Source organism: Capra hircus, chromosome 5 (assembly GCF_001704415.2).
Source record: "Capra hircus breed San Clemente chromosome 5, ASM170441v1, whole genome shotgun sequence".
In the NCBI taxonomy this organism is placed as follows: Eukaryota; Metazoa; Chordata; class Mammalia; order Artiodactyla; family Bovidae; genus Capra; species Capra hircus.
The window spans coordinates 63151983-63224071 of NC_030812.1; the positions used below are offsets into that span (position 1 = coordinate 63151983).

At 40.0% G+C, this 72089-nt stretch overlaps 1 protein-coding gene across 1 annotated transcript; it reads left to right on the forward strand.

Annotated features, from left to right (window-relative positions):
* On the forward strand, positions 585 to 34939 carry GAS2L3 (growth arrest specific 2 like 3). The gene is made up of 9 exons (XM_005680504.3): positions 585 to 689; positions 12599 to 12646; positions 18407 to 18575; positions 20412 to 20527; positions 24829 to 24970; positions 25768 to 25831; positions 26493 to 26631; positions 29094 to 29201; positions 30865 to 34939. The coding sequence occupies exons 2-9, from the start codon at positions 12623 to 12625 to the stop codon at positions 32182 to 32184; spliced, it is 2082 nt and encodes a 693-aa protein (XP_005680561.1). The 5' UTR covers positions 585 to 689; positions 12599 to 12622; the 3' UTR covers positions 32185 to 34939.

Sequence of the window (72089 nt, forward strand, 5' to 3'; positions counted from 1 at the left end):
TCATTGTGTTGCAGTCAAATCCTTCTCCCACCCCTCCCCCACGCCCTACTCTGGTGTTTCCCGAAGGAACAGCCAACATCCTCTTTCTGCTTTCAGTTGTGGTCTGGAACTGCAGGGTTTCTCTCCCTCTCCCCAGGCCCCTCAAAAGGATGACAGTTTGTATCCGGAAACGACATCGCCCTCAATACAGTGAAATCTCGGTAGGATTTAGGATTGGGAGGGGCTCTTAACAGATCAGGATAAAACTCAGGGCAACTCTGAGCAACACTCCAGGATGCTTCGAGAAGAGACTGATTCACCTCTCCTGCTAATCTGGACAAATAGGGTTTATTGTTGTCGCTGAGGGGCCAGATGAAAGGACGTGCCCTGTGACCAAGCCATTTTCTGTGAGAAGAGCTACTTTGCCGCCAGAGTTGTGTGACGGCAGAGGAGGAAGACTAGCTCCCTGACCAGGACGCACGCAGGTCTCGTGCTCCCTAGAGGCCTGGAGGCGGGGCGGGGCCTCCAGCCACGCCCCCTCTCCGCCTCCTTCGAAACAGGCCGCGGCGATTGGTTCCTTCGAAACAGGCCGCGGCGAACCCTGAGCCTGAGGCAGCCGCGGCGGCGGTTGGGTAGGGGCGTGCCGGCCAGGCACAGATTGAGCGAGATGTTGCCCAGCAGGGAGAAGTGACCCTCCTGCGCCTGTCCGGGTGAGTAGTTTGTTTGCCGTTCTCTTTTCCTCGCGAACTCTTACTCACCTTCTTGGGGCTGCGGTGCCTCAACTGGCATTGGAAGAGGCCTCGCGCTCAGCCCACTCAAAGGGTTGGTTCGGTAGGGGCTGGGAGCTGCGGGATTCAAGTTGATGTGCGATTGGTCCGCTGCGGGAGTCGCCTGCGCTGATTGGTCCTTGGGGCCGTCAAGATGAAGCAAGTCCCTGCCTTCTCCTGTCCAGCCAGGTTTGGTGCAGGGGCCAAAGGTGTGCTGGGGCGGCAGGTGTGCCAGGCGGGGGATGAGGTGATCACTCGCTGCCGCTCTGCTTTAGAATCCAGGAAGAGATCAGAGTCTGAAATTTAGCCTCTCCAGAGGTACCTTTGTTTCCAAGCACCTAGCTCATATAGGGTCACTAAATTCCTCGGTGTCGCCCCTGGGAAGAACTTCCAAGTCACTGACCTTGGAAGGGAAATTGCAGATAGTTATTTTGCCATCTGGCAGAGGGAAAAGTTTGTTCTCTGTTCCCTCCGGCCCACCCGAGGGTCATGTCGCCGAGATGAACGGGAAGAGGGGACGTACCTCAAGGCTGTGAGCGCTGCTTTTCCCACCCGCACGTTTCGGTTTGAAGGGCTGCGTTGCGGGGAGGTTTGTAGATTGCCTTGGAAGTCGAAGGAAAATTTTGGAGCCTGTGCTTGCCATTCAGTCGTTCCTGGTTCCTAACTAATCTCTTCGAACCGCAGGATTGAGTCTTACTGATTTAGAGTGCTTCGTGGAACGTCTGTTAGAGAAGCTGGTCAGTTCTTATTAAGTGAGGAGATGTTTCTTTGCCGGCCCAGTCTAGGTCAGAGTTTGGGTTTAGCTTCGTTTGTGTGAAGAGTTTTAATACCTACTCTCTCAGAAGATAAGCATGTTGTGAACTGCTGTCTGATCTCAGTTGGCACTTAAATAATTAGGAATTGGCATTCTTGCCACCTCAGATTCCATTTAGGAGGAGATTGGAATAGATTTGAATGAAGAAGTGGAAACTGGTGGTAGTCGTCTGGTGTAGATCCTGATACGTGTCTGTCTGACTCATCTGTTTCAAAACCTCATTAAAAACCAACGGACTTTGCGTGGTAGGTTTGTCTGCTATTTCCACATTAATGAATTATAAGTAATGTTTCTTTTTATGTGTTTCTAAGTGTGGGGGCTCTGAAGTCACACTTTACTATGTGGCCTTAGGCAAGTTATTTAATCTTTCTAAGTCTGTATTTCCTACTGTGTAAACAAAGGTTAACATTAAATAGTTGCTACCTTATTGCTCTGACGTTTGTGAAGTTCAAATGAAATAATCCATGTAACTAGTTTAGTACATTGCCTGACACATAACTAGCATTATTTCTGTGCTGCTGGGCAGAGAGGAGCAAAAGGTGAAGGCAGTACCAGAGGTAGTGGTATTAATATTCATCATTTATTAATTAAGTTTGTACATGTAAAGTACTCATTACTGTTTATCAGTATGATATGGTCGGATGGCATCACTGACTCACTGGACATGAGTTTGAGCAAACTTAGGGAGACAGTGAAGGACAGGGAAGCCTGGCTGGCTCAGTCCATGGGGTCGAAAAGAGATGGACATGACTGAGAGATGGAACAATAACGACAACAACTGTTTATCAAATGCATTATTACCTAGCATGTATCAGGTCCTGTTCTAGATGCTTTACTTATGTATTGTTAAACCTGTTAGTAATCCTGCAGTGTCATTGGTGTTTTCTCCATTTTATAGATGAGGAAACTGAAGCTCAGAGAAATAAATTAAGCTACTGGGTTCACCCAGAATTCAGTCTAGACTGTCTCACTCCAATGTCCAGCCTCTTTTTTTAATCACACTACTCTTGCATTTATATACCCAGAATTAAGCTTCTTTGCACAAAGTTGTTTGTATAGCCCAGGTTCATTTTTTCCATGGGGTTCGGTTTATTTTGACTTCTTCATTAAAAAAATAGTGGTAAGTAATTTGTGATGGTAAATCAAAGAGTGTGATAAAGGAATAATGTCAATAATATACTGCTATTACTAAAAACTAAATGAGTCCATTGACATTTGGAGACTTGGTCAGTTCAAAAGTAATGCTTCCTAATTTATATTTTCCCATTCAGTTTTTGCGTATTTACTGTACTTTTTACTAAGCAGCACTCTTTTTTTTTTTTGCCTGTCAATTTCAATTTAAGTTTGGAGATCATGAAAGTTCAGTTATTTCAGTAATTGTTTTTCAAGCTGACTGTTGTGAGGAAAGTAAGGGGGTTAAAGTTGATGCATACATACTGTAAACTGGCTGTGTATGTTTCTGTGTGTGTATGTGTTCCTTTCTTCCTATTATTTGTTTCTCCCTCTACTTTGTTATTTTAAAATCCTTAATGAAGCTTGCAGTGAACATAGTACTTGAGAGAATAGGAAAATTGAGTCTGTCAGTCAGTTGTCTCACTTTGAATTTCCCTATTTTAATTGAAATGTAACTACCATAGAGAAATGCCTCAGAAGTAATGTTTACAAGATGCAGGCAATAATTATAATTGTTATCTCTTCAGTGTTTCTCCTTCTAAAAACTCAAAAAATTTTCTCATATTATTACATTGTTACAAAATAGGGGTTTTAACAGAAAGTTGCTATGTATGTCGTCAATGAATTACCAATTTTCAAAGAACTAGAATGTAATGAATTAAGTCCATAGGGTTGCAACTTAGTCAAGCACTGTACAGAAATAATGAAGAAATAGTATAAAGCAGTGTATAAATAAGGAATTGGGAGAAATGCTAGGTGAATTCAAGAGCTACAGATACAAGCAGAATTAATTTAGGCCAGTCAGGAAGGGCTCCTGGGAGAAGGTAAATCAGAAGAGTTGTAAACCTGGAATAATCTAGATGAAGACTCTGTCCCTCTCGATGACTCTTTCTCTCCGTCTAGATGTTGGATTTTCTCAGGACTTGTTCTAGGCCCTAATCACTGCTTTCTCCAGAAAGGTCTCATTCTTTCTCGCGGCTTTATCTCCCAAGGATTGCTGACAATTTCTGTCTGCTCCCAGACTTTCTTCTTAGCTATAGATTTCCAACTGCCAAAATGACATTTTGGCTTGAATGTCTTTAAAGGCTTCTCAAATTAAACATGACCAAATCACAGCACTTTTGCCATCTCTGCTGGGTTCCCTGCTTCAGTCTGTTCAGATGCCCATCATCCTCATCTCACTAAACCCTGCCATCGTGTTTGCTCAGTTGCTTAAACCAGAAAACCTGGAGTCATTCCTGACAATTCACTCTGCGCTGACATCCTTTGCCTTCACCCTCCATCTCTAACCATTATCAAGTCTTGATTCTTAACTTTAAAATAGATGTCAGATCCATCCACTTCTCTCTGATTGAGACATTATCAGCATCCCTGCTCAGTCACCATCATTTGTCGCTGAACTGTTGCAGTGGGTCCACTCCTCTTGCCCTTCCAGACTGCTCTCCATCTCATCTATGTGCTCAATTTCCTTTGCTCTCCCTGTTTCCACTCCTCTCTGCTTCTCCTTCTCTCACTGAAGCCACTGATTCTTTTCCCCACGTCTCTACCCACCTGTCCTTCTGTTTCCTTCCCCCTTTTCTCTGTTAAACCCATCACTGTCTTGCTCCCATGTCTCCTGCCCTGCTGCAGGAGATCTGTTAAAACTATGAATTATATTATGTCTTTCCTTTGGTTAAAACTCTTCCATGGCTTCCTACTGCACTTAGAATAAAATCTAATTTCCTCAACTTGGCTTTGTGTGGTGGGGCTACTGCCTAACTTTGCAGCCCTATCCTAAGGCACACATGCTTCACGCTTCAGTCATACTGGCTTCTTTCAGTCCTCAGAATGCACCAAATGCTCTCTGTTCAGAGTCTTTGTAAAAAGTATTCTCTATGCATAGAACTTTTCCTCTTCTCTCTCCCTGGCTGATTCCCACCATTCTTCAAGTTCATGTTTTTCCTCTGGCAAAACCATTCCTATATCACTCAGTCTGAGTCTTTAAAGTAGGCCCTTGCTGTTCTCTCTCTGTTCTTTCCTCCAAAGCAATTATCATGATTTAACATTGTATGTTCATCTGTGTATTCACTAATGTACACAAACAAATGTAGTGGCTGCATGAGAGCATCACGTCTGTTATGCTCATCACTGCATCTCTTGCCTGGGGTGCCTAGTTTAATAAAGGGTGTGAGTAAATACTTGGATAAATGAAGGAATGGCCGTGCTTGAATGAACATGTCGTCTGAACAGTGATAGAGCCACAGAAATGAGCAAAACTGGTAGAGAGGATGCTGAGGGGACAGCTTGAGTGGAGCAAAGAGCCTCTTTGTGACACACCTGAAGACTTATTCTAGCAATAGACTTGTAGGTCACAAATCCATATTTGAGTATACTCCCAATTAGGTTGTTGGTATTTTAGAGTTTTTAGTATTCATTTATGGGCTTCCCTTGTGGCTCAGCTGGGAAAGAATCTGCCTGCAGTGCGAGAGACCTGGGTTTGATCCCTGGGTTGGAATGATCCCCTGGAGAAGGGAAAGACTACCCACTCCAGTATTCTGGCCTAGAGAGTTCCATAGACTGTATATAGTCCATGGGCTCACAAAGAGTCGTTCATTTCTGACTATATTACAATATGTTGTAAATTTTTTATGTTAGAAAAAAAGAAGCTTTCCAAATTGCATGTAATGATTTCTCAGTATTAGTTTTGTTATCTCTTTTTAATTTGATGAATTATGTTAAGTACACTATAATTATGTTTCATCATGGTATCATCACAACAATTCACTTGTTAAGTGCTAGGTATGTGTCAGGTACTTTATTTGTATCACCTCATTTAATCTTTACATGAAGCAGACAAGGGAGGTGGTGGTATCCCATTTACAAATGAGAACATGGATTTAGAGAAGTTAACTACCCCAAAGTGAAAAAGGAAGTGAAGTTACTTGGTCGTGTCTGACTCTTTGCGACCCCATGGACAGTAGCCTACCTGGCTCCTCCATCCGTGGGATTTTGCGGACAAGAGTGCTGGAGTGGGTTACCATTTTCTTCTCCAGGGGATCTGCCCAACCCAGGGACTGAACCCAGGTCTCCTGCATTGCAGGCAGACCCTTTACTGTCTGAGCCACCAGGGAAGCTTACTATCCCAAGATCATGTGAAATTCAAACCAGATGGGTCTGCTACTTTCTACTACCCCAATGGTGCCTTTATGGTGACTTATTTTATACATTAAAAAACATGAACTGTGTTCTGTACAGATTTGTTGTTCAGTCTCTAAGTCCTGTCTGACTCATTGCGACCCCATGGACTGCAGAACGCAAGGCTCCGCTGTCCTCTACTGTCTTGGAGTTTGCTCAGATTGATGTCCATTGAGTTAGTGGTGCTATCTAACCATCTCATCCTCTACCTTCTCCAAAAGGATCACTTTTCCTTTTGCCTTCAGTCTTCCACAGCATCAGGGTCTTTTCCAATGTGTTGGCTCTTCTCATCAGATGGTCAAAGTATTGGAGCTTCAGCTTCAGCATTAGTCCTTCCAATGAATATTCAGGGTTGATTTCCTTTAGGATTGACTGGTTTGATCTCCTTGCTGTCCAAGGGACTCAAAATCTTCTCCAGCACTACAATTCGAAAGCATCAGTTCTTTAGCACTCAGCCTTCTTTTTGGTCCAGCTCTCACATCCATACATGACTACTGGAAAAACTGTGTAGCTTTGACTGTATGGACCTTTGTCGGCAAAGTGATGTCTCTGCTTTTTAATACACTGTCTAGGTTTGTCATAGTTTTCCTTCCAAGGAGCAAGAGTCTTTTAATTTCCTGGCTGCAGTCTCCATCTACAGTGATTTTGGAGCCTAAGAAAATTAAATCTGTCACTGCTTGCACTTTTCCCCCTATTTGCCTTGAAGCAATGCGACCAGATGCCATGACCTTAGTTTTTTAGTGTTGTGTTTCAAGTCAACTTTTTCACCCTCTTCCTTTACCCTCATCAAGAGGTTCTTTAGTTCTTCCTCACTTTCTGCTATTAGAGTAGTATTATCTGTATATCTGAGGTTGTTGTTATTCCACCCAGCAATCTTGATTCCAGCTTGTGGTTTATCCAGCCTGGCATTTCACATGATGTACTCTGCATATAGATTAAATAAGCAGGGTGACAATATGCAGCTTTGTTGTACTCCTTTTCCAGTTTTGAGCTAGTCAGCTGTTCCATGTCCAATTCTAACTGTTGCTTCTTGACCCACATACAGATTTCTCAGGAGGCAGGTAAGGTAGTCTGGTACTCCCATCTCTTGTTGTGCATGGTCAAAGTCAAAGGCTTTAGTGTAGTTAGAGAAGCAGAAGTAGATGTTTTTCTGGAATTCCTTTGCTTTTCCCATGATTAAAAAAAAATATTGGCAATGTGATCTCTGGTTCCTCTGCCTTTTTGGAACCCAGCTTGTACATCTCCAAGTTCTCAGTTCACATACTGCTGAAGCCTCTAGCATGAGGGATTTTGAGCATACCTTGCTAGCATGTGAAATGAGCACAATTGTAGTTGGAACATTCTGTGGCATTGCCCTTCTTTGGGATTGGAATGAAAACTGACCTTTTCCAATCCTGTGACCACTGCTGAGTTTTCAAAATTTGGTGGCCTATTGAGTATAGCACTTTAACAGCACTATCTTTTAGGATTTGAAATAGCTCAGCTGGAATTGTCACCTCCACTAACTTTGTTCATAGTAATGCTTCCTAAGGCCCACTTGACTTCACATCCAGGATATCTGGCTCTAGGTGAGTGACCACACCATCGTGGTTATTTGGGCATTACGACCTTTTTTGTATAGTTCTACTGTGTATTCTTGCCGCCTCTTCTTAATCTCTTTTGTTTCTGTTAGGTCCTTACTGTTTCTGCCCTTTATTGTGCCCATCAAATGTTCCCTTGATATCTCCAGTTTTCTTGAAGAAATTTCTAGTCTTTCCCATTCTATTGTTTTCCTCTGTTTCTTTGCATTGTTGATTTATGTAGGTGCTTTTTTTTTTAATGTTTCCTTGTTGTTCTCTGGAACTTTGCGTTCAGCTGGATTTATCTTTCCCTTTTTCCCTTGCCTTTAGTTTCTTTTCTTTCCTCAGCTATTTGTAAAGCCGCCTCAGACAACCACTTTGCTTCCTTGCATTTCTTTTTTCTTGGGGATAGTTTTGGTCACTGCCTTCTGTACAACGTAATGAACCTCTGTCCATAGTTCTTTAGGCACTCTGTCTACCAGATCTAATCCCTTGAATCTATTTGTCACTTTCCCTGTATAATCATAAGGGATTTAATTTAAGTCATACTTGAATGGTCTAGTGGTTTTCCCTACTTTGTTCAGTTTGAGCCTGAATTTTGCAATAAGAAGCTCATGTTCTGAGCCACAGTCCATTTTTTTTTTTTTGGCTGACTGTATAGAACTTCTCCATCTTCAGCTGCAAAAAATACAATCAATGTGATTTTGGTATTGACCATCTGGTGATGTCCATGTATAGAGTCTTCTCTTGTGTTGTTGGAAAAGGGTGTTTGCAGTGACCAGTGTGTTCTCTTGACAAAACTTTATCCTTTGTCTTGCTTCATTTTGTACTCCAGAAAACCAAAATTTGCCTATTATTCTCTGTATCTCTTGACTTCCTACTTTTGCATTCCAATCCCCTATGATGAAAAGGACATCTTTTTTTTTGGTGTTAGTTCTAGAAGGTTTTATAGTCTTCATGCTGCTGCTGCTGCTGCTGCTGCCAAGTCGCTTCAGTCGTGTCCGACTCTGTGCAACCCCATAGATGGCAGCCCACCAGGCTTCCCTGTCCCTGGAATTCTCCAGGCAAGTACACTGGAGTGGGTTGCCATTTCCTTCTCCAATGCATGAAAGTGAAAAGGGAAAGTGAAGTCACTCAGTCGTGTCCGACTCTTCGCGACCCCATGGACTGCAGCCTACCAGGCTCCTCCATCCATGGGATTCTCCAGGCAAGAGTCCTGGAGTGGGGTGCCATCGCCTTCTCCAATAGTCTTCATAGAACCAATCAACTTTAGCTTCTTCAGCATCAATGGCTGAAGCATAGATTTGGATTACTATGATGTTGAATGATTTGCCTTGAAAATGAACTGAGATCATTCTGTTATTTTTGAGGTTGCACCCAAGTACTGCATTTTGGACTCTTATTGACTATGAGGGCTAATCCATTTCTTCTAAGGGATTCTTGCCCACAATAGTAGATATAATGGTCATCTGAATTAAATTTGCCCATTTCTGTCTATTTTAGTTCACTCATTCCTGAGATATAAATGTTTAGTCTTGCCATCTCGCATTTAACCACATCCAATTTACCTTGATTCATGGACCTAATTTACCATGTTCCTGTGCAGTATTGTTCTTTACCATATCAGACTTTACTTTCACCACCAGGCATATCCACTGAGCATATAATGAGCATATAATGCATATAAACTGAGCATTGTTTCCACGTTGGCCCAACCACTTCATTCTTTCTGGAGCTATTAGTAATTGCCCCCTGGTCTTTCCCAGTAGTATATTGGACACCTTCCAAGCTGGGGGGCCTCATCTTCTGGTGTCATATCCTTTTGTCCTTTTATACGGTTTGTGAGGTTCTCACGGCAAGAATACTGAAGTGGGTTACCATTTCCTCCTTCAGAGAACCACAGTTTGTCAGAACTCTGCACTATGACCCATCTGTCTTGGGTGGCCTTGCAGGGCATGGCTCATAGTTTCGTTGAGTTACGCAAGGCCCTTCACCACGACAAGGCTGTGATCCATGAAGGGGATGGTATGAATACAGCATTTCTATTTTCTCTTCTAGGCAACTAAGAAATATTTAACTCAGAATTTTAAAACTGAGAAGATAGTTTTTTTAATTCCCCTGAACAAATCAGGATATTTTCTTCCAACTGTTTTTCTAAATGAAGCATTAAAAATGATGAAATGTTTTTTGACACACAGAAGGGAGTACACAGTAATGTAAGAACACTTGTGTTCTCACCACTTCTCTTGAATGAGAATCTTGTTGGTACAGTTGCCTCTGTGGATTTCCATCCTAATCTCACCTTCCTTCCCTCCTCAACAGTGACCACTGTGCCAACCTGGGCATTTATCATATCCCTGCAGCTTATGTGTCTTGGCAGTTATCTGTCAGCTGGGTGCTATCGGTGTGTTGCAGTGGCAATTAATGTTATTTTTCTGAGGAATCTTACTTTATTTCTTTGCTTTTTGGCCATTATTTTACAAATCAGCCCTTGATTTGTTCCAGGACTGAGCCCTGCCACTTGTGCTCTCCCCACCATATTTTATTAATATAATGTGAGTGAGGAATTAAAATGTACTTGGTTTCAGAGCCTACAGCTGTGGAACAAAGGAGCAGCTCCACAGGCTGGCATTTTTTTTTTTTTTAATTCCCATCATGATCTGAAGTCAAATTGGTATAAAGAGCCTTACGATAAATAATCTTAAGGATCTCATGGCTGAAACTATTTCTGAATGTTGTTGTTCAGTCAGTAAGTCATGTCCAACTCTTTTGTGACCCCATGGGCAAAGTGGATTAGGCCCAAATTCAGTTCAAGTTTCAGGTAGATGAGCTTATTATGTGCTTCTAACATTTTCTCCAGATTTAAAAAATTGAGCGTGGTATTCCTCACTTGTGGTTTGTCTTGTTGAAGACTCCCATTAGCAAGTAGTCTGGCGTTGGTCACATGAGAGCTTCCCCCCGCCACCCCCCTGGCCCCCTCCAGATTTAAAGGAAAAGACTTTCTCAAGATGGCACAGAATTAAAGTAGTCTTCTCCAAAAAGACAGACAAAAAACAGAAACCAGAAAGGCCAGTAAGTTGCTAATTAAGATGCAGCTTCAAAGTGAAGAGTTGCTGATTCAGTGTAATTAGTTTATGTGGGAAAAAAAATGTAGAGACTGAGACTTTTAGGGAAAGATAGATAAGAGGAAAGTAGGTAATAAGCTGAGTAAGAAGCAAGAATTGCAGTTGTGATGTGGGTTAGGGACTGGGCTAGCAGTAGACAAGAAACTGCTTTTGGGATTATAATGATTGAGACAGAAATGGCTTAGAAAGAGAATGGCTCGAAAATATCAAATCACTGGCTCTTAGTATCTGGAACACAGTGAATACTCTGGAGTTAATTGATGATTCACTGATAGAGTCTCATCAACTAATAAAAGTTTCCCAGTAAGAGCATATATTTGTGTACATGATAGTTTTCCACATATGAAGATATGTTATAACTTATCTGAGTAACATTTATTAAATAACTACTTTTAAAAGGTAATCAAGATGGTTGTCCTTTTGTCATCTTTAAAGTAGTTCTATGAGATAAGAATGATGTGGGAAAATATATATATGTATGTGTATATATATTATATTTAAATAGACTCTGCTAAAGTTCAGTGACTGAAGGTTGTGCACAAATTTTTCATTTCTTTCATAAAACTAATTTTGTTGAATTTTCCATAATAAATGCAACTACTAAACATTCTTGTGATAGCTGCTTTGTGACTGTGTCACTGTTCTTGATTTGCACACGCCTTATAATTTAAGCCTTCTTTTGTTTGGGGTTGGCAGTTCCAACTGTTCAAGCTCTTGTCTGATTATGTGGGACTCCTTATTTTAATGGGAGCAGCTTCTCTGCTGCATTTTTAAAAAATGGTCTCGGAAGCTTCTTACTGTGGATCTCTGTTAGGGACAAAGGGATTATTTATGCTAAAGGAAAATGTATTCCCCACTGAATTAGCTCGTGGGAAGCATAACAAGCTCATTTGTAATGCTCAATTGTACTTTGGCCTTTTGCTAGGGTAGAGAGAAGGAAAAATGATATCAGCAACATTCTGCTGTTCTTTGACTTCTTACAAAACCAACGTGATGTGTAACATCAGACTTTTCAGATAGGTTTAGCTCCATTTCAGCTTCGGTACCAGAAGTGTTCCTGAGAGGAAAGTGGGATGTGTAGTGGTCACTGTGCCTGAGGTATGTTTGGTATGACTTAGGGGAAGAAAGTCACTTTTCCTGGGAAATGGATAACATTATAGCCTTATAAGCCATTTCCTATTTTTTCTTAGAATGTTTTAATGGTGGTTTACAATTAAAAAATAGACCAGCATATTACACTGCTCTCAGCAATCTAAAAATTCTAGGTTTTATATAGTCTATATTATTCTGAATGTTTTCAAACTCTTTTTTTTCCTCTGAAAATATATTAAAGAGTTGTATTAATCTAAATTAAAGTTGTATTTTTTTTCTTGAAGGTTTCAAGAGTAGTACTTTAGAGTTTGAATTCCTGTTTCTTTGGGTTTTTGGCTTTAACACGTCATGGAGAAAATAACTTATGAAAAATTAATATAGAAAGGCATTGAGTATTGTTTCATAGTTAAAATCGATATTTTTTCTTTTTCACCTTATCGTCTGGTAGAAGAGGTTTATGGTTTAGCTTGTGCATTTATACGGAGTTTAGATAAACTTATATGATCTCTTTGTAAAGATCAGATGAAAGATACTTTCAGTATCAGTCATTGTGATGTTTGTATTACATTATACTTACAGTGTCTTCACAGGGAGAAATTCTGGGGCATTTTTCATTTAAAACTAAGTTTTATTGTTAATTTTATTTTACTAGTCAGATGCTTCAAGAGTTTCTTTGATATTAGTGCCAGAAACTACATATTAAAGTATTTTAGGTTTTCCTTTTTCAAATGAGGAGTACTTTTATGAAGAAGCTAGGAGTATGATTGAATTCTCCTATCATCAAATAACTCCAAATAGAAGAAAAAGTATTAGGTTTTCCGTCGAATAGAATAAAGCAGATTTCCTATAAGTTGAGGGTTTGGGGAATGGAAAAGCTACCATTGTGTGAATATTAATGTTTTGTTTTATTTTCAGAACAGAAGTGTCATTTCAGTATTGATGACCATGCTGCCTGCAATTCAAGTAAGTGGTTTTCTTGGGAAAATATATATTTAAAATAATGAGATCAATGTAACAAGATTGCAGTAGTTAGTAGAGTTATCACAAATATTTTTTTATTGTACTAGTTTTTTAAACATGAAATTTAATAACAGAAATACTCTATTTTTACTTTCTAGTTCTAAAAAGACTTTAATTTTAAACATTCATTTATACTGCATATTTGTAAGAATCAAAAATACCTTAGGATTGGTGAGTTCATCTTAATTATACTACCCCAGGAAAAAGAATGTTTTGTGATTTTCTTCTCATTAGAATTTAGGATGTGTTTGTAGTTAAAAGAGCTTTCAATGAAAACAAATGAAAAACTTTAATTGTAGATAGTTGTACATGTGTCCTTTAATGCCTGTAAATAACATGGTATTAAAACTTAAAATTTAAAGTGTGGATTTTTTTGGTTAGTTTTTTGGTGAGGAGAAGCAAGATGGAAATAATGAGACAAACCAGAATAATCTTACCTTTGAATTTGAATGATTTCCAGAGTTAGTGCTTATATCCTTTAAAGTTTTCTTTGTTTCGATGTACATAGAACATGACTGAATTTTAACTTAAAAACTGCCTGGAAGGTCTACTTAGAAAGATGCAAGCAACTGATAATAAAGTTTGCCTTGGAAAGTGAGAACTGTAGAGTCAATCGGATTTCATGTCTGATTTTAGTTCTGCCACTGTGCAAGGTCCTGGCAAGTTATTTTACCTCTCTGAGTTCCCACTTCCTTGCCTCTAAGGTGAGGATAATAGCACTTATTTTTTAGGGAATATTTAGGAATGTTAGGAATATTCCTAATATTAGGAATATTAGAAATTTAGGAATCAGTGAGATAACATGAGCAAGATGTATCCTGGAATGTGTTACATAGTAGGCACTTAGGAAGTTTGGTTGTATCATTGGTACAACAAAATTACCCAAATGTAAAACTGGTGATTATACCTGTGTCATGAGAGCCTTTTATTTTTTTTTTTTATTAAGAAAGAAGACATCAAGATAACAGTGGGTGATAGCCTAGAGAGATAATTTATCAAATGGTTAAGAACAACTCAGGCTGTGATGTTGCTTTCTCTCCTCCTGTGCTGTGCAGCTCTGTCTGCCAACTCTGCTAGTAAACGCTTTCATAGTGTTTTCCTTTTGGGCTTCCCTGATAGCTCAGTTGGTAAAGAATCCACCTGCAATGCAGAAGACCCTAGTTCGATTCCTGGGTCAGGAAGATCACCTGGTGAAGGGAAAGGTTACCCACTGCAGTATTCTTGGGCTTCCCTTGTGGCTCAGCTGGTAAAGAATCTGCCTGCAATGTGGGAGATTCTTGGGCTGGGAAGATCCCCTGGAGAAGGGAAAGGCTACCCACTCCAGTATTCTGGCCTGGAGAATTCCATGGAATGTATAGTCCATGGGGTCACAGAGTCAGACACGAATGAGCGACTTTCACTTCACTTTGGGACTTGGCAGTTCATGGCAGCCTCCCAAAAGGTCTTATTTTTCCTATTTGGGTCCTCTCTAATCCACATTGAGTATGCTCAGAACTTCTATTTCTAAAATCCATTTTTATCTGAGTATTTACATGTCTCTTTTTATCCAGGTCTCTGCATGTCATCAATTTCATGTTGATTATGTTTTCTTCCTTATTGAGTGCTTTTTATCATTGCATATTGACCATATTTTTCTCATTTCCAACCTACTGGCCATTAATAGTTTCTTGATGATTTTTTTTTTTCACAGTGTTTTCTTGTAGTTCCATGAACCTTTCTCTCATCTAGATTACACAGATCCACCTCTAGTGATTCTTTTTCAAGAGTACTCTTGGCATCCCTCGTGGAAGTTTTTACTTCTTGCCCTGATGAATGTGAGAACTTCCTAGGATTTTCACCTCTTTGCTAATTAGATTTCATTATTCCTAAATGCCTTGCAGAGAGGAGGCGCCCAGTAGACAGCTGTTTTCAATTTGTTTCTTATTCACTTGATTCATGAAGGCCTTCCTTGCCCCTTCTTATGTCCATGGTTCTGATTAGTAAATAAACTTACAGTCTAAAAATCAGTGAACTATAGCTCCTAATCTCTTTTGGGTCCTAGTCCCTTTTGAAAACCTGACAAAAACTATGAACTCTCTCTCTCTCAGAAAAGGACTGTTTGTACATAAGCCTAAATTTTTGCCTAAATGTCAGTTAGATCAGTAAGTTGTGTACTGATTCAGGTTCTTCTGTAGACTGCCTATGGTTAGGAATCTTTGCAATATGACAGTTTTCAGTATGTTTGAGAACAGTCTCTATACATGCAGACTTTGTTGTTAACATCTAAATTTTAACAACATTGATATGCTAATTGCTTTACAATGTTGTGTTGGTTTTTGCTGTACAACAATGTGAATCAGTCATAATTATACATATCCCCTCCCCACCAATCCCGCCGCTCTCGGTCCTCACAGAGCGCCAGGCTGGGCTCCCTGCCTTATACAGCAGCTCCCACCGTCTGCTTTACACGCGATAGTGCAGATGTCCGTGCTGCTGTCTCAGCTCAGCCCACCCTCACCTTCCCTGCTGTGTCCACAGGTCTGCTCTCTACTAGGCCCATCAGCACTATCTTTTCCCCTAGATTCTGTATATATCCATTAACATATGATACTTGTTTTTCTCTGACTTACTTCGTCTGTGTAAGAGGCTCTAGGTTTACCCACCTCACTGCAACTGACTCAAGTTCATTCCTTTTTATCAACCCAGGTTTTTATGGTTTTCTGTTTGCAATAATAGGAATATCCAAGTATTTGTCTCCCTAACATGGCAAGAAATTTAGAATGACTTTTGTTAATTTTAACTTCTCCATTTTCACACACAATTTTTTCGAGACCACCTTCCTAGCTAATACCCATTTTTCTTTGACAAACATTCACATCTTCTCTGACTTGTCAGCTCAAATAAAAGACAAATAACATTGTATTGACTATAAAATACCATTGATTGTAAGATGCATCTTGATTTTGATGGTGCAAAAAGTCATTTACTAGTATCTATTCCTCAATTTTTCAGCTAATATTTTTGGTTGCATATCATGTGCTAGGTCTTATACAGAGTCCTGGGATTACAAACAGAAACAAGATGTGCTTATGAAGGGAAGATTTAGATATTAAATTGCTGCTATACTCCCTTTGAAATAATTCTAAGAGAATTTGGGGAAATAAACAAAATCTTTTTCCTAAAACTTTATAGGATCCTCATGTATTTTCCTGAACCACTGCCCCTCAAATAGTTTTGTTTCTCTTTGTCTTTGGGTACTTTTAAGTTTTGCTACTCCTGCTTGCGTCTGGTGGTACATATTCCTCATCTTTCTTTGCCTTTGGGATTTTTAAAAAATGTGTTTATTTCTTACCACAGGAGATTGAAATGGGCTCTTTTTTTTCCTCCAAGTTTGTCTAGACTAACAATGGTGTTGATATAGCTTTTAATTTGATATAGTTAAGACTTGCCTCAAATAAACTTCAGTGAATTTAATATATTTTAGGGAGGAAATTATCCACTTTTAAAAATCAAGAAAGAACTAGATTCACTTGATATTGCTTATATTTATGCCTTTTTTTTAGAAAACTTAAAAATTTTTTTACTTAAAAGCAATCACAAACCTACAACTAATTGTTAAGTATAGAACAGAAGTTATTTGTTTGCTGAACCATTTGAAAATAGGTTGCAGATCTTGTGCCCCCTTAACTTCCAAACTTCAGTAGTGTATTTCTCATGTGCAAGGACTTCCTGCTATAAAACTACCATGAAATCATCAGAGTCAGGATATTGACTCTGCAGTACTGCCAGCTAATATTCAGACCACTTTCAAATATTGCCAGTTGTCCCAATAGTGTCCATTTCAGAATCACATGTTGCGTTTAGTTGTCGTGTCCCTTATTCTCTGTCAGTCCAGAGCAGTATCTCAGTCTTTGCTTTCTTTAATGACCTTCACACTTTTGAATATTATAGACCAATTATTTTGTAGAATGTCCCTCAATTTAGATTTACCTGATATTTCTCGTGATTAGATTGAGGTTATGCATCTTGGCAGGAATATCACAGAGGGATGCTGTTTCAGCTCACTACATCCCATCAAGTGGCATATGATTTTGATTTGTCCTATTATTGATCATATTCACTTGTGTCACTCAGTTAAGTTGCTGCCTGATAAGTTTCTCAACTGTGAAATTACTCTTTCTTTCTAATAAGTATTTCTGTGGAAGTTCTTTGAAACTGTATGAAAATCTCATCCCTCATCAGAATTCCAGTTTATTCATTTATTTGTATCTGCGTGAACTCAGAGTTGTCCCTTTTATTCAGTGTGTTATAATTCCCTTACCTCGTTATTCTGATGCTCAAATTGTTCTTAATTTAGCCGGCAGAAGTCCCTTCAAGTTGACTTCTGGATCCTTTTGCATGTCTCCATCATTCTTTAAGTACTTCTTTGCTTTCTGGTAAAAGATACTGCATTCCTACACCATTGAGTTCATTCTAATTTTCCCTCAGTCCATAGTTACACCTCTCTTCTTTGGCAGGAAGAAACCTGGCTTCAACTTGATAAATCCTCATGTCTCCCATTGTTACTGCCACCTCCCCCTAAGTTGATGCCCTTCTCAGCTCAGCTGGGTTCTGACACCCTGCACTGGGACGTTCCCCCATTGTCCCCAGTCACACCCTCCTTGCCTTGCCTAGGGTCTGACACTGTGCTTGGGGCTGTACCCATGTGTAGTAGATACCCTGTCACCTCACTCAAGCTCTGGTCCTCTGTTTCTCCCCTCCTGTGAGAACCCCTTCACCACTTGGGCTTGGATACTCTTTCCTCAATTGAAATGTAGCACAGTCTTTTCTCAATAATTCTATATTAAAAGTACATCTAATTGTATTTCAAAATTTGCAAGTGTTGGTTTGATAGCGTGTTTATGTCAGTTTTTATTTTAAACCAGGGGTTGACCAGTTAGTAAATAGTTTTGACTTTGTGAGTTGGTAGACAAAATTGAAGCTATTATGTAGGTGCTTATATAACTACCATTTTTAAATGTAAAAATCATTTTTAGCTTGTGGGCCTTGCAATAGCAGGTGATGGACCAGATTATATAGGTTTTTATTATTAGATAACACTGTTGTTAGGATTTAAAGTTTATAAAATGCCATCTGTGCACTCATTCATTTATTTGTCCATTATTCAACAAATATTAGGCCCAGTGCTATATTCTACAAGGGTATTAGTTGCTCAGTCATGTCCAGTTCTTTACAACCCCATGGACTATAGCCTGCCAGGTTCCTCTGTCCATAGAATTCTCCAGGCAAGACTACTGGAATGGGTAGCCCTTCCCTTCTCCAGGGGATCTTCCCAAACCAGGGATCAAACTGAGGTCTTCTACATTCTACAAAGATGTATTATTAACTGATTTTACAACCAAGATGCTGAGACTCTGGTCAGGTAACTTGTTAAACTTACTCAGCTAACAAGTGAAAGAAAAATAATTATGTGTTAACTTTTATCCCCTTGATTTGACAGTAGGATCCATTAGTTAGAGATTCACTTATATTTGTCACAGAATTAAATATGGAAAGTAAGTCAAGTATCTAGACTAATAGTTTGCTTCTAGTTTGTTAACTTTCTGTGAGCTGCTGCAGCTCTATATACGTGTATATTAAATATAGTCTATGATTCATTATTTAAATAAACATTGGAATCCTGACTCTGAACAAGTTGCTCCCATTGGTTGATGTTTTCTCTAGGTGTGGTTTGGAGAAGACCTGCCGCTAAGTCCACGGAGTCCTCTGACCCCCAGACATGGGCCAGGTTTGGCTGATGTTTGTCAGTATGATGAGTGGATAGCTGTGAGGCATGAGGCCACCCTGTTGCCCATGCAAGAAGACCTGTCAATCTGGTTAAATGGTTTATTAGGTAAGGCTCGCAAAAATACTCAAAATTATGTTCTCTTACCCAGTAATGTTTACTGAGAATCTTACTCTTTGTCAAGGAATCATTGTTCCAGAGGTTGGGGATCCTCTAGAGAAGGAAATATTTGATATCCTTATTGTCACCAAACTTACATTCTATCTTACAGAAGATATTCTGATTCACTCTGACCTTCAGGGTTTGAATAGTAAGCAAGTTTGAGGCTTAATGGTAGAGGTCAAGTAGTGGTCAAGTAGTTAAAAACTGTGAATAATCAATGTTTTCATTGTTAACATTAAAAAAAAAAAATTAAGTGTATTGGTCTAATTTGGGAGTCTATATTTCATTGATTTTTTTCCCCCCACTTCAGTTCAGTTCAGTTCAGTCACTCAGTCGTGTCCGACTCTTTGCGACCACATGAATTGCAGCACGCCAGGCCTCCCTGTCCATCACCAACTCCCGGAGTCCACTCAAACTCATGTCCATCGAGTCGGTGATGCCATCCAGCCATCTCATCCTCTGTCGTCCCCTTCTCCTCCTGCCCCCAATCCCTCCCAGCATCAGAGTCTTTTCCAATGAGTCAACTCTTCACATGAGGTGGCCAAAGTACTGGAGTTTCAGCTTTAGCATCATTCCTTCCAAAGAACACCCAGGACTGATCTCCTCTAGAATGGACTGGTTGGATCTCCTTGTAGTCCAAGGGACTCTCAAGAGTGTTCTCCAACACCACAGTTCAAAAGCATCAATTCTTCAGCGCTCAGCTTTCTTCACAGTCCAACTCTCACATCCCCCCCTCCTTAAACCTGTGTAAAGCATGAGATTCTGGGTGGAATATATGCTGTAATTAAAATGATTTCTGTTTCCCTGGTGGCTCAGCTGGTGAAGAATCCAGCTGCAATGTGGGAGACCTGAGTTTGATCCCTGGGTTGGGAAGATCCCCTGGAGAAGGGAATGGCTACCCACTCCAGTATTCTGGCCTGGAGAATTCCGTGGACTGTACCATCCATGGGGTTGCAAAGAGTTGGACACAACTGAGCAACTTTCACTTCACTTCTGTTTCTGAAGCTCTGAGGGGCACAGGCATATGAAACCTAGGAGGAAGTGTTGGGATGGGTAATACATGGCATCTTACTTCTTTACTCAGAGGGTGTGAGTGCTCTGAACTTTACCCCTGGGGGCAGGGGGTGGGGGAAATCTCTTTTAAATAACAGAATTTTGTGTAGTCTTCCAAAGTTTTCATGAAAAAGTATGCATACATCTCATCTATGGTCTTTCAAGATAATTAAACACACACTAAACACTCACTCTAAAGATCTCATATCAGTTTGAAGATTTGGATAATTTTTTGAATATTATTATGAATAATTATGAATTATTATTATTTTGAATATTATGTAATAATGCTTCCAAAAAGAGGATTTTAGAGGTGAAAAGCTGATATTTCCTGAATGCTTGTTATATTGTTCTTTCATTTTTAAATTGCAACAAAATCCATCTTACAGAGAATCTTTCTTGTGCATGCAGCTGTAATGTGCAGTGAATCAAAACTGAATAGTGAATGTTGAAATATAAAACACTTCAGTGTTTTTAAATGAAATAAAGTAAATGTCATTTTATTTTTTCTGTGCTTCTATACCACAGATATTTTTGTTTCATTTGACTTTCACTTAATTTGACATTATCTGCTGTTTTAACTATAATATCTAAGAGTGAATACCTGGGGTCTGATCTAGTGTTTGTCTTGTGTTTCAGCTATAATCTGATTACATTTAATTAAATTTTAGCCATATTGTTTGGATTTACCATTTCTGGAAGAATCTTAGCTTTGAAATATGTTCTTAGGTATTGAAGTTAAGGCCGAAAGGCTATTGGAAGAACTTGATAATGGAGTGCTATTATGCCAACTGATTGATGTTCTTCAAAACATGGTGAAAACATGCAACTCTGAAGAACCTGTGGTAAGAAAATGTTTGACAGTAGTGATATTGTACTTCGGTACATATTGATTTGTTTATGGACACTTTTTATTTCTACAAGGTTATAAACTTTTACCTCAACTATATGTAAATCTTGGATAATTTACTTAATCTTTTTGAGCATCTTAAAAAAAATTCTCACTTGTAAAATGGAGATATTAACATTTACCTTATAGAATATAGTTTCGAACAGTCAGCAAAATTAAATGAGATAATATAGAGATAGTGGTTAGCTTAGTGCCTGGTGTATAATAAATATGTAATAGTTAGCTCTGCCTGAGAATAATAGTACCTTCCTTATACGATTACTGTAAGAGTTAAATGAAAAAAGAGGTTATGATGGTTCCTGGCACACAGTTAAGAGCTATCTTCATCATCATCTTATTATTCCTTATATACTATCTTGATGGTAAATTCTATAAGTATTGGTTGAATGAATAATACTTTTCTTAGACAGTTTTCCTCAATTGGCTGTGAGGTTGTGATTTGAAGTAGATAAGGTTTGCTCTCTTTTTATCAAATATGGATGTTTTCATTCATGGGATCTGAGGTTTGTGAGTGGGTTCTAAGCATGAGCCTAGTGCTGGTAGAAATATAAACTAGTACCATCTTTCTGGGAGAAAATAGGTAATACATATCACATTGAAAATAAAGCATATTGTTTGATGTATAACATAATTCTAATTCCAGGAATTTATTCTAAAAAACCACAAATTCACAAGAACTGTTGTGCAAAAAAAATTTAAGAACCTAAATGCTCATCAGTAAAGAAGTTGTTTAAAATTAATTATGGTACCTAAATAGTAGAATATTATCTGTTCATTAGCAATGACTATTTTATTTACCCTAAAGGATGCCTGCAACCTGTCATTAAGTGTGCATATGCACTTACGCAAATCAGACTACAGAATAGTGTGTTTATGCAGCAGTATGTAGGGACACATATGCTTGTGTATGTCTTACTGAAATGTGAATGAGATTTCAGTTGCTACTAACCATCATTGCATTTGGCAGTGTTGTTTGATTATATATATATATATATATACACACACACACACACACACACACACACACACACATACATACAATTAAAAAACTCAGAAACCTATTTTAACTCTGGAAAATAATAGCAACAGGAAGGAAATATAAGGAACTGGTAATAGTGGTTATCTCCAGGGAGTGGAAGGAACTGAGGAGTAGAGGTGGCAGAAAGACATACCCTACTATGCCTGCTGCATTTTAAAAAACCTTATACATGAGTTTCTTATTTCAAGTAAAAATTTAAGACAAAACTGAAAACTGCGCAGCCTCAGCAGGATTATTTGGTCCAGATAGTAAAAATAAAAACATAGGATTCTGTAAAACTTAGATCATCGATTTTCGAAGATCTTGAATTAAGAATGGGCTACTATTTCATTGGTGAAGTTCTCCTCAAGAAACTCAGAACCGTGTTTGTAAATCTGCAAATAAGGAAGTAAGCAAAAATTAGTCTGTCTATAAACTTTTAACAGCAATAATTTTGTGTTTGTATTTATGTTTGGAGAGATGTACTGTAAAGATGTGCTTTGGAATTCTGTCATTCTTAGAACCTTCTAGAATTAACACCCAAAAAGATATCCTTTTCATTATAAGAGACTGGAATGCAAAAGTAGGAAATCAAAAAACACCTGGAGTAAGAGGCAAATTTGGCCTTGGAGCTCAGAATGAAGCAGGGCAAAGGCTCATAGAGTTTGCCAAGAGAATGCACTGGTCATGGCAAACACCCTCTTCCAACAACACAAGAGAAGACTCTACACATGGACATCACCAGATGGTCAACACCAAAATCAGATTGATTATGTTCTTTGCAGCCAAAGATGGAGAAGCTCTATAGTCAGAAAAAATAAGACTGGTAGCTGACTGTGGCTCATATCATGAACTCCTTATTGCCAAATTCAAACTTAAATTGAAGAAAGTAGGGAAAACCACTAGACCCATTCAGGTATGACCTGAATCAAATCCCTTACGATTATACAGTGGAAGTGACAAATAGATTCAGCTGATTAGATCTGATAGATAGAGTGCCTGAAGAACTATGGACGGAGGTTCATGGCATTGTTCAAGAGGCAGTGATCAAGACCATCCCCAAGAAAAAGAAATGCAGAAAGGCAAAATGGTTGTCTGAGGAGGCCTTACAAACAGCTATGAAAAGAAGAGAAGCGAAAGACAAGAGAAAAGGAAAGGTATACCCATTTGAATGCAGAGCTCCAAAAAATAGTATGGAGAGATAAGAAAGTCTTCCTCAGTGATCAATGCAAAGAAATAGAGGAAAACAATAGAATGGGAAAGACTAGAGATCGCTTCAAGAAAATTAGTGATACCGAGGGAACTTTTCATGCAAAGATGGGTACAATAAAGGACAGAAATGGTATGGACCTAACAGAAGCAGAAGAGATTAAGAAGAGGTGGCAAGAATACACAGAAGAACTATACAAAAGAGATCTTCATGACTCAGATAATCACCATGGATGATCACTCACCTAGAGCCAGACATCCTGAAATGTGAAGTCAAGTGGTCCTTAGGAAGCATCACAATGAACAAAGCTAGTGGAGGTGATGGAATTCCAGTTGAGCTCTTTCAAATCCTAGATGATAATGCTGTGAAAGTGCTGCACTCAATATGCCAGCAAATTTGGAAATTTCAGCAGTGGCCACAGGACAGAAAGGGTCAGTTTTCATTCCAATTCCAAAGAAAGGAAATGCTAAAGAATGCTCAAACTACTGCACAATTGCACTCATCTCACACACTAGCAAAGTAATGCTTAAAATTCTCCAAGCCAGGCTTCAGCAGTATGTGAACTGTGAACTTCCAGATGTTCAAGCTGGATTTAGAAAAGGCAGAGGAACCAGAGATCAAATTGCCAAAATCCACTGGATCATTGAAAAAGCAAGAGAGTTCCAGAAAAACATCTATGTCTGCTTTATTGACTATGCCAAAGCCATTGACTGTGTGGAACACAACAAACTGTGGAAAATTCTGAAAGAGATGGGAATACCAGACCACCTAACCTGCCTCTTGAGAAATCTGTATGCAGGCCAGGAAGCAACAGTTAGAACTAGACATGGAACAACAGACTGGTTCCAAATCGGGAAAGGAGTACATCTAGGCTGTTACTGTCACCCCGCTTATTTAACTTATATGCAGAGTACATCATGAGAAATGCTGGACTGGGATGAAGCACAAGCTGGAATGAAGATTGCTGGGAGAAATATCAATAATCTCAGATATGCAGATGACACAATGCTTATGGCAGAAACTGAAGAACAACTACAGAGCCTCTTGATGAAAGAGGAGAGTGAAAAATTGGCTTAAAACTCAACATTCCAAAAACTACGATCATGGCATCTGGTCCCATCACTTCATGGCAAATAGATGGGGAAACAGTGGCAGACTATTTTAGGGGGCTCCAAAATCACTGTAGATGGTGACTGCAGTCATGAAATTAAAAAGCAGACACATTACTTTACCAACAAAGGTCCATCTAGTCAAAGCTATGATTCTTCCAGTAGTCATGTATGGATATGAGAGTTGGACTGTAAAGAAAGCTGAGTGCCGAAGCATTGATACTTTTGAACTGTGGCGCTGGAGAAGACTCTTGAGAGTCCCTTGGACTGCCAGGAGGTCCAACCAGTCCATCCTAAAGGAAATCAGTTCTGAATATTCATTGGAAGGACTGCTGCTGAAGCTGAAGCTCCAATACTTTGGCCACCTGATTTGAAGAACTGACTCATTGGAAAAGACCCTGATGCTGGGAAAGATTGAAGGCAGGAGGAGAAGGGGACGACAGAGGATGAGATGGTTGGATGGCATCACCAACTCAATGGAGATGAGTTTGAGTAAACTCTGGGAGTTGGTGATATATAGGGGTGCCTGGTGTGCTACAGTCCATGGGGTCACAACGAGTCAGACATGACCGAGTAACTGAACTGAACTGAACTGCTAATTTTGACCAGATTGTTTTCCTAAAAATGACTTTATGGAATATATTGGGTTGGCCAAAAAGTTCATTCGAGTTTTTCTGTACAATCTTATGGGAAAACCCAAACAAACCTTTAGGCCAACCCAATACGTATTAAATAAAGCAAAATAATTTTTGATGCATTTCTCCCTAGTGCTGTAAATCTTTAGCTACCTTCAAGGGACTAAACATTTATTAATGCCCATTTTAATGCCCATATTAAAATGAATATCTAATGAAAATATTCTTGATACCTGTTTGAAATTATTCTTTTGTCTTTTCCAGAATTTTCCAATGAGAAAAGTGCCCTGTAAGAAAGATGCTGCATCTGGTTCATTCTTTGCTAGAGACAATACTGCGAACTTCCTTCACTGGTGCAGGCACATTGGGGTTGATGAGACTTACCTCTTTGAATCTGAAGGTTTAGGTAAATGTTGTAGTCGTATTTAATGTTTATTAGGATAGTTTTGGAGAAGGAAATGGCAACCCACTCCAGTGTTCTTGCGTGGAGAATCCCAGGGACGGCAGAGCCTGGTGGGCTGCCGTCTATGGGGTCGCACAGAGTCAGACACGACTGAAGCGACTTAGCAGCAGCAGGATATTTTTGTATGCCTCACTTCTAGTTCTTCTTTCCAAATAAGAACTCAAATGCCACATCTCATTTTCCTAGAAAAATTTGTGTTCTAAATAGATGTGAAACAATTGGAAAATCAGATTCCAAATCAAATACATGATTAAACTTTTCATTTATAGTTATAAATCCTATATATCTAGAATGGCCTAGACAGACGTTACTTCCTAAATGAATTGGCTATGGGAAAGTTCTGGACTAATGCTTATTAACTAATTAATGTTTTAATCAAGAATTACTCAACAAAGTCTAAAGGTAATCTCTCTTTGACCATATAATTACAGAAATAGCAGAAGGTCAAATGATGTATATTCATGGTGTTTAGATTTACCTCATAAACAGACGCTGCCAACTTGGTTATCTAAATGGATTAATGTTTTTGACAATTCATTTAAAAAAATCATGCTCTACTGGAGAATTATTGATGTATTTTCTCATTTCATTTAATTCAACAGAAGCGTCTGTGCAGTGACCAAACTGAAAGCTATCTAAGTTTTTTAACTTGACTGTCTGTAATTCCCTCAAAGTATTTATATATGTATAATTGCCTGTTTAATTTGCCCCTTAAAATATGTGGTCTTATTTTTTCACAGTTTTGCACAAAGATCCAAGACAGGTGTATCTTTGTCTTCTTGAAATTGGTCGAATTGTCTCAAGGTATGTATTCCACAATATTTCAGGCTTGTGCAAAGTCGTAAAGATGTTTTAGGCTACTTTATTTTATCTAGAATACTATTTTCTATAAATGAGAATATTTTTTAATTGGAATAAAGTAACTTAATTTACTATTTTTTCTTTCTTTTTGTTCCTTTAGTAACTTTGTTCATGTGAGCTGTGTCAACATTTGCTTGTTCCTATAGCTTGCCTTTATTTAATATTAAACTATAAAAATGGGCACTTAGATTTTTTAGGTTAAGAGTAGAATAAGAACATGCAACCTTTAAGCAGTTCAAAGAGAGGCAAGTCCTTTGAACACAAAGAGGGTTTGATAAGAAGGCCAAGGTTTGGTATTCTCCATACCTACTTCAGTTCTATCTTCACTCATGAGTTGATTTTTAAAGGTACCTTTAGGATCCCAGGTTGAATATTGGGAGCATTCAATAACCCAAATACATATGCTATGGTGTAAAAGTGATAATCTGAATTTTTGGCAGTCTAAGAGACATTAAAAAGCATTTCCAGATGTTCCGATGAAACTACTGGTAGAAGAGAGTCATACAGACTTTATTTAAAATTAAAAAATAACCTATTGTGATATACATGTAAGTACTTGCCTCAGACTTCACTTGATTGATGAGACCTCATAATTGATTTTCAGATACGGGGTTGAGCCACCAGTATTAGTAAAACTTGAGAAAGAAATTGAACTAGAAGAGACTTTACTTAATACTTCTGGGCCTGAAGATTCCATCAGCATTCCAAAATCGTGTTGTCAGCATGAAGAGCTGCACGAAGCTGTAAGTAACTGTCACACTTTCTTTCAACTGTGATGCGTCAGTCTCATAATTTTCCAGAAGTGTTCCTCTTTCATTTTTATTGTAATTGAAAAGGGGAAAAAACATAGCACGAATGTGTTTATTGCACTGTTATTTGTAAGTGTGAAAAATTGGAAGCGATATAAATACTCTCAAATTGGACATTGGTTAGGTAAATTAGGATTCATTATCTTTACAGAGTAATCATTTTATGTGATCATTATGAAGACCGTATAGCAATAAGAAAAATGTTTATTTTGTATAAAGTATATATCAGAACAAGGAGAATGAAAATAATGGATGTTAGGGTAGAGACTTCAAAGATGATTTTAATTTCTCTAGCTATTTCTTTAATGGTAAAATGTTAATTATCCAATAGATAAAACCAGAGGAGAACATTTTTTTTAGTCACAGTATTTAGTACTTCATTTAGATTCACCACCTTATTTATATTGTGGGTTAGTGCTAATTTGTACTGCTGAATATAAGTGGTGTTTGATATTTTGAACAAAGAAAATAAGTTACCTTTAGTCTTGTTATGAAAACTAAAAGAAAACACATTTCTTGAAACCTGTATGTGCTGTATGAATATATTCAATGTCCACCTATACATACCTGATCTGCCAAGATCTTAGGATCGTGTCTAAAATAGGGAGCAATTATTATCTGATTCAGTTTTTTGAGTGCTGTGAAGAGTATAGAATTGCAGTTCTGTGTACCTAAGAAACTTTAATGGATAGAAAATAATGACTGAAATAATTACCTCCTTTCACATTACTTTTTTATCTGATTTATAAATGGTTTAAATAATTAGAAATTCTTTCCTCAAGTTCAGATTATTTTTAGCCATCCTTTGCATGTGATATGTATGTGTGTGTGTGAATGTGTGTACATATACATGCACATATACCCAGGCTATGAACAAGATAAACTTGATTGAATGGCATATGAAAATCAGTTCTATTTGTAATCATGCTATTTTGTTAAATGAATGATGTTGAGAGATAAATCCAGACACTTCTGATTGGGCCCCAGATGAATCCATAAGTTTCGTCTTGGGTAGATAATTAAGACAGTCATAAATTTCTGTTAGTGTTCAGCTACACTGAGTATATCTGAAGAGACTTTCTTTAATATCATGTCTGTATTCAGTTAACTGAATTTGTTTAGATATATTCTGTATGACAAATAGTTGAGAAAAATAAACATGGTCTTGATTTTTCGAAAGTGTCATTTTAGGAGAACAAAATATTTTCCATAGTGGCTGATATGTGACTTTTTTTCAAGTCACACATATCTCAGGAAATATTTTCATTGAGTCAATTCATTTTAATTTCCATGTTTTGAATATAGAATTCCTAAATTTTTATTTCAGTTTTTACCGTTTGTAAGATATTTACTGTAGTTAAAAATTTTGTAAATCCCTTGAGGAGTAGAGGTAGTTCAACTTTCATCTCCGTAGCAGACTATTTGAAATAAAGCAAGTATTTTTAGAAAAATGTCTCTTGAGTTGAGATTTTTAGAATTTACCCTATCTTAGGTGAATAGATATAACTATGTCTATGTCTATTTTAACAGTAACTTTGGAACATAATCTGAATATTCCCCCATAGTATTACTGTAGCATAGCATTAGGAGACAAGTGAAAATTCTAGGTTAAACTTTATCTGACCTATATCTGACATATATATATATAAAAGCATACTTTTAAATCTTTATTCTGTTGGCTTTCTTGGCTTTAAATTTTGTTGTTCTTGTTTAGTCACTCAGCTGTGTCTGGCTCTTTGCGACTCCATGGACTGTAGCCCACCAGTCTCCTCTGTCCATGGGATTTCCCAGGCAGGAATACTGAAGTGGGTTGCCATTTCCTTCTCCCTGACTTGACATATATTAATCCAGGTCTTAAAACAATTCAAGCTTAGTAATGAACTCATACATTTCTTATGAGCTAATGAATGTGTTTTTAATTGACTTCAGTGTGTGCATGTTCACAGACCTTTTCTGGTGATCAGTGAGTACACAGTGAGTCTGACTGCACTTGGGCAGAGAGTGAGAGAGAGACTCAATATTTTATCACTGCTAACTTTTATTAGATTAGTGAATGTCTAAGTCTCAGATGGTGAAGAATCTGCCTGCAATGCGGGAGGCCCAGGTTTGATCCCTGGGTTGGGAAAATCCCCTGGAGAAGGAAATGGCAACCCACTCCAGTATTCATGCCTGGAGAGTTCCATGGACAGAGGAGCCTGGAAGGCCACAGCCCATGGGGTAGCAAAGAGTCAGACATGACTGAGCTACTAACACAGAAGATTAGAGATAATAGTTGAGCTGTCTTTAAATTTTTGTCTTTGAGTTTGATTTTTCCCAGCTATCAAATAACCTTACATTTTAATGTTAAAGTAGTTTTGGCATAAGTCCTAAATTTTTTTATTTATTTTTAATCTTAGGTTAAACACATTGCTGAAGACCCTCCTTGTAGTTGTTCTCATCGGTTTTCTATTGAGTACTTATCTGAAGGACGATATCGACTAGGAGATAAAATACTTTTTATAAGAGTAAGTCCACCATTTACATCCTATTACACTCAGATCTTTTTTTAAAAACTAATTTTCATTAAAGTATAGTTGATTTACAATGTTGTGTTAGTTTCTGCCGTACAGCAAAGTGAATCAGTTATACGCATACATATATCCACTCTTTCTGTAGATTCTGTTCCCATATAGGACATTATAGAGCATTGAGTAGAGTTCCCTGTGCTATGTAGTAGGTTCTTATTAATATATTTTTATATATAGTAGCCTATATATATGTCAGTTCCAATATCCCAATTTATATCCCCACCCCTCCCCATGTTCAGATCTTATTTTGAGCAACTAACCATAGGGATAGCTAAGACTATTTAGACTTTAGATATAATTGGGGCAAAAAATATCTTTGAATACCTCAGGTAACTTATTTCACTTTCAGACTTCCTAAGAAGGAATAGTTTTCTATCATAAGAAGAAAGAAGCAAAATTAGAACATCTAATAAGATTAAATGTCAGTAAGAAGAAAAATAAATAGAAATATTGTAGTTGATAATAACATAAGACTTTGGGTTTTACGTATGAAGCCTTTCTTTTTGCTGACACAGTATCAGCATCGATACTAATAGCTAATATACATGCTCATTTTCTTCCTTTATCCCTTCTGCAATCTGTTATTGATTAATTGTCCCTGTTGCTGATAAGGAAATTCAAATTTTACCTGTTCAGCATTCTGTCCACTTCTGATACAAGAGCTGTTTCATTCCCAAGTTAGGAATGTAATATAAAAGTATGTAAAAAAATCCAATTTCATTACCCACATTTTCTTTGATTTCATATATTATCATTAGATCCCCATACCCCACTCAGCTCACCCAGAAACAGGTACATGCACTTTCTGTCTTTTAATTAACTTTTTTTTCTTAAGCAATATGATATAGTGACAGTGTACAGAGCGTGGGATTTGGAGTTAAAATTTGCAGAGCAGTCTCATACAGTTGTGCTGATTTGCCTGTTGAATGAATAGGGGCCCGAGGTCCAGCTTAGGCTGTGCTGGCAGACCCAAGATGTACCATTTCTGCATGAAGGCACCATTTGGGGTTGGCAGCCTGGTGAATGTGAGGCCAGGCCAAGTTGGTGATTTGGGACAGTTTTCTTAATCTCTCAGAGCCATTAGTTCCTCATCTGCAGAGAAGAACTAGAAATAGATTATATCAAAGTTTTAGAAAGATTAAATTGATATAATTCATATGAATCTAATTTATTAAATTCTAGAGTATAAGATTTGGTCATTTTTATTGTTCTTCTGCAGTTATCAGTATTTTTTCTCTATTATGAGGCATTTTTTTTCTCTTTTCCCTCTCCTTTACTATCTCTACTCCTTTCTTCCTTCAGTAGTGAATTCTCTACTGAGCAGTGTTCTCCTTGTAGTTTTGCACTTAGTAATTTGGATTTTTAGGATGTAAGCTGTGTGTTTATATCTTCTGACAAACTGGAAGACTATTGTTAGTGTCATGATTCAGTATGAATTAAATTTTAATAATACAAGAAAGAGACTGTCAATTTATAGTGAAGCTGTTGGCAAATACACTGCATTTCATAATCACAGACACCACAGACTGTGACTGCTAATAAATTATGGCTGCACCTTACAGTTTTACAGCTTTATTTTTTGCTTTCTTTTGGGGAAAAGATGCTTCATGGAAAACATGTCATGGTCCGTGTTGGTGGAGGCTGGGATACTCTTCAAGGATTTTTGCTTAAATATGACCCCTGTCGAATATTACAGTTTGCTACGCTAGAACAGAAAATTCTAGCATTTCAAAAAGGAGTTTCCAATGAAAGTGTGCCTGATTCGCCCGCCAGAACACCTCAGCCTCCTGAAATGAATCCTTTGTCAGCAGTTAGCATGTTTCAGAAACAAAACTCAAAACCTGGCACACTGGTTGGTATTCCAAGGGGCAAAGAGAAGCAGGTACATCTGCCAGCTGCATTGCCGTCAGTGTCTTCCCTGAAAGGAGGGAATCTGGCCCCAGGGTCAGTCCGTTCTAAATTGGCAAATTCTCCAGCAGCGTCTTCTCATCTCAAACTCGCGTCTTCAAAGGGCATAACAAAGAAACCACAGGCTCCTTCTAACAATGCGTCATCTTCACATGCTTCTTTAAATCCAGTGGGTAAAAGCACTTTTTCACCAGCTTTATCAAGAGCAGCAGCACCTTGTGTATCTGAGTCGTTGAGAAAATGTATCTCATCACCCAGTACTCCTAAGACCAAGCGTGTTCCGGCCCAGAAGTCAAGAGATATGCCTGAGTCTACACTTCTGCCAAATAAGTGTTCTGGAAAAACTGAACCAAAGCATTTGAAACACAATCATGTACCTTCCAGGGATCACGTGGTCTCTCCCTCAGCTGCACATTTAAATTCATCATCAAAGTGTCCAAAGCCACCTAAGGCACATCTGCGTGTGAGCCCTAACCCTTCTTCCTTCCAGTCCCCTGCAAAAGTGACAACAACCAGTTCCAAAACTGTCATCAAGAGTCTGGAAACACGGGCTCAGCCCCGTGGTAGAGCTCCACAAGCCCAGAAACCTAAGTCGGCCCTGAATTTAAACCAGCCACTTTCTGTATCCTCAGTTGCCCCTGTAAAAGCTGCACAGAAATTGAAAGATAAGAATATGGTTTCAGTTGCCAAAAAGCAGCCTCAGAATAAAAGCGCATCCCAGAAGACAGGAACCAGCTCCTCCAGGTCCCCGGGCCGTACCCCACTGTCCATCGTGAGTCTTCCCCAGTCTTCTGCCAAAACACAACCTGAACCAAAGTCAGTACAGACTGCCACCAAGAGCCAGTGCTCAGCTACTGGGCCTCCCAAAAGTGGCAAAGCCCCAGCTTCAACCAGGAAACCACCCTCATCTGGCAAGGAGACGGTTAGTGCAGATAAAAAACCTTCGGCTAAAAAGAAGGAAGACGACGACCATTATTTCGTTATGACGGGAAGTAAGAAACCTAGAAAATAAATATGTGTCATTCTAAGAAAACAAGAGAAGAGAAAGAGAGTGAATGTGTTAACTTCACATCCTAAAAGGTTTCTCCTGTTTGTGTTTATCCAAATAGGTTCAGACATTAAGTACAATGAGAGGGGGTAGAGGCTGGGCCCAGGAGAAGTCTGATCAGAACTCATATACCTGAATTCACCAGAAGGTACCTTTTTGAGGCAGACAGTGGTAAAATCACTAGGAGGTTCTTATTAGTTATAGACATTTATATCATTTGCCATCCGTGACATTTTTGTTAGTCTCCCCACTAAGGGAAACATAGTCAAATAACACTACTAGAACTGTAACCATAGTTGCTATATTTTGAGTATATGTTAAAATATGGCAGTTATTACCTGGTGATAGCAGTAGAGGTGCTCTTATTATGTTCTTGCGTTATAATTTAAAAGCAACGGTTTGGCACTTGTCTTGGCACCTAATTTAGGTTCCTGATCAGGATTGTTGGAAGGAACAATACCTAGTACTGATGGCTGGTACACATTTGCTTGCTGTTACACTGGGTGTGGGAGAATTGTTACTACTTAAAAATTCTTTAAGCTTTCCAAATCAGAAAGAACTGATTTTTTAACTGACTTATGTTAACATCAATAATATTTTGTTACCAGTATTTTTGGTAAAAAAACAAGATATAAAAATATAAATTGAAATTTGGAAAAAAGTTCATGTATTATTTATAAGAACTTATATTTTTGATGGACATTGTGCAATGTGAAAGAAACAACTTAGTCGTTTCAGCATATTAGAAATATTTTTTAATGCAACTTTCTATGCATGCAGATGACAGTTTTTACATTAAAATAAAGTTAACATCAAAATTATATTTTTACAGTCTCAAAATTAAGGTGATCGTGAAGAAAAAATGGTGCTGCATAAAAATTCTATGATGTGATTGTTATTTTTCTTTATAGTAACACCCATTTTAATTAGTTTTCCAGTTACGTTTTCTTCAATCAAGTCATGCTGCCTTCAGTTTTCCAATGCCAAATGGACAGTCAATAAGTACCTTTTTTTGTTCTGTAGGCAGATTCTCGAAAGAACTTACTCAGATAATGTAATGACTACATAGACTCCATCAATCTAATGTATTTGTAAATAATATGTTTTTAAAGAAATTGTGCCTATTTAAAAAATTGTTAATGTACTTTCAGAAATTTTAGGGATGTGTTTAATAACTTTACAGTATTATCAGTTATTCCATATTGAGGTTTATGTTTCCCTGTTTTAAACTAAAATGTGTTTCTAAAGAAAAACAATGGTTCACACAAATATGCAATCATAGAATAGCCATCTTAAACTGACTACTAATGTTTATAGATTATAAAGCATGAAACTTTAGTATAAAACTAAGTGATCTTTTGTCTGAGGAATAAAGACAAAAGTTATATGCAAGCTAGTTTTTGAAATAAGTGATGCTTCTCATAAAAGAGATGGTCACCAGAATGGTTTAGTTTCACTGTTGGTCTGGGCATTGAGGGAGATAATATATACATCTTTGGAAAGTGAAGTCAGGAATCAAGAAGTACTAGAAGCTTTACATCTCTAGTGATAAGAAATATTTACTGTATCCTTCAAAAAGGAAGAATTTTACCTTCAGGAAGGTGTTTATTCCTTTGTAAGACCAAACAGTGCTTCTGTATCAGTAACATCAGGAATAAAATTGTCATGTGGTACAAATTCCAAGAAATAGTTTTTATTTTTTTCAATTGGAAGTTGATTCATAAATAGTCCTATTTTCATCAGGCCACTGATAGTAGGAATTTCTAATTCCTATAATTCTGTTTTAATTTCACACTTTGATGCAGTGAGAACATTCTTGAAATACTCATTTTATCCAATATTCATAGTCAGAAAATTTCTCCAATTATATCCACATTGGATGAATTTTTACTTATAGATAGCTTACTCTTCCAAAATAAAGCTATTTTTTTTTAAAGTAAGCAATGGCTGAAAGATAATTCCTTCAAATATATTTTGATATGCTCTTAAAAGACCTAGTGTTTCTAACTGTTTTCACAGTTTTAAAAGTACATTGTTGAAGTTGGGAAGAAATTTTCATTTCTTAATAATAGTGCATGATTTTTAAAGTTCCTTTTTGTTTAATAAAGTGAATATTAAGCTTAAAGTACTGAAGTACCTGGAAGAAGAAATAATGTGTACTTCCAAGAAAGAATGGAATGTTTTTCCATTGCTTTAATTTGTTATTATGAATAACATATCAAATTAACCTTCAGGGGAAAATGAAATGCTGACTATTTTTGCATTGTTTGAGCCTTAAAACTTAAATCTTCAAAATGTTTTGATAAATTAGATGATCTCTAACTTTCTTCTTCACACTAAATTTACAGTGCTTAAAGGCTAAGGGAAATTTTTTGAGAAAAAGATTGCCATAACATCTGTGATGTATAGCTGATATAAAAATCTATAACTTTTTAAAAAGCCATCATTAACAGTTGTCAAGATACAGTCTTGTATCCAGGTTTGCATACTGACTCCGTTTGAATCCAAATTTATGTATATTTTCTTGGAAATGTTTGTATCAGATTTTAACTTAAATATATTTTCTCAAGTATTAAAATTTAACATATATACCAAGTCCTCAATTTACTTTTTTGTGTGTTCTGAGTATATTCTGATCACTTGGTTCACGTGAGAAATTACATATATGATGCAACTAAGACCCAGTGCAGCCAAATGAATGAATAAATATTAAAAAAAATAATGTTGGTGTTGATTTATCTTATAAGGAGTGTATATGGTGATGAAGTGATTTAAGAGATTACAATGATAAAACATTAATATATAATAATTCTTAATTGTCTGCATTCTGCCAGGCACAGTATTTATTGCATGGTGTTGGCATGTAGTGTGTTATCTCTTATAATTAACCTCTTGTGGCTAGTCTTTTATGGTTTCATATAATACATTTTATCTAATTTGGCCAACTTTCTTAAATTACTTTTGATAAATTATTTCACAAATTATAATGAATGAATTTAGTAGAATGGATTAATGTTGGGTGTGATGAGGACCTCTAGTGGTCAAATGTGGCATTGTTGAAACACTTTTATCAACTTAAATCACTGTTTTTTACAACCTCTGTCGAGTTATGGGAGATAGAGGAATAGGATAGTCATCACAGTCAAGAACCTTGGGTTTACATAGCACTGTGAAACTCATGAAGCACTTTTAATTACATTAACATCCAGTCTTCTGTACAGTTCCGTGAGACAGTATTATCTTCTTTAGAATATAAACTCCATAAAGACAGGAATTGCATCTGTTTTGTTTACCGATGTTTTCCAAAGCCTAAGCCAATGCTTGGCACATAGTAGACATTCAGTAAATATTTGTTAATAACAAAATGAATGAACTCTTTTTTTGTAGATGAGGAAACTAAGGCTCAAGATGATTGACAGTAGTAAATATAAAAATATCCTAGTAGGATTGCTTAATTGAATTTTATTTAAAGGATAATTTTACTTTTACCTATTTATAATTTTACACAAACTTGATTTGTTCTTTGTGTTAATTTGATAAAATAGGAATTTAGTGGCATCTTTTAAAAACTGTTGGAATATCACATCCTCTGTTTTCTTTATTTAATTGGTTTTGATTTACTCTTTTTTATTTGTATCATTTCTTTTTAGATTCTGCATATAAGGGATGTCACAGTATATTTCTCTGTCTGGCTTTACTCAGTGTGACTGTCTCTTAAGGAATTGCCCTTTATTTTAAATATTCTAAACTTGAATAAATTTATAGAGATTAGTGTATTCTTACATTTTTAATTTAATATTTATAAAGCACTTACCTGTATTCAAAGTAAGTTCTAGGAATGATGAATGTTTGTACTCAAGTCTCAGGACAATGTCGTGAAGTCAAGGTGCTCTGTAAATATTTGCTGGATAAATGGATGAAAAAAATAAGTTAAAGCTAGCACAAAATACTTATATTGGCAATTAAAATAAATTTCCTGCTAGTGCAGTGGAAATAGATTTTGGTGAAAGGTACTACTTGCAGGTGGCCCGAGAATCTCCAGGTTTAAAAACATTTAAAAAAAAAATTGCCCTTTGAGTGAACAGAAAAAATAAATTTTCTTCTTCTTCCAGAAAGAATAAATAAATTTAAATTTCTCTCACACAGCCCTGACAAGGTAATACAAAGTTGGGTCATGTAATTTCAGTAATTACTTCAGTAATTCACTGCACCATGCTAGGTGCTCAGTTCAGTTCAGTTCAGTGGCCGACTCTTTGCGACCCCATGAATCACAGCATGCCAGGCCTCCCTGTCCATCACCAACTCCTGGAGTTCACTCAGACTCACGTCCATCGTCAGTGATGCCATCCAGCCATCTCATCCCCTGTCGTCCCCTTCTCCTGCCCCCAATCCCTCCCAGCATCAGAGTCTTTTCCGATGAGTCAACTCTTCGCATGAGGTGGCCAAAGTACTGGAGTTTCAGCTTTAGCATCATTCCTTCCAAAGAACACCCAGGGCTGATTTCCTTTAGGATGGACTGGTTGGATCTCCTTGCAGTCCAAGGGACTCTCAAGAGTCTTCTCCAACACCACAGTTCAAAAGCATCAATTCTTGAAGAAGGCGCTCAGCCTTCTTCACAGTCCAACTCTCACATCCATACATGACCACAGGAACCCAATAATCAGCTGTGGAAGAAGATGCCAGACTGTGGTGTATGTGTACTGGAAGAGGAGTGGAACGTGACGTTTCTAATTTCATTCCCAAGCCCCCAGGTAACAAGAAACAAGTGCCTTTAAACAATAATTTGTGATAGTTTCCATTTAGGTTAAGCATCAGTGAAAATAATTTTTGAAGTTCAAGAAGTCCCAGGTGTCCTTAAGGATTGGGGGGAAAAAAATCACCACTGAGAATGACAGCCCTTGAAATCAATGAAGCCCAAAGGGGAAGTGAAGAGGCCACAATGGTCTTCAGAGGCTACTCTAGCAGGAACTGAGAGTTCTGACTTTACCCACTGCTTCCCCCACCTGCCTCACCGTCACCCTCCACGTCACTGCTTAAACATCGCTTACTCAGAGGCTCCCAGACCCTCCGAGCCTTGGTTGGATGCTTCTGTGTGCCTTCTTCACACCTTACGCTTGTCGCCGCATTGCCATCTAATAGTGCTTTCCCACGGACTTACCTCAGTTGCTCACCAGTTCCTCACTTGCTGACAGTTGCAGCTCCTGCATTTAATGTCTGCGTTTAATGCCTAAATGCTTGTAGAGGGAAGGAAGTAGTCTTTTACTGATGGAAATAAGCATCTGTATGTATAAATGAACCTCTAATTTAATATTGTTGGCCCACCTACTGTTAAAACGATTCTTTTTCCCCCTGGGGAAATATGGCAGAGTTTGGAAAAAGCTCCATAGATGACCTCCTTATTTCTGGGGGGGAGGGTAGTAATCAGAGAGGCCTTGAAGTTATGGATTTCTCCTGTTACATTCAGTTCAGTTCAGTTGCTCAGTCGTGTCCAACTCTTCGCGACCCCATGGACCACAGCCCGCCAAGCCTCCCTGTCCATCACCAACTCCCAGAGTTTGCTCAAACTCATGTCCATCGAGTCAGTGATGCCATCCAACCATCTCATCCTCTTTCATCCCCTTCTCCTCCTGCCTTCAATCTTTCCCAGCATCAGGGTCTTTTCAAATGAGTCAGTTCTTAGCATCATGTGGCCAAAGTATTGGAGTTTCAGCTTCAACATCAGTCCTTCCAATGAACACTCAGGACTGATTTCCTTTAGAATGAACTGGTTAGATCTCCTTGCAGTCCAAGGGACTCTCAGGAGTCTTCTCCAACACCACAGTTCAAAAGCATCTATTCTTTGGCTCTCAGCTTTCGTGCAACTCTCATATCCATACATGACCACTGGAAAAACCATAGCCTTGACTAGACAGACCTTTGTTGGCAAAGTAATGTCTCTGCTTTTGAATATGCTATCTAGGTTGGTTATAACTGTCCTTCCAAGGGGTAAGCGTTTTTTAAATTTCGTGGCTGCAGTCACCATCTGCAGTGATTTTGGAGCCCAGAAAAATAAAGTCAGCCACTGTTTCCACTGTTTCCCCATCTATTTGCCATAAGTGATGGGACTAGATGCCATGATCTTAGTTTTCTGAATGTTGAGCTTTAAGCCAACTTTTTCACTCTCCTCTTTCACTTTCATCAAGAGGCTCTTAATAGTAGTTCTTCACCCTCTGCCATAAGGGTGGTGTCATCTGCATATCTGAGGTCATTGATATTTCTCCCAGCAATCTTAATTCCAGCTTGTGCTTCCTCCAGCCCAGTGTTTCTCATGATGTACTCTCCATATAAGTTACATTAGTTCCAGAGAATGCTGCATTTTTATAGAAGAAAAATGTTAGAAAATTTTCAACTGTCTATACAGGTTTTTGTTTTAAAACATTTATTTTCCAGGGTTGTCAGAATTTACTCAGAGCATCATACAGAGGATGAGGTTGGCAAGAGTCCTGCTACTACCTAATTCTGTCCTCACACTGAACAGACGAGGAAACTCAGGCCCCAGGGAGTTTGTTAGTAGAGCCCATTAGTTACCGAATCCATACTGCCTGGGAGCAACAGAGTGAATGCAAAGCAGTGGTCCCAGGGGGCTATGTGAGTCACCCTGATCGCTGGTTCCTTCAATGTATCGCAAATGCCCTGAGCCCAGCCCAGCAGACTCCTTGTATTACCTGTATGGATGATTGGTTCCAGAGCAATCTACTGGACCACAAGGCAGTAAAACTTCATTAATTTGCTCATTTAGCAAACAGTTCTGAGTGCCTCCGTGACAGTCACCAAGCTTAGTGCTAGAGATACCATGGTAAGACCAGTCCCTGCTCTCCAGGATGTGACAGTGTTTGTTCAGGTGATTAACAACAACAAAGTGTGATCTTTTTGACTGTAGCCCACTCGGTTCTTTCTAGGGTAAGATACTTTGGTAAGAATAGCCTGCCTTTTCTCCTATTGCTTCAGATCAGGAGCCCATAGAAAACAAACAAACAAAAACCCCTGTTATTTGTATCTGAGCCTCAAGAACAAGAGTCATTCATCACCAATTGTTACTCAGAAAATGGAGCAGGGAGGATCGTATCTTAAATAAGTCATGGGAAACAGAAATTTGAGCTTTCTCTGCATAAGCCATTACTTAGAAATTAAGAGGCACACATCTCTTAATGATCAGAGATGCTCTTCTAACTCCATAGGATGTTTCCTGTGACAGTGGGGACTGATTCCCACCATTCCCCCTCCAGAGACTCCACCTTGACCTTAAGTCGCCCTGCCACGGACCGAGGCGGGATCTTGAACTAGCTGCCTATAGGAAGGCTGGTCTCTCTCCAGCCACCTCAGTTAGGTTGGAGGAACACAGCTTCGAGCAGATGTTTTCAGTAATTTGACATCTCAGTACCACCTCCCGCTGCCCCAGCAGATAACAGGAAACTTGTCCTGTAAAGTAGATGGCTATGACTCAAAGAATAGCACCTTCTGGGCCTCTGCGGCATCTTCTTGGCTGTTCTACAGCCCAAAGGGACCCATAGATGTCCCAAGGAGACCTGCTGTGTTAGGTCAGCACTTCTGTCTGCAAGAAACAGATTCACCTGGGTCTTCTTCAGTACTGGGCTTTATGGATACACAGAATCTAGAGGACAGTAGGAGTCTGGCAGCAACCCAGAAGTATCTGTGCAGTGAGCCTCACAGAAATTGGAGCTGGCGTCGCCCAGAAGCGCAAGGAGCTCTAGAGTCAGGCGACCTCATCTCTCTTCTGCAGCCTGAGTTTCCCCTCTTCACTCTGGTGCTCTGCCGGGAACATACTCCAGCTAGCCTCCAGGTTTCAGCATCTCTTTGGGTGTTTTCTTGCATCTTCTCCAAAATTATCCAGCCAACCAGCCAACCAACCAACCAACTGCCTGATACCATTTACCAGTTCAGAGTCCCAGTGAGACTCTGATTGGCTTAGTTAATTACCATTGTTTCTGTGCAGATTTTTTGCTCCAGGCCACTGCACAGGTTAACCAATGAACTTACTGCCCTCCATATACCCATCCCCCTTGATCACCAACCTGGTGAACAGATAGGTCACGTGGTCTAGAGCCTGGCTACCTTGATGTGAGGACAGCTTGGTTCACTTGTCTTAGAACCAGTTTTCCTTAAAAGGCCGGGCATGACTTATTTGTCCAATCCTCTTGGTAAACAACCCCAGAGTTAGGTTGGATTTGGTCTGAGGTCCCAAGGGAGGTCTCTTTGCATCAGGGAGCCTTTACTTTCTAGCATTGACCTTTTCTTTCAAGATCATTGAGTCCAGTAGATGTAGTCCTCCCAAAACTAAATCCATACTTGATGGCTAGAAATGTACAGATATATGTATGTTACTGAGGATGAGTGTAAGTAATGTTCAAATCAGCAAGTTTTATTTATCCCTGATTTGAACAGTGGGCCAATTTGGGAAAACTGATGTGTGTCCAGCCCACTGTGGGGTCTTCCAAAGCCCTTTTCTGAGAGGGAGAGAGAATGTTCTAGACCCTTGCTTCCCAGTTTCTAGAGAAGACATTCCAACTCTTACACTACAGCATCAAAACAAGCAATTGATTAAATCAGTTTGTTAAAAAAAATAAATAGGCAAACCAGTGCTTGGGAATCATGTTAAAAACAACCAGGATTGGTTGACTTTTTCTTTTGGTGGTTTTGGTGTTTTATAGACACCGTCTGAGATGCCCAGAATGCATTTTATCACCCAGAATCATTTCTGTCCCTGAAATTCTGTCCCCAAATGACTTTCAGTGACTCCTTGAAAGTGTTCAAGGGCTTTTACCTGCACCGAGTCTTCGATTGTTTTCCCTAAGAAGTTCCTGTTAGATGAAATGGCACAGCTGTATAAGATAAATTAAGATTGATTTTTATTTAATAACACTAACTTTGAAGCTAGTAGAGATGCCAAATATATTCACTGCTGTCTATTTGCCTCCTTGGAGAGCAGAACTTTGCTGTTCCTTACAATTCTTCCTTGTTGTTTAAGTGATTATAGGAGGAAAGAAAAGAAGCTATTAGTAGATTTCAGCACCATATTTAGAGCTTTATCCTAAAACCTGAAGAGGTTCTGAAATCACACTTGTATAGAACTCACTTTGTGGCAGATACTGTTCTAAATGCTTTCCATGTAGTAACTTATTTAATGTTTACAACTCTATGAGATAGATTCTATGACTGTCCTTACTTTATAGATGAGAAAACTGAGGTACTGAGGTATTTCTTCCATTCCTCTGTGTTGAGGCCTGACACTTCATCATCTCAGACAAATACTTGGTTTCCAGCTCTTTAGCTTTCTCCAGAAGTGGTTCACTGGGCAGAGAAGCATGGGCTGGTCACAAACTGTCACAGATGTCTCTTAATTAGGGCTCTTGGCCACGTGTTCATGTGTCAGAACTGTGGTGTGCTGGCGTGCGCAGGAGTCACACAGCCCTTGGCCTCCCTCAGAGCCACAGCAAGCCAAGCATGCCCTCTCTTACATCCAGTTTCTCTGGTTTCCCCAGCATTTTCCCGCTAATCCTACAGACAGGCTCAAGTCTGACCACACTTTCTTCTTTTTCTCCCTCATCCCCAAGTGGCCACCACGTGTTGGTCAGGATGGGCTAGGCTTTGCTGTGGAAAAGCACTCTTCATGGCTTGTAGCAACAAAAGGTTACTTTTCAGTCATTCTGGATGTCCATCAGGGCCATCAAGGGCTCTGCTCATCTTAGATGCTTGGGGACCCAGGCTGATGGAAGCTCCATCCTTACAACACTTCCGCCCTTACTGTGTCAGGGGAAAGGGGTGTGCGAGTGGCCGGCCCCTGCTGTTTGAAACTCCTCCTTTGATCTTCCTGATGCGACTGATTTTTCTCACGGTTCTCTGATCCTTCACTCTTGTGTTCTGACTTATGCTCCCGGGCTGCCCTTTCCATGTAGCTGCTCCCTAAGGACCATTCCTTGGCTCTTTTCTAGCAAAAGATATTTCTTTCCTTCCTTCCACTTCTGTGTGAATGACTTCAGATCTTTATTTTTCAGCCCAGTTTCCCTGAGTCCTACTTCCACTCTCAGTAGTCATCAGCCTTCTCCCATTACTACCTCAAGATCTCTTACCTCCAAAGAAACTTTCCATCTCTACCAAATCTGCTCCTCCCCCAACTCCCATGTTTCACTGACATCCCTTCCTCTTCTCATACTGAAACTTTCAAACGATTTTAGAATGTGCCTCAAATCCATCCCCTTACCTGTGCTGCTGCCCAAGTTCGCAGCCTTCTCACCTCTCCTGGCAGACAATAGCCTCCCAATAACTCTTTGATCACACTTTCGGCCTCTCTGCCTGGCTCAAGGCTGCACATCGTACAGCTCTAGGAGCACCATTCATGATGTGCTCTAGGTCAATGGCACCGCCTGGAGTTGTGTGGAGGTCCTGCAGGCCTGCACTGAGCCTATAGTCATCTGCCTATAGCTCCACTTGAATCCTGACACACAATTGCTCAAACACCTTCCTAGACTTCCGTTCCAATCTGAGTAAAGGCCAGATATCCTGGCTGTACCCCCCACAGTCCTGATGGGAGTCACCCTCTCTTCTGTCTTCTACATCAAATGGCATTATAGTGATTTAAGAATAGTGTTTCCTTTACCTGATCTATGAGTGAGAAACTAAATTAATTGAGAGATTAAATTAATAAGGACTATTTGTTGCTGAAATAGTGGAAAACGTCAAGCCAAAATGGCTTAAGTTTTAAAAGAGAGTGTATTGGCTCACATAAATGAGAACAGCAGAGGGCATGTCTTACTGCTTTAGGAATAACGGGATATGGGGCTCAGCAAAGACCCTCTGGACTCCTTGCCTCTCTTTCCACCTCAGGAAGCCAAAACCGCAGCGGGCCTGTCTGTCAGGAGCTAAAGCCAAGGAGGAGAGGCAGCTGCCACCAGAGATGCTGCCCGAGAGGAGGAGGAATGTTCTGACTCCCGCTCCCCCTGTCTTCTGGTGGCCCACCACTGCTGCCTTCCGTTGGCTCACCCCAGAGTCTGGGGAACACAGCCAGAAGGAGAAAGGGAAGAGGCAGGTCTGAGAGCAAACAGGTGAACCACCAGCACAAGCACCTCATTCAGAGTCACACAGCAGTAAGTGGTGGAGCCTGTCTTATGCCATAGCTGAAGCTCTGAATCCTGCCACCTGTGCTGCAGCCAGCAAAAAAGAGTGTTCCAGCTGGAGTCATCTGTGTGAGTGGAAGTAGCAAATCCTGGAACATGTGTGGAAATAGCAGAGGGTCCCCTTGGACTGCAGTGTAAGGTGCTTGCAGAGGATCAGCAGAAAAAGTGTCCACACTACATAGAGTCTGAAGGCCTGGCTCAGGAATTTGGTCTTAGTTCAGGAAGCACAAGGAAAATTACCGAAGGAAAAGTAAGAGATAAGGTAATTAATTTATAGCTATAAAGATGTCAGAGAGAGGAAGGAAATGCTTGGACTTTCTTCAAACAAAATCAAAATACAAAGTGAAATAATTCTCAAGAATGAAAGTTACAAACATAATAGAGAGCTGCTTTTTTTCCTACTAATTTTTGTATAGTTGCCACCTTTGATACTGATAACAGAAATTAGGAAATCAAAAGCAACAAAAACAAAAATAAGCAAGTGAGACAACATCAGACTGAAAACTGCATAGGAAAGGAAGCCATTAAAATGAAAAGGCAGTCTATTGAATAGAAGGAAATGTTTGCAAATCATGTATTTGATAAAGGGTTATCAGTCAAAATATACAAAGAATATACTCATACAAAATATACAAAGAATATACTCATGCAACTCAGCAGCGAAAAACCAAACAATCCAACATGCAGATAGCCAGCGACACATGAGAAGATGCTCAACGTCACTAATCATCAGCAAAATGCAAATCAAGATCATGAGATACCACCTCACACCTGTTAGAATGGCTTTTATAAAAAAGACAAGAAATAAGTGTCAGCCAGAAAGTGGAGAAAAGGGAACCCTGTACATGGTTTGTGGGAATGTAAACTGGTGTAGCCACTATGGAAGACAGTGTGGAAGTTGCTCAAAAAATTGAAAATAGAGTTACCACAGGATCCAACAATTCTGTTTCTGGGTATATAACTGAAGAAAATGAAAGCACTGACTTGAAACTATACATGCACCCCAATTCTCATGGCAGATCATCTATAATAGCCAATATATGGAAGCAACATAAGTGCCCATCAGTGGACGAATGTATAAAGAAAGTGCCGTGTGTGTGTGTGTGTGTGTGTATAATTATATATATCTAATATGTATAACTGGAATTATTAAGACATAAAATGGATGGAAATCTTACCTTTTGCAACAACATGGATGGATCTTGAGGACATTGTGACAAGTGAAAGAAGGCAGGCAAGTGCCATCTGATTTCATATATGGAATCTAAAAAAAGAAGAAAAAAATATTTTCACTCTTTGCAGTACCTAACAAAGTATTTAGTACCTAACAGATGCTCAATAAATATTTGTGGAAAAATGAATTTTAAAAAGTGTAATGGTAGATCAATGAAATGGAACAGAGAATTTAGAAAGAGATCCACACAAATACACTCCATAAATTTGTGACAAAAGTGGTAAAGAAATTGAATGGAGGAGAGACGGATAACTTTTTAACAAGTGGGTTAATAAACTGTGGTGTTTTCTTAAAATCACATAGCACAACAGGAATAACTACTGCTACATACGACAACATCATGAATCTTACAATGATTGTCCAAAGCAGCCATATATGAGAGCATAACAACAAAAAAGAGGAGTGAACATTCATTCATTCCTTCAGGTGAGGACCTACCATGAGCGGGGCTCTGAGTCAGGGCTTTACAGCAGGTCAACATGAATCGTTTGCTGGGCTCTTCTAACATTTCCATTCCCTTTTGAAGTTGCAGGAGGACACCCCACGTAACGACCTGTAATCTGAAAGATCTGTGGTTTCCAGAAAGTACACTGAATGAGTGTTCACTTTGTACTCATTTTGTGGTTTTACATCTCAAGGTTATATGCTCAAGCTGGCTTTATTTGAAGTTAAATGGCTTGACCTCGCTTGCAAATGATATTGATGGAATGTACACAAAAGAGATATGTCCACTAAGAAGGAAAATGTCTCTGGGTGAGGGCAGTAAACTAGATTTTGCATCTTTTGTGGGGAGAGACTGAGTTAGTGATTAAGCCCCTTGATACCTTCATTTCTTTAATCACAAACTGAAGATACTTGTTAAATAACAAGTATATCATCTTCAACAACAGAGATGCCCCAACTAAAGGTCTGACTGTGAGCCATACAATGTTAGGCACATCACATAGAGGACACTAAATATTATATAAACTGGGTTCCTACAGGTGGTTAGCTTTACAAATTTTAATCAACAGGCAGTGAGTCAAAAAAATATGAATCCCTAGGTAGTTAGAAAATTTAGTTCAACCTCAACACCCCTGCCATGACCTTACGCTTAAAACCGTTCATTCACTCATTCAACATTTATTAAGTACTTTCTAGCTTCCATGGTTTCAGCAGGATTTATTAATTGCCCATATGTGCGCAGCTTTGAGTAATGGTGAATAAAATAGATACGGCTTAATCCTAAGGGAAGTACTATTTACGCCCATGGTTTAATACAGATTGTGCTGTCAAAAAGCTCTCTCTTTAGCAGGAAGACAAATTGGTGGGCAGACCTGCAGACAGGATGTGATGCGCATAGGAAGGTGTTCATTGGGAATGAGTGGTAAGCTCTCCAAGTGTCTGGAGAAGGCTTCTCTAAGAGCTAACGCAGTGGCTGGACCTTGAGAGAAGCACAGGAGTTCCCAGACTTTCAGGGAAACACGTGTTGAGAAGTGGCAGGATGCTGAGGTATGGAAATGTGAAACATCATTCACAGTTTGGAATTTGGGCTCTGAAGGTGTGGGAACAGGTGGGCAAAGCCAAGCCACAGGAAAGCTGTGAACCATGTTTCGGAATTTGGCTTTCATCGTGAGGCGCATGGAGGCAGTTGATGGATATGAAACAGAGAAGAGACATGATCAGGTTTGCCTTTTAGGAAAACCATCCACCAACATTGTGACTTCTGGAGCCACTACAGAGAAAAGATGGATGCAACTTGGCCACTCACTGGAACCTTGGATGCAGGCATGTGGGTATGTGTTGTGGAAGGAGGAAGGGGGGAGTCTAGGAGAATCCAGGCTTCTGGGTTTTTGCAGCAGCCCCTGTACAACCCCCAGGCCCCAGACTTTCCACACTAAAAAAGCTTTGCAGACGACAACCCGATCTCTCTTCCTTGAATAGATCTTTCGTCATGTTGCTTCCTTGTTACAAAACTTTTAGTGTGTTTTACTCTGAAAATGTGAATTTCTGAGCTTCCTTCCAAGGTCCTTTGTTGGGCCTACTCTCTGGTTCCAACGCTAAATCCTTCTACTCACCTGAACACTCCTTATTCACTGCCACACACGCATCCCTTTCGCGTCCATCTCAGTGCCCTCACACCTTCCGTCTGAATACCTGGGGGCACCATCCTCAGGTATTAGGCTAGCCTGGCCTGATCTCCCTCACACGGCCTTCTCGGAGTGCTTCGTGCCTCACTGATCTGCTGTGTCTTCGTCTCCTGTAGTCTGGGGCGAGGACATAAGACAAGAATGTGAGCCTCACTAGGGCAGGGATTTTGTCTATTTCACTGCTATATCTGCACCCTTGGAAGGGTGCCTGAAACATGACAGGTACCTGATAATGAATGAATGAATGAATGAATATTTGGTGCTCCGTAAATATTTAAGAAAGGAAACATTTTCAAGAAATAGAACACTTGATAGATTTGATCATTCATTAAGTCAAGAAGCATATACTGAGTGATTGCTCTGTGACAAGTAGCATGATGGTTTCTGTGTATTCAAAAAGTCGTTACGCTTGGAGTCCACAATGAGAACAAAATCATTATCAGAATCAAAATCCGATGAATATTTACATTTTAACAGTACAAACAGTTAGGGAACAGTACAAACAGACTTTTATTTTAAAAAGAAACCAGAATTTCATATCCCTTAGATTTCAGCATTTTCAGAGTCTAATAATACCAAGCTTCGGTAAAGACGAAAGACTATTTCACTTTTTTCAAAGGAGCAAAAGCCATCCTCAAACACAGCTTAATTGAGGGGGAAATTAGTCCAGTCATGTTGGAGGACACTTTCCCCGTTATCTAGTAACAGTCCATGGGGTCACTAAGAGTTGGACATGACTGAGCGACTTCACTTTCACTTTTCACTTTCATGCATTGGAGAAGGAAATGGCAACCCACTCCAGTGTTCTTGCCTGGAGAATCCCAGGGACAGAGGAGACTGGTGGGCTGCTGTCTATGGGGTCGCACAGAGTTGGACACGACTGAAGTGACTTAGCAGCAGCAGCAGCAGTAAAAGTGAAGATGAGTGTGCAAGATAGTCCAGTAAGTCTACTCCTACACAGAAAACTCTCAGACATGTGCCCGGGGACAAAATCAGCAGTGCTAATGGCAGTACAGTTTGAAACGAACAGTTGGAAACAACCAAAATGCCTCATCAGCAGCAGAATGAGTAAATTAATTGCGGTTGTATCCCAGTGGTGGAATCTTCTGGAGCTGTGACATGAGTGAACTTGATATTAATTATTATAATATTTATTATATTAATATAATATTAATTATATTATATTAATATAATTACTTATATGACTCAATCTCACAAATGTTATATCGAGTGAAAAAAGCAAGGTGTAGAATAATAACGCATAAGGATCATCTTTGCATGAAGTTTAAACATAGACTATAATATAATAGATTATTTGTGAATCGATATAAATGTAGTAAAAGTATAAAGTATACCTGACAGGGTGACCAACCATCTCTGTTTGCCTAGAACTGTTTTACCACTGAAATTTCTTTATCCTGAAAACCCTCCATGTCCAGGCACAACAAAACACTTGGTTGTCTTACCTGAAGAAGAGAAACATCAGGCTCAGAGTGAGGGTTATAGGCACGTTCCTGGCGGTCCAGTGGCTAAGACTGTACTCCCAGTGCAGGGGGCCCGGTTCGATGCCTGGTCCGGGAGCTAGATCTCTCATGCCACAACAAAAAACCCAACTAAGACCTGGAACAGCCAAATAAATAAATATTAAAAAAAAGATTGGGGGTTACTTCAGGAAGGTAAGGAAATGAAATTGGGTAAAGGTGCACTGGGTATAATTTAGCTGAATTTGTAATGTTCTGTTTTGTAAACTGGAGTATGGGCATGTATGTGGTTATTTGTTATTTTATTCTCCATTCATATATCTGAAATATTTCATAATTAAGAAGCAAAACAAGAAAGCTCCTATAATGAATGCTGTGATGAGTCAGCCGGTGCGTCTCCAGCTTTTGGGACCGAAGCACTCACTCCTGCAATGACCTAGAGCGCTGGCAGGCTCATCACCTTCCTCTCATCTGCGTCTTGAACCTCCTTGGTCCCTAACTGCCTTTGTTTGAATGGATCCACTTCATTTCTGGGGGCAGCCTGCAATCAGTGACTGCTTGATACCTGGAGGTAAAGGCTCGTTTCCTCGTTCCTCAGAGCTCCCCGTAGGGTCAGCTGAGGTGCTGTTGTGATAGCATCACAGGCCACCTTCTTGTGCCCAGTCCTCCCTCCTTCCCTTCCCTTTCCTTCCCTTCCCTTCCAGGTGGTGTTGACCTGAGGATGCTCCCTGGTAGATGGATGCAAGCACATCTCCATGTCAGTCTTTCTCCAGGGGATCTTGACCTGTGACCCTGTCCTTCCAAGAAAAAGAGAGAGAGGCAGAGAGACTGAGATTACAAATTATAAAAATAGTTCCCCTGCCTCTATCTTTTTCTTTAGGCCCTGCCCACCCCTCCTTGTATCCCAGTTGATTTTTAAGTCTCAAGTCTATATACTACACAAAATTCTAGGTCTGGATGTGAAAAAGAAACACTCATTATATTTTAATGAACAATAACAAAATGATAACTTTTTTTTCTCCCACAGAAGGGTTTTGTGGGTCAGCGAATATTCTCGCTCCTGATTTTGTTTTTCCCACCGAAAGAGTCATTCAGAGGAATCAGGTGATTCTATCTGAGCCAAGTTGTATGATTCTGGAAAAACAGAAACAGAATCTAAAACAGTACCTAACAAACCACTGACTTGTGTGATGCAGAAAATAAATACTTGTGGAACAGGGAGAAAGGGAAAGTCAGCGAGGTACAGCAATGGGATCAGGCTCAGAACACAGACACAGAACAAAAATAAATGTGAGAAAGAAGGAGCGTCTCAAAGCAGTCATCTCTCCACAAGCCTAACAGATCTTGGAGAAAGGTCAGTCATTTGATCTTGGACCATAACCTAAAAACTGCCAAGACCACTCTCAGTATGATCCCCTCCCTGTCCTGATTCCCATAACCTTGCACCCTTGACCTTGCACCAGGATAACTTGCAATCTCCAAGACTGCAGGGCTCCTTCCCCTAGAAAGACATACACACACACACCCCGCCAACATTCCTACTGTGGTTCCTAAGTGTTAGTTACTCAGTCATGTCTGACTCTTGCCCGCCAGTCTCCTCTGTCCATGGAATTCTCTAGGCAAGAATAATGGAGTGGGTAGCCATTTCCTTCTCCAGGGAGTCTTCTCAACCCAGGGATAGAACCCAGGTCTCCTGCATTGCAGGCAGATTCTTTACCAGCTGAGCCACCAGGGAAGCCCCTCAAAACGTCTCCTGTCTCCCTCGCCGAGTTCACTGATGGGAGCTACTCTGTTTAGCACTGTTTTCGAAATTCTACTACAGCAAAGCGCTCTTGAAATTGGCTAGATTTAAATCCCAGGTCCACTGCTCACTGGCTGTGTGACCTTGGTCAAGTAACCACACTTCAGTGTCCTCAACTATAAATTGAGAATAACACTCCTAACGTAGATAGGAGGTCTAAGCAAGAAAATGTTTCCAAAGCATGAAGTAAAATGCTTGAAAAATCTGTGTAGGATTCAATAAATGATTGATTAGTTGAATATTTTTAAATGTAAAAATGATGATTCTAAGAAGATGTAGGAAAATAACACATTAATATTTCAATACTATGCAAATTTTTAAAAACTTGACTGTGATGTAGGATTAAAATAAATCTAGTGAGGAAAGAAGGGAGGACTAAACTTCAGTTCCTACCAAACCATCTGTAGAAATGATAAAATTAGAACATTCTTGTGACAGAGAACTGTCTCGTTTGTTGAACTGAATTGCCAGGAGAAAAAAAATGGTCAGGTTCTGTTTAATGTTATAATTCCTATGAGAGTAATTAAAATCTGAAGTTTCTGCTTCTTTTTTAAGAAATAATGTCTGCTTGAAATGAGCTCTAATTGTCCCTATTTACACACTGGCTGCGAGAGCCCATCCCAGGCAGGCAGACAACTCTGTAATTAGCTCCCTTCAAGAACAAAGCAATGACCATCTTTCAGCTGCTTTCTGGCTTTTGAGCTTAGGAGGCAAAGGAGAGTTTCTGGCTCCCTTGCAAAACGGAATTTAAATCTGCCGCAAGCAGCCAGTTTGCAAGAATGATAATTGCATAGTTCGTTACAATTGATTTATACAGGCCCCAGGAAAGGAGGAAGAGCTTCTGGCTAAAACTGTCAAAAGAATAATCAGTGATGTGTGAAATTTTCTCTCTCTGAGATTTTAATGGCTGCATTTAGAATAAAATGGTGAAGTTGACCTATTTCTCATACAGTGAATAAACCAGCTGATATTTTGGGTTGTCTCTTAATCATTCTCATTGATACCACCCTTTTCAATATCTACTATGATCTGCTTTCTATTAGTATTTTGCACATTTCAGGTGAAGAACTTTTAATGAAAAAACTTTAGTATTTCTTTATTCATATGGCCGTGTCGGGTCTTAGTTATGACATGTGGGACCTAGTTCCCCAATCAGGAGTGGATCTGGGCCCCATGCACTGGGAGTCCTAGCCATTGGACTACCATGGAATTCCCCCCCAAATTTTTAATTCATTGAACTACACCTTGTAAAAGAGTGTATGCAAAAGTAAAAATTGTGCTACTGAGCCCAACAAAGCTTGTGTGTGCCACCAAAATCTTTTGCAAAGCGCATATAAACTGAGTTACCCCCTTCCCCACCACCACCACTTTGCAAAACACATATGCAATACAGAGGCACACGTATACACACTTAGCTCAGAAGAAATGGGAGGAGCCCACTTTGGTGAGTCACATGAAGATGCCTCATTTTGCTTGCTTCATTCAACCTAGAAGTCTCTTTGTTATGTGAATTTAATCTGGCTACATTTACTGTGATTACTGATATAATTTGGACTATCTCTGCTTCTTTACATTGAGTTTCTACCTTCAAACTTTCTCTTTTTTCCCCCTTCTTTACTGGCTTCTGTTCTGTTCCCCAGTGCTACCTTCTTTTCACCAATTTTCAATATTCTACTTCTATTCTGTTAAGGATTACATTAAATAAAACTTTTAATACACATGTAAAATACATCTCTCAAAGAAAACAAGGAATTTAGCATGTTTATCTTCCCTCTTAATCTCACTCATCACCATCTTATATGTTATTACCTAGAATTTTAGGTCTATGTTGTCTCTAAATAAGAAAAGATAGTTATTTCTATTTTTGTTGACCATCATTATTTCTCTTTTATAGTCAATAATTGAACCCTTCAGCTTCCTCATAGATTTCTTTTTCTTTTTCCTGTAGTAGTTTTTTCAGGAAAGATTTCTGGATAACACACTATTTTAGTCTTTGCCTGAAAATATCTATTTCATTTTCTCTCTTGCTTTCGTTTAAAATTATACTCAATTGGAGGAATAAGGAATATTTTCACATGATCAAAATTCAATTAAGTTATATATTATTTTAGTTGGGTATAGAATTCCAGATTCAGTACTGCTTTTCCTTGGCACGTGAAGATATAACTCCATTTATTCTGGTGTCATTTTGCAAATTAGAAATTTTGCATCTGTCTGATTGTCATTCTTTTTAGTTTCTCTCTGCTGGCTTTCAAGAAATTTCTCTTGCTGTTCTGCAGTTTTGCTTCTACAAGTTAAAGAGTGTATTGTTTAAAAAGTTGTCCTACTTGATATACCTTTTAATATACCTTTTATATACTTTTTTATTCTGAAAAATTACATCAGAGCATTATAATCTGTCTTTCATATCTCAGTTTCATTTTCACATTTTTTTCTCATTTCATCTCTGTGTTTTATTTTGGATCAAGTCCTCCCTTTCAATCACTGATTCTTTAACTAAATCTAGTCAACAGTTAATATCTTTCTCATGTCAATGATTGCTTTCTTATTTTCCATAATTTTTAATTGGTAGTTTTTCACAACTCTTTGTTCTTGATTATAACTTCCATCCTTTATCTCTTTTAAGATTTTAAATGTAAATAAAAGTCCTTTGGGGATTGCTATATTTCTATTTCTTTGACTGTAAGATTTCCTATTTGTTTGGAAGGCTTTTAAGAAACAAGTATAACATCAGCCACCTTTGGCTTAAGAGCTGAAAGAAAAAACCAAAAACCATCCACTAAGAGATCAAGCTCTTGATCCTGTCATTTTCTATTAGGACTTCGTGTAGGTTGTTATCTGCCAAGGTCATATCCTCACGCTTAAGAGTTTTTTAGGTTATATTAATTTGTGCCATCTTGTGAAAACTTTGGAGGGTAAGAAGAACAGATACTATCTCCATTTTACAGATGAGAAGGATGAGACTCAGGGAGATGCTATTATTGAAGTTTTTATGGCTTGAAAATATGGCAAACTCAAGATGAATGCCAAATATTTTTATTTCCACTTCCTTGCTCTTCTCATTTTTCATTATTGCCTCTCAATATGCATCTCATTAATGGGGAACCCTTTTTCTCATCTCCTGATGTTTCCTTTCCATGAAGGACACTCCATCAGTTTAACTCCTGCCCTCTTTCCCTTCCCTCTCTCCAGCCCTGGGAGGTAGTAATTTACTTGATTGGTAGATTGAGGAAAAATTCTTCCCTAATTCTCTTTGTGAAGGAGCTTGCTTTCCCAGAGAAAAGATCTACTCTGCTCTGCAATTCTAGGAGGTAAGTGGGAGGTATGTGGGTAGGTGGAAGTTAGGAAGGTTTTCTGGTTCATTTCTGCCTGAAATTTAGTACTTAAATTTGTTTAATGCAGTCAACAGGCCCATTTGGTTAATACTCTAAACTGGACCCTCCAATCTAGCTCCTATTATGAATCACATTGCTATTCTGGCTTCTACCTTTACTCATTATTTTATTTCTCAACTTGCTCAGAGCCTGGTCAAAGAATAGAGGTTACCACTTATTGAGCATTTCCCTGGAAATGTCCCATTTAATCTGCAATACTCTAGGGAGTTTAGTAATAATAATGAGGTATGGGAGCAAACTATCATGACCAAATCCTGCAATAACCACAGGAATATTGCATGACTCAGAAGATATATTAGGGACTTCCCTAAAGATCCAGTGGTTAAGACTCCCTACTTCTGCTGCGGAGGGCCCAGTTTCGATCCCTGCTGGGGAACTAAGATTCCCCCTCATGTTGTGTGGTGTGGCCAAAAAATTATATTAAAGAAGGAAAGTATATTAGACACAAAAAGAAGTTAGCTGGGAGGATCCATTTAAGTATTAGCAGCAATTGATAGTCAGAAATGATGAAAATGAAACTCATTCTCTTAGGAGAAAAGTCAGTGGACCAGATAACAAATTAACCTCTATTCACTGCTTAAATCTCTAGGAGCAAAAATAAAATAAATATATACCAAGTACGCAGTGGTTCAAAGAAACAGCATCAGAAATGAACACTAAGTTGAAGCATTAAGCTTATGGCAAAAATCTATTTTATAAAATAGCCTTATACATGAGCTTCTTTCCTTAAAGAACATCTTGATAGTCACCTCTTTCAATGCAGCCTGCCCAGATTAACATGCAACCAACTTTGTTTTTAAGTGCTTACTATATAGTAGAGAAAGAAATGGCAACTCACTCCAGTATTCTTGCCTGGAAAATTCCATGGACATGGAAGCCTGTGGGCTACAGTCCTTTGAGTCACAAAGAATCAGATACAACTGAGTGACTAAACATGAGCACACGGTGTATACTAGACACCTTTTTATACATGAAATGTACACAAATGCATGGGTAAACGCTCCTTACCAAAGAAAGAAGTTTAGCAAACTTCCAAGTAGGGAATGAAGAAAAATTTACCACAAGAAGCCCTTTCACTCTGGGCCAGACCTGGCAAGGCTGTGAATGTGTATTTGTAGATCCTGGTTCTCATGGATTGTGGATTCATGTGTCAGAACACCAAACACATCCCTGCTCAGGTCAGAATAGATGCCACACAGCGAATCCAAGAGGGATAGGAGTAGTTTGTATCTCCACATCATCCCTGGTATCTCCTGGAGCTGTCAGTGTGTGTGGTCCATGTGTGTGGTGGCCTTTTGTTCACCACTTCTGAGCATCTAACAAGAGTCACCTCAGGATGCTTATTGCTACTGAGTTTTTTGCTTTTTCATTTACCAATGAAGTAACATGAGACCAGTACTGTATATCATTTTGGAAATCTATGCTGAAGATGGTGTGATGTGTGTGCAATAGATAGCTCAAAATAGAAGTGTTGTAAAGCATTTGGTGGCTTCTCATAGTGATTTCTTTTCTTTTCTATTTTGGAATTTTTTTCCTGGATGCTTCTAAAATGACATACACTCATCTGCCAGCCTCCAAACTTCCTGAGTGGGCACAAATTGAGTCTTATGAATAGAATGGGAGAGACTAAAGATCTTTTCAAGAAAATTAGAGATACCAACGGAATATTTCATGCAAAGATGAGTGCAATAAAGGACAGAAATGGTATGGACCTAACAGAAGCAGAAGACATTAAGAAGAGGTGGCAATAATACACAGAAGAACCATACAAAAAAGATATTCATGACCCAGATAACCATGATGGTGTGATCACTCACCTAGAGCCAGACATCCTGGAATGCAGAGTCAAGTGGGCCTTAGGAAGCATCACTATGAACAAAGCTAGTGGAGGTGATGGAACTCCAGTTGAGCTATTTCAAATCCTAAATGATGATACTGTGAAAGTGCTGCACTCAATATGCCAGCAAATTTGGAAAACTCCACAGTGGCCACAGGAGTGGAAAAGTCAATTTTCATTCCAATCCCTAAGAAAGGCAATGCCAAGAAATGCTCAAACTACCACGCAGTTGCACTCATCTCACATGCAAGCAAATTAATGCTCAAAATTCTCCAAGCCAGGCTTCAACAGTACGTGAACTGTGAACCTCCAGATGTTCAAGCTGGATTTAGAAAAGGCAGAGGAACCAGAGATCAAATTGCCAACATCCATTGGATCATTGAAAAAGCAAGAGAGTTCCAGAAAAACATCTACGTCTGCTTTATTGACTATGCCAAAGCCTTTGATTGTGTGGATCACAACAAACTGGAAAATTCTGAAAGAGATGGGAATACCAGACCACCTGACTTGCCTCCTAAGAAATCTGTATGCAGGTCAGGAAGCAACAGTTAGAACTGGGCATGGAACAACAGACTGCTTCCAAATCGGGAAAGGAGTATGTCAAAGCTGTATATTGTCACCTTGCTTATTTAACTTCTATGCAGAGTACATCATGCTAAATGCTGGGCTGGATGAAGCACAGGCTGAAATCAAGATTGCCGGGAAAAATGTCAATAACCTTAGATACGCACACGATACCACTCTTATGGCAGAAAGCAAAGAAGAACTAAAGAGCCTCTTGATGAAAGTGAAAGAGGAGAGTGAAAAAGTTGGCTTAAAGCTCAACATTCAGAAAACTAAGATCATGGCATCTGGTCCCATCACTTCATGGCAAATAGATGGGGAAACAGTGGAAACAATGTCAGACTTTATTTTTGGGGGCTCCAAAAACACTGCAGATAGTAACTGCAGCCATGAAATTAAAAGACATTCGCTCCTGGGAAGAAAAGCTATGACCAACCTAGCAGCATGTTAAAAAGCAGAGACATTACTTTGCCAACAAAGATCCATCTAGTCAAAGCTCTGGTTTTACCAGTAGTCATGTATGGATGTGAGGGTTGGACTATAAAGAAAGCTGAGTGCTGAAGAACAGATGCTTTTGAACTGTGGTGTTGGAGAAGACTCTTGAGAGTGCCTTGGGCTGCAAGGAGATCCAACCAGTCCATCCTAAAGGAAATCAGTCCTGAATATTCATTGGAAGGACTGATACTGAAGCTGAAACTCCAATACTTTGGCCACCTGATACGAAGAACTGACTTCTTGGAAAAGACCCTAACACTGGGGAAGATTGAAGACAGGAGGAGAAGGGGATGACAAAGGATGAGATGGTTTGGATGGCATCACCAATGTGATGGACTTGAGTTTGAGTAAACTTTGGAAGTTGGTGATGGACAGGGAAGCCTGGCGAGCTGCTGTCCATGGGGTCATGAAGAGTCACACACAAGTGAGCAACTTAACTGAACTGAACTGAACTGAATTTATGTCCCCCCAGTGTGTGGATGCAGATTTTGCTCAGAAAATACTTGCTAGATGAAAGACTGGTGAGTATAATGGAGAGCAGAGATGTCAAGCTATAGGGAAGAATAGTTCCAGCAGTGGGAATTTTTTTCTTGAAATCTAAAATGTTTGTACATCAACTTTAATTATGTGCTAGTGGCTTCAAACAAAAGAGCTCTTTAGTGCAAGTAATCTATAAGTATTTCGATCTGTCCAAAATAAAGTTAATTTTATTAGGATTACTGGTCAATGTTTACACATGTTTTCATGGTTCTTGATAAATATCACCAACTGCTTTTCCAACAAGTTTTTTTTGGTTTCCAACACCACCAGAGGGATCAGAGCATACCTTCCATACCACTACTCTCCCTTCACCAACTCTGGGTAGTAATCTTTTTTTTTTTTTTCCCCTAAAATTTTACTTACTTAATGAAAAACAATGTGTATGCTCAGTTGTGTCTGACTCTTTGTGGCCCCATAAACTGTAGCCCTCCAGGCTCCTCTTTCCATAGAATTCTCCAGGCAAGAATGCTGGAGTGCGTTGCCATTTCCTTCTCCAAGGGATCGTCTCAACCCGGGAATCAAATCCATGTCTCTTAACATCTGCTGCCTGAGCAGGCAGGTTCTTTACCACTAGCACCACCAAATGCTAGTTCATTTTTCGGTTGTTGTTCATATTTCTTTGGCTACCAGTGATTCGGAACAATTTCTCCTATTGATGTCCTTTGCTCATTTTTTTATCCCCAGTGGTCATAATGGTCTTCTTGCTAATGTGCATAAATGCTATTACAAAATGGTAATATATATTTATATATTAACCTCGGTCTATGTCCTTGTTGCCTGGAGGAGGAAACGGCAACCCACTCCAGTTTTCTTGCCTGGAGAGTCCCTATGGACAGAAGAGCTTGGTGGGCTACAGTCCATGGGGTTGCAAAGAGTCAGACATGACTGAGCTACTAAGCATATATCCTTGTTGTGTATATAGTTTTTTTTTCAGTCAACGTATCTTTTGCCTGGTTATATTTTTGTGTGAAGAAGTTTCAAAATCGTGTACAGTGAAATTTCAGTCTTGTGATGTCTTTAATCACTCCCAAGTTTGGAAATTTGCACTGCCCCCAGAAGTTTGATAGGTATTTATTTTAGTTTACTTAAAAAAAAATGGCCTGAGTTTTGTATATTGAGATTTAATCCATTTGAAATTTATTGGGATACATGTGTGAGATAAAGATCTAAATAGTTAGTTTCTGCCAAATTGACAGGCAATTATCTTAGTACCATTATATTTTCTCCTCTGTTATTTGGTGATGGCTTTGTGAAAAATCATTTAAGTTCTTCTGTGTAATAGTATATACATCTTCTGTGCTTATTCTAGTCCAATGATCTGTCTGCTATCCAAAGATTACCACACTATTTCAAATTATCATGTAAGACTCTTTTCTAATATTACTGTTGCTTTTTGAAAATTATTCTATATTTACCCCAATTCTTTGTGGCCCCATGGTTTGTAGCCTGCCAGGCTCCTCTGCCCAGTGGAATTCTCCAGGCAAGAATACTGGAGTGGGTTGCCATTCCCTTCTCCAGGGGATCTTCCCAAACCAGGGATAGAACCTGAGTCTCCAGCATTGCAGGCAGATTCATCACTGTTTGAGCTACCAAGGTAGTCCTTAAAATATATTCCTTTTCTTCCCATGAAAATACTCTGTTGGAATTTTGTTTGGGTGTCTTTCACCTAAAAATGAAATCTATAAGGAACTGACATTCTATTTCATTTTCCAATATGGTATACCTTTCTATTAACCAAGTATTTGAGCTCTTTAAATAAGTTTCTGATTTTCTTTAGAGAGGTCATACACATTTCTCATAGAAATTACTCCCAAGTATGCCTTTTTTTTTTTAAACTTGCAACTGGAACTGAAATCTTTCTCATTATATTTCTTAACTTCTCAGTTGTTTGCAGGCATGCTATTGATTTCCACAAATTCATTTAATTCTTATTCGGCCTTTTTAAAATCATGGGTCCTGTCTTCTGCAAAGGAGTATTAGGAGAAGGATTCATGAGAAGAACATTTCTGTGCCACTTAAAATACAGAGTTACCGTGTGATTCAAGTGTCTTTTATATAAAAGATGAACATAGGTTTCTTTTATGGGGTGAAGAGAGATATCTATCTCCTCTGTATCCGTGGTCTTCAAATCACTGCTAACTCTGCCAGCCCAGGAGGGCATTCCCAGGAATGCTGCTCTTTCCTTGCCTCACTGGCATTCCAGCCCCTGCTCTGGGCCTCCTGGCTTGGGCAGCCCATTCAGAGTGCTCTGGCGGCTCACAGAGTATGGACTCTCACCGGGCCCTCACGATGCTGCTCCTCTAGTTTTGGTGTCATCAGCTGCTACCATGGAGTGACTCTCTCTCCATGTGTCCTGTTCACCTGGAAGTCCTTCCAGACAGACGAGACCCTGGTGTGAGACTAGAAGCAACAGCGCATCTTATTTCCTTTTTGTTCCCCAAGAAATCCAGAGCTAGACTTGGACAATTTAACTTATCCCAAGCTCTTTCCTTCTTTTGATGGTTTTTGAAGCTTCTAAATATTCTTTTCACTGACTTGTTTTATATGTGATTTAGCTAAACACACTACATCAAGTCTTCTCTAAAAATAGGCAAGACATAAATCTTAGCAAAATGTGTTTTATGGTTAGGATTTTGATTAAATAAACCATACCATGTGTGCTTTTCAGACTAACAGCATTAAAAAACACAGAATGAAGCAGTGGGGAAAGAGCACATGTAAGTGTTACCTCCTGGGTGTCTATATATGTATATATGTGTGTGTATGGCTCCTGTGTCCATGAAATTTCACAGGTAAGAATACTGGAGTGGGTTGCCATTCCTTTCTCCAGAGGATCTTCCCAATCCAGGAATCAAACCTGGGTCTCCCACATTGCAAGCAGATTCTTTACCATCTGAGCCACAAAGGAAGTCCCAAAATATACATGCATAAGTTTTTCAATTGCACTCATCTCACTTGCTAGTAAAGTAATGCTCAAAATTCTCCAAGCCAGGCTTCAGCAATATGTGAACTGTGAACTTCCAGATGTTCAAGCTGGTTTTAGAAAAGACAGAGGAACCAGAGATCAAATTGCCAACATCCGCTGGATCATCGAAAAAGCAAGAGAGTTCCAGAAAAACATCTATTTCTGCTTTATTGACTACGCCAAAGCCTTTGACTGTGTGGATCACAATAAGCTGTGGAAAATTCTGAGAGAGATGGGAATACCAGACCACCTGACCTGCCTCTTGAGAAACCTATATGCAGGTCAGGAAGCAACAGTTAGAACTGGACATGGAACAACAGACTCATTCCAAATAGGAAAAGGAGTACGTCAAGGCTGTATATCGTCACCCTGCTTATTTAACTTATATGCAGAGTACATCATGAGAAACGCTGGGCTGGAGGAAGCACAAGCTGGAATCAAGATTGCCGGGAGAAATATCAATCACCTCAGATATGCAGATGACACCACCCTTATGGCAGAAAATGAAGAGGAACTAAAAAGCCTCTTGATGAAAGTGAAAGAGGAGAGTGAAAAAGTTGGCTTAAAGTTCAACATTCAGAAAACTAAGATCATGGCATCTGGTCCTATCACTTCATGGCAAATAGATGGGGAAACACTGTCAGACATTATTTTGGGGGGCTCCAAAATCACTGCAGATGGTGACTTCAGCCATGAAATGAAAAGACGCTTACTCCTTGGAAGAAAAGTTATGACCAAACTAGATAGCATATTCAAAAGCAGAGACATTACTTTGCTGACTAAGGTCCGTCTAGTTAAGGCTATGGTTTTTCCTGTGGTCATGTATGGATGTGAGAGTTGGAGTGTGAAGAAAGCTGAGTGCCGAAGAATTGATGCTTTTGAGCTGTGGTGTTGGAGAAGATTCTTGAGAGTCCCTTGGACTGCAAGGAGATCTAACCAGTCCATTCTGAAGGAGATCAGCCCTGGGATTTCTTTGGAAGGAATAATGCTAAAGCTGAAACTCCAGTACTTTGGCCACCTCATGCGAAGAGCTGACTCATTGGAAAAGACTGATGCTGGGGGGGTTTGAGGGCAGGAGGAGAAGGGGATGACAGAGGATGAGATGGCTGGATGGCATCACTTACTCGATGGATGTGAGTCTGAATGAACTCCGGGAGTTGATGATGGACAGGGAGGCCTGGAGTGCTGCGATTCATGGGGTCGCAAAGAGTCGGACACAACTGAGCGACTGAACTGAACTGAAGTTTTTCAAAACATACATTGCACATATGTGATATTAAACATAGTTTAAAACAATGGTCACCTAAATTCACATGTAAATACAAATGTAAAAATGCATGCCCTTTTATTCTCTAATAAAACTGCTTTAAATGATATAAATCATAGTGAAATGAGGCATCAAACCATTTCTAAATTGTTGATTTTTAGAAATTGCTGGTATGACCTTGCTGTCACTGGCTAAATGATTCCTGCTCTGAGCCAGGAGCTGTGTGAAACTCTTCCAGCCACTTCCCTGCTGCATGGATGGGCATTAGGTTCCTGGAAGCAGGGACTTGGTTGCAAGCAGAGAGCAACTAAGCCTGTTCACTATCATAGCCAGGCAGCCTCACAGATCGCCTTTCCCTCAACCCCTGCCCACGTCTCCTTGTTTCCAGAATTCTCCTGGCCACTCCCGAATCAAGTCAAGGAAATGGATGCCACCTGGAAATTGTTACTTTCGAACTGTGGTGTTTGAGAAAGCTCTGAAGAGTCCCTTGGTCTGCAAGGAGATCAAACTAGTCAATTCTAAAGGAAATCAGTCCTGAATATTCATAGGAAGGACTGATGCTGAAGCTGAAACTCCAATACTTTGGCCACCTGATTTGAAGAACTGACTCCTTGGAAAAGACCCTGATGCTGGGAAAGATCGAAGGCAGGAGGAGAAGTGGAAGACAGAGGATGAGATAGCTGGATGGTATCACTGACTTGATGGACATGAGTTTGAGCAAGCTCCGGGATTTGGTGATGGACGGGGAAGCCAGGTCGCAGAGTCAGACACGACTGAGCGACTGAACTGAACTGAAAGACAACTGCCACCAGGTGGCGCCAACCTCTGCAGCAAGGGCGTGAACCGGTTTGGGTCTTGCAGCGCTGGCTGTTAAAACAGTGATTTCACTAATCCGGCAGTAAAGGCCTGGTACTTACATGGTGAGTTTTTTGGACTCCACTTTCTGCATTACGAGTATGGGGGTTAGATTTTAGATCGCTATGAAGATGTACCTCAGTTTTCCTCCCTTCCTAACAATATTTGATTTGGAAAATTTTGAAACTTGGAGAAAAATTGTAAGAATAATGTAATATATATAATGACACCCATATACCTTTCACCTAGATTCACCAGTTCTTACCATTTGACCACATGCTCAAGCTCTCACACTCTCTCATGTCTCTCTAATCTCTCCCTGTCTAGGTGTACGTTTTTCTTCCTGAATCATTTGAAAATTAGCTGCATAAACCTGACTCTTCATCCCTAAATGCATCACCATACTCTCCTAACAACAAGGACATTCTTCTACACAATCACAATTACTTTTGGAAAATGCAGTGTTGATAATAATATCTAATATATAGATCTTAATATTGAGTTTTCTAAATTGTCCTAATTATGCCATTTATAATTTTTTAAAAATTCAGGATCTAATAAAAAAAATCTCACACTGTATTTGTCATAACCTTGAGTCACCTTAACCCAAGATGATTCCTCACCTTTATGAGCACGTGCACGCAAACACACGTGTGTCCGTGTGTGGCCGGTCTTTTACAAAACTGAGTGATTTGGAGAGTCCAAGCCAGTTTTTTGCATTTGTCTGATTCTTCTTTCATGATTAAATTTGGGTTAAACATTTTTGGCAAGAACACCACAAGGTGATGCTGCATTTTCTTAAAACAGTTTTTAAAAGATTCCAGTGATTCTATTTTCACAACATACTTTTTGTTCTAGAAAGAAAATCACTAATCACTGACTCAAATTAATGTTAACACACACACACACAAACCTTCTTAGACTGTGTGCCTTTGTCATTCTGATCCCATTTTCATGATTATACCACAGATAATGGACAAAAGGAAATTACACAATGAAAACCAGCAGATTCAAGTTCATAAGGGATGATATCTAAGTAAAGTCCCTAGCAGTACTGTTGACACCTGGGTTGTTTGCACAGCAACCTTTCTTTCAAAGAGTCGCCAAACTTCCCTCTGTGTGGCCTCAGCTGTCAATCATGGGACTCAACCTCTTGACCCGTGGTCATAGTTCAAGGGTAAGCAGGATGTGACCTGAACAGAGCCCACTTCTCTAAGACATTACACATGGATTCTGAAGAAAAGTCTCTCTCTTCCTCTGGGATTGTAAGATAAATTATTATGTTTCCTGGAAGCATTTATGGTCCTCTTCCTTATTTTATGGAGGAATATTCTGTAGAAGAAAGTCCACACACACAAAATGAAGCAGTGGCAAGTGGAGATAGAAAAATCAATAGAAAGAGACAGAGTTAGTCCACATGACATATGTTAGTCCCTGGATCTAGCCATGCCTGAAGTCGAGTCAGCTATAAATTTCTGTTTATCCCCTGAAGCTAGTTTGAGTTGAGTTTCTGCTTCTTGCAGCTGAGTTTTGAGTTATGCAATCATGATCTTGGTCAGAATCACAAGAATCTTTTTCTTGCATTGGCAAAGCCTTGGCAATCACCAAAGAGCCCCAGGTACCTGGGCTATAATAGGAATGATATTAATAATACACATTTCAGGGTACCTGTTGTACAGATTAAGAGGGGACCTGGGTAAGCACTTGACAGTGTCTGGCTTATATTAGGAAATCCATGTACCATGCACAGAAGTCTTGGGCATCTCTCTAGGCTTCTGCCGTTTGCTCTGTGCCCTTGAATTTTCCCCTCACTGGGCTTCTCTAGTGGCTCAGATGTTAAAGAATCTGCCTGCAATGCGGGAGACCTAGGTTTGATCCCTGGGTTGGGACGATCCCCTGGAGAAGGGAATGACAACCCACTCCAGTATTCTTGCCTGGAGAATCCCATGGACAGAGAAGCCTGGCGGGCTATAGTCCATGAGGTTGCAGAGTCGGACACAACTGAGCTACTAACACTTTCGCTTCACTGCCCAGACTAAAGCCAGACTTGGCTGAGAACAGTGCTTGCTTGGGTAATGTTCATTGCTCACTGTCAATGTCTTGGTTATATTCTCTCCATTTGTCCTATAAGCTCAGCAACATGAACAGAGTGTTGAATATGTCTTGAGGGTATTCTGCGTTGGTCAGGTTATTATTTTTCCAGGCGAGAAAGAAGCCAAGGGTGAGGCTAACAGAACGGAACTGCACTGACAGTTTTAGCAGCAGGCGCTCTCTGCATGAGCTGGAGCTAAAGCTCGGGGGTCAGGAAATTAGGGACACTGGAACTGGTAAGTTTTGGGGCTACCGTGTATGTTTGTTTCGGCCTTCTTTATCCTCTTTCTGCAACCTTTTCCAGGAGGAAGTTTGTCCTTTCAGAGGCCACTGTATTTGTTGCTGTCGAAGGGGCCAGTTGCAAAGAGTCTTTCAGAAAAGCAAAACTCCCAGGGAAGGACTCATGAGGTTTATGTAAGTACCTGTACAATGCAGGCATACCTCAGGGGTTATGGAATTGCAAAGACTCTCACAATTGCTACATTTTTCTGGACTCCTCCTCTAAGTACCTTAGCATCTACTAAGAAGGGGTACCTCAGGCAGGTGCTAACAAATGTCCTGGTTGACTTCAGGTCAGGAAGATCATTGGAGGTGAGAGCATGGCTGTCTCTGGTAGGAGTCTGTGGCCAGCATGGACTTTCCACCCAGTCCACGGTGTGTTTGGAGTGGGGAAAAGGGCAACAGTGGTGACTTCTCATGCCTGAAAATTCGGCCTCAAGTGGGAAGAATATGCTGGGTTTTGTGGAAGTCAGCCAGCCCAGTTTCCCAGGTTCTTGTATGTTTTGGAGTTGAGTGCTGGTAACCCCAGGGCTGGAAGCAGGTGATCTGAGCACTCTTTTCACTGCTTGGAAGAGCCTGGTGGGTGGGCCTAGCAGGATCCTCTTTGTTTGGGGAGCCACTAGATCCTCCTGAGGAAGAACTGGTGCTAAGGACAGAGATCAGTTCAGTCCAGTTAAAACTGGACATGTAACAAACGACTGATTAAAAATTGGGAAAGGAGAAGGACATATTGTATATTGTCACCATGCTTATTTAACTTCTATCAGAATGCTGGGCTGGAAGAGTCACAAGCTGGAATCAAGATGGCTGGGGGAAATATCAATAATCTCAGATATGCAGATGATACCACTCTAATGGCAGAAAGTGAAGAGGAACTAAAGAGCCTCTTGATGAAGGTGAAAGAGGAGAGTGAAAAAGCTGGCTTAAAACTCAACATTCAAAAAGCAAAGATCATGACATCCAGTCCCATGACTTCATGGCAGATAGAAGGGGGAAAAGTAGAAGTAGTCAAAGATTTTATTTTCTTGTGTTTCAAAATCACTCTGGACAGTGACTGAAGCCATGAAATTAAAAGATGCTTGGTCCTTGAAAGAAAAGCTGTGACAAACCTAGACAGCATATTAAAAAGCAGAGATACCACTTTTCAGACAAAGGTCTGTATAGTCAAAGCTGTGGTTTTTCCAGTAGTCATGTATGGATGTGAGAGTTGGAAGAAGAAGGCTGAGCACTGAAGAATTGATGCTTTTGAACTGTGGTGCTGGAGGAGACTCTTGAGAGTCTCTTGGACTGCAAGATCAAACCAGTCAGTTCTAAAGGGAATCAGTCCTGAATATTCATCGGAAGGACTGATGCTGAAGCTGAAGCTCTTATACTTTGGCCACCTGATGTGCAGAGCTGACTTACTGGAAAAGACCAGGGCAGAGAGTTCAACAATGGGGCTGAAATGGTGGCTGGCAGGAAGATGCCCAGGGTCCTGTACTGGTGAGCCTATCAACCATCACCCCAGACTTTTCAGAACTAACTGGGGCAAGCAAAATTAGTCAGGGACATGGGAAAGATGTAGAGAAATACGATTTTCTACTGTAAATGATACCCCATGTTACCTTTTTACTCCAGGACGTGTGGTCTAGGAGGTAGAGAGGGGAACATGGGCTCCACCTGTCATTTCAGGCCCCTTTATTCTGATTATGAACAGCTTGTGCCACACAAGACACAAGAGTGACTTGGGGTTGCTTCGCTTGATTGGCAGAGGAGCAGAATTTGGAGGAAACCTGGTGCCCCAGGCAGCATCAAGGACTCACAGAGGGACTTTTGATTATCAGCTCATTGCTTCCCTTTAAACTCCTCTGAGCCCAGGAGTCTTGGGTTAGCTCTAGAAATGTCTAGGGATTTATAAGCAAAGATTCTCAGGAGAAGGTTTGAGCTGAAGTATTAACAAAAGAGATGATCACATCAAAATCAACATAAGGTTTCAGGGCATCGTCTATTCACCAGTTTCAACAGAAGGGTAATTCCATTATTATAATAAAGCAAAGTAAATTAAACAGAGTAGTACTTAGATCTTGCCTGGAGAATCCCAGGGATGGCGGAGCCTGGTGGGCTGCTTTCTATGGGGTCGCACAGAGTCGGACACAACTGAAGCAGCTTAGCAGCAGCAGCAGCAGCAGCAGTACTTAGAGAGCTCCAATACAGTTCCTTTGGAAATACCATTTGCAGAAATATCAACTGTTTTGGATCACCCATGTCAATCTGTCATTCTCTAGTGTAACTAATCTGCCTGAAGAAGTGTAAATCTATAGTAGGATTGCTGAAGCTGTGAAGTCTAGTTTTATGATTTGGTATTTGGGAGATTCAGTATGGACAAAGGACATTTACACTGCAATCATAACTTGGTTTCTTCTGCTTTTTACTAGCTTGTGTGACCTTAAGGAGATCAGTTCACACCTCTCAGACTCAGTTTCCATACTGGTAAAATGTAGATAATAACATTCACAGAGTTCCTGTTATTGTATGTAGGAAACAAATATCTCTAAGTTTCAGCATGGGTTATTAACACAGTATAATATCACAATGTAATATTTATTGTGATCTGATTTTTATCAATATAAGCAGAAGTAGCTCTGATAAGCACAGCCTGGGCAGATCAGACTGACCGCTGACATGATGTGACAGGTGTTGGCACTTAGGGCCTCAGGTGCAGTCAGGACTTTTGCTCTCACATTTCTCTTGGCTGCAACTATGGGGATGCTGAATCTAAGACTCAGGAATTCGAATCTGAATCACAATTATAATTTTAAATCTTTTGAACTTTGGTCTACTTAGAGCTGAGAGGGTTCAGCACCTTAGAAAAATAAAATTCCAGCACTTGGATTAAAGGACACTTAGAGCTTAACGCTTGGATTAAGCTCTAAAGCACTGTGATTATGCTAGAATGAGTATTCAGAAAAGCAAACACCTGAAGAGGAAATGAAGTTAAGGTCTAGTTGCCCTCTTTAATTCAAGCTTCTACCCTTGATCACGCCGTAAGTCATCCTCCTTGACTGTACCTTGTGGCTCAGACCCCTCAGAATGTGAACCCACCCCTGAGTAGGAGACACAGAGCACCATGAGAGCACAGAGATGGGACAGTCAGGCTAGGAAGACTTCCAGGAGGAGGCGAAACTTAAAAAGGAGACTTAAGGGATGAGAAGGAGGTTTGCTCCACAATTGCAGGGAGAGCAGAGAAACACTCCAGGCAAAGGGGACAATCCATGCGAGTGAGGGAATGGATGGATGGATGGATAAATAGATGGGTGGATACACAGATGGATACCCTAAGCTTAGAAATACAGATATCTCCTGAATATGACTAGAGTTTATGCTAGTTAATGGCGTATACTGATTCTTCTCCCACTGGAGGTATCCCTGTGGCTTGAGGCATCCATCGTATGATTGGTGATATTCCAGTCTGAATCCTGGTTGTGCTGGTTGCTTATTCCCTATGTGGTTCGGAACTAGTAATTTATTGCAACATCTTGGGTCTCAAGCATCTCAGATGAGGACATTATTAAAAAATGAGGACATTAACATCCACCTCAAAGGTTTTTTCCTTAGAACTAAATGACATTTTGTAAAGTTGTTAGCACAGTCCTTGGGACGAAGTAAATGCTGGGTTAATCATGGCGTTAACCATCATCAGCATCAACAACAGGTGATTTCTATCCGAAAAGCAGTGTGTGACTGTAACAGCCACCTGAATAACATTTAGCAAACACCAGCGTGAGCCAGGTCATCTCAAAAGCAGAGATTTTGAAAAGAAATGGACAGGGCAGTCATCTGATGATCTTCGTTGGTCCAAACACACGATTCAGCCTCGAAAACCACAGGCTGCTTTGGGATCCTGGCTACTGACCCGGGGATGGGCGTCAGACGTGATGCATGGTGTAATAAGTACTTGGTTCCATCCCGGCAGTACAGAGAAACAGAACAGCTTCTCTGGAAAGAAATCGCAGTAATTGTTGTCCTTTATAAGAGCTGACGCTTACAAAGTGGACTATAATTCTTGCCCTGTACAGAGAGTTAGAAAGAGAACCATTAGAATACTGTCTCCCAGACTTACTGACTCTGTAAAGGTACTTAACGCCTCTTGAGTTTCTTCACCTTCAAAAAGGAGACACCCTCCCTGACTCCCAAGGTTGCATCAGACAAATGTGAGCATCAGACAAATGACGGAAAGCAACAGGCACACAGTCTCCATGATTAGTGGAGGTGCTGATACCCAAAGGCATCCGATTCTTGGACGACTTGCTTTTCTCAGAGATCAGAATGCTACCTGCCTATGATAAATATTTCAGAGATGCTGAATTATTTATTTATTATATACCTGGGTTTACAAGGAAGGAAATTGGTTCCTTTAAAACAATAACATTGATTGGGTTAAATAGCAGAGACAGCACTCTCCCATCCTTATTTACAGACCCTGGACCGAGTTCCAAGAGCACAATGGCAGATTATGGATGTACCTGCTGACCTGCAGACAAATAGGAGGGTTAAAAGATCAATTAAATAATCTTAACTTGTGAGCAGCAGGGAAAATGTTTCAGCTGAAACATTGATCGTCGTCCTGAAATGTACTACAGTGGAGCTAAACAGATTCATGTCTTCACAGGCAGTGGGTTTCCTGGCTTGAATCCCAGCCCTGGGGGCCTGTGACTGATGTAGGGTGGACAGAACTTAAGGATAGGAAAAGAGAAATGGATATGTATTGAGCATCTATTCTTGCCAGGCAGTCTACCTAGCCACTTCACCCGGGTAGGTCACTGAACGTCTTTTAATATCTGGGAGGTTAAGTTCCTTGTTCCTTGTCTCCAGGTGATATAGCTAGTCAGAGGCAGGTGTCTCCAAAACCAGGATTTACGTAGAGAATGGTCTCATGGACCCATGGTGGGGGAAGGAGATGGTGGGATGAGCTGGGAGAGTATCACTGACATGTATACACCACCATCCGTGAGATAGGTGGCTACTGGGACGTCACTAGATAGCAGAGGGAGCTCAGCTTGGTGCTCTGCAGAGACCTGGAGGGGTGGGATGGGAGTGGGTGGGAGGGAGGCTCAAGAGGGAGGGGATATATGTATACCTATGGCTGACTCATGTTGTACAGCAGGAACTAACACAACATTGTAAATCAGTTATACCCCAATGTAATAAGTAAATAATACAATCAGAATTTGACTCTCAGATCGGTGTTCTTTGTCACCACCAGCCTGACTGATTCATTGACTGATTCATTTCATCAGTCAACAAACATCCACGGAGCTGCTTCCACATGCCAGGCACTTGGGATGCAAAGGCACAGCAGGTAAGTTTTCTGCCCCCAAGGATCTCACAGTCTGAGAGGCTGTGAGGGGCCTTCCAGTTTCCATGTGGGGTGGAGATGGTGGGACCAGAGGGCAATTTACTGTGATGCTTCAGGAGTCCTTATTTGTATGTGTCCCTTCTAAATAAATATTCACTCTTACACCTGTCCTTGTAATTTGTATTATTTTTCTTAAAGAGCGTGCTCAAAGTATATAAGCTGTGGGACCCAGTCCACCTGGATTCAGCCCTTAGCATGACACAGCAAACCCCATAGACATGCACGTACAATATCTGTATCTGCCCAGAAGGCTTCTAGGAGGTTGCCCTTGAAATGAGACTTATGTACAAGAAGTACACAGAGAAGTGGAGGGTGGGGGATGGGAGGGGCCTAGGGAACAGGACCTAGGAAAGTGGTGGTGAGGGAGTCAAAATAGCTCAGTTTATCCAGGATGATGCCACCATACTGCAGGGTTGTGGGGAAAGGTGTGTTGGCTGTGGGGGCAGCTGACAGACAGCGGGGTGCTGGTGAGGGAGGGCAGGAGAGACTGGAGGGCCAGTGTGGGAGGGACTTCTGGCTTGGGTTTTTCAGAACTTTAACTCTGATCTCTCATGCTAGAAGGAACAACTGAAGGATTTTTTGGATCCGTTTTTTTAGCATTAGGCTGTAGAAGCATCCACCTGATATCAAGACGAAGGATGACCTGGAGGCAGAGTGAGCAGCTGTTACCTAGGACTGTCCTGGTTTTAGCACTGAAGGTTCTCTGTCCTGGATCACCCCTCAGACCCAGGGAAACCAGGACAGTGAGTCAGCTGACCTGGAAGAGAGTGGGCCCAAAGCCAGGAGAAACACTGAGGTCTGCTCAGCAAATATGCATCCCATTACCCGCCTGACAGCTCCACTTTGATGTCTAAATGGCATCATTAAATCAATGTGCTCAAAACCTCAGAGCGTTTGCACTTGCTGTTCCCCAGGATAACCACGCGGTTCACTCCTTCGCCTCCTTCTGATGTTTATTCTGATCTTACCTTCTCAGCAAGGCCTCCCCCCAAATCCTCTTTTATTATTGCAATCGCTATGCTTAACATTCCCTATCCTTGTTTTGGTTTTGTTCATAGCGCTCCACCACCACCCAACATGCCCAACATATTGAATATTTACATTTTTTGTGGTCAGTTTTTTCCCCACTATCAACATCTTTCATGAAGGCGTAAATTTTGATTTTTTATTCATTGTCCAGGATGGTGTCTGGCACGTAGGACAGGTTCTTTGACTGAGTAAATTGAGTCTTCCTTGATTCATCCCTACTCTCTCAGGCCCCACCTCCAGTTCATCTCAAGTTCTGGTGACTGTCTGTTCATGGTAGATCCAGAATATGAGCTCTTAGCACCTCCACCACACCTACCCAGGTCCAGGCCATGTCATCGCTTACCTGGATTGTTGCGAGAGCCTCCTTCCACAGGCTTCCTGTATCCATCCTTGCTTCTGAACAGCCTGTTCTCTGTTCTCAAATCAGCAGCCAGGGGATCCTGCTGAAATGTGAGTCTGATTACATTGCTCCATCATCTGCTCAGTTCCCCCTTTCCCCTTGCCCCGCCTCATCTCCTCTCCTTCGCTTCCTCTTTTTCCCTCCCTGCCATTGCCTCCTCTCAGGCCCACCTCTGCATCTGGGAAGGCATCTTCTTATGTGTCCAGGGTCTGGTCCTTCCAGCCACACAGGCTCTCTTTGTGTGCCTGAAGCACGCTAGGCCCTTCCTTTCCAGACCCAGGGTCTTCCTACTTGCCATTTAATGCCCTTCTCCAGGCATTCCCGTGGCTGACCCATTTCCTTCAGGTCTCAGCTCAAAAGTTTCCTTACCCTTCTCTCCCACACCGAAAGGAAATAGCAAACCCACCTCCACTCAGCTGAAGACCCTTTGTTTTCTCTTCAGGACTTGGTACCTCGCAAGTCAGATGGTGAACTGTCTATTGTTTCTCTTCTCCCCCTATTCAGCCCTCCCCCTGCCTGAGAACATGGAGCTGCGAGACTTGCTGCTGCTGCTGCTGCTGCTGCTGCTGCTGCTGCTGCTGCTGCTGCTAAGTTGCTTCAGTCTTGTCCGACTCTGTGCGACCCCATAGATGGCCCACCAGGCTCCCCCATCCCTGGGATTCTCCAGGCAAGAACACTGGAGTGGGTTGCCATTCCCTTCTCCAATGCATGAAAGTGAAAAGTGAAAGTGAAGTCGCTCAGTCGTGTCTGACTCTTCATGACCCCATGGACTGCAGCCTACCAGGCTCCTCCGTCCATGGGGTTTTCCAGGCAAGACTTGTCAGGAAGGGAAAACACCCAGAACCCAGGCCCATGACAAGAAAAAACTAAAAAAAATTAATTTAAAGTAAGTAAAAGAGCTTTCATTTAATTTTTAAAATGGCTTTATGAACTAATTTTCT

Bases quoted from the DNA above. Each gene is read 5' to 3' on its own strand.
- GAS2L3 (XM_005680504.3), top strand. From the start codon at position 12,623: ATGACCATGCTGCCTGCAATTCAA. The intron at 26,632-29,093 runs GTAAGTAACTGT...TTTTAATCTTAG, and splicing joins ATGAAGAGCTGCACGAAGCT to GTTAAACACATTGCTGAAGA. The intron at 29,202-30,864 runs GTAAGTCCACCA...TTTGGGGAAAAG, and splicing joins ATAAAATACTTTTTATAAGA to ATGCTTCATGGAAAACATGT.